At 38.9% G+C, this 72,089-nt stretch overlaps 1 pseudogene; it reads right to left on the reverse strand.

Moving 5' to 3' along the window:
* Positions 1–9,486: 9,486 nt before the first annotated feature.
* LOC122742482 lies at positions 9,487–10,052 on the reverse strand (annotated as a pseudogene).
* Between the last annotated feature and the right edge of the window lie 62,037 nt (positions 10,053–72,089).

The raw sequence follows: 72,089 nt of genomic DNA on the forward strand, positions 1-72,089 counted from the left end.
ATGTGAAAGGGTGTGTGTGTGGGGGGGGGGGAGTATGGAATAAATCTGGAATGTTTAGTTGCTGTCAAATTGTTGAAGGTATTAAATTCTAGTCAAAGGAGTTTGTGTTTTATCCCACAAGCAATAGGGTAGAGTTTATAGGAGGCTAAAAACTTTTGTGTGCTGACTGAAAATGATTGTGAAGATCCAAAGGGAGATAGCATGGTTTATGGAAAGAGGATTGGGATTCTGTGTGGGTAGGAGAGTCTGTCATGCCCATGTGGCTTTCCCTGGGTATCTGTTCTTGTGTTGTATATATGACTCAGAGGAGGTTTCATGGGCTGCCATATGCTGTGAGTTGGGCCCAGAGAATACTGGCTTATTCAGGCAGTGGCAGTTCCATAAACCCTTTACTCAGTCTCTCAGAATCATCTCTGTTAGTGGTTATGGGATCTTGAAGCCTTAGGGGAAGAAACTGGCAGGCCAATAGATTGAAAATGACCAAGGGAAATGTCAATACAGCAAGATCAAGGAGGACATGGGAAGAAATAGAGTGCTGGATTTGGAATCAGAGATGTGGGTTCAAATCCTAGTTGTATAACCATGAATAACTCACTTAAACTCTTTGCACTTCAGTTTCCTCATCTTTAAGATGGAGATGATAATACTTATTGTATCTAACTCACAGTCATGGTACTTAGATGAAATAAGGTCTATAAAACACTTTGCAAACCTTAAAACACTATATATATTATATATATATGTATATTTCAGATATTATCATTGTGGGAAACAGTAATAAGTTGATACAATAGTGGAATCTTCTCAGGGAACAGCATGCCTATATAAGGAATAGCAGGGCAATATTATCTAGTGAACTATGTCAACTCAAGGAAGAGAAAAAGTTTTTCAGAGTTAGAGATAGGAACCAGTTTGACCTGGCTCTTGATGGTGTCCTAGTAAAAGTAGGTAAAAGTTCAACCCTAGTCACTATCGCACTTATGAATATTAACTTCTCCCATGCCTAAAATCTCCACCCCATTTTTGATCATGGGTTGCACAAAGGTGTATGTGGATGGGAAGGGTAACACATCAAGGAGAATTTAGTTAGAACTCTTCTGGGAAGATTGTGAACCTGAGCCTAGAAACCTATAGTGACTCAGGGGAGGGACTTACCAAGTCCTAGCTTAGGATAAATACAGGCTGAGCACTCTTAGCGCTGTCACTCACTAATTGGTTTTACTATGGGTGCCCATTCTCATGAGAATGCAATAAAAGCTTTTGTCACACCAAAGCTGCCTCTGAAAACTTATTTTCAGAAGGTGGTCTGCACCTGTTTCTCACAACCATTATGATTACTTAAAGTTCTAAGGGAGGGCAGAGGCCCACCTATTCCTGACATCTTTCTCCACTAGGAATAGTAGTCATGATTAGAAGGCACCAACTTTACCTGGTTGCCCCAGTTCTGTAGAACCTTGCATTTTTCTGGTTCTCTTCTCTTCTTTGATTCTTCTCTTCTAGAGAAGTAACTAGGTTGGGAAAACCTAGGTGTTGATGGATAGAGAATACTTAAGATCCTTCATTAGCATAAAAATGACTGAATTTAGCACTTCATGAGTTAAAATAGGAAGCTATCAAATGGATTATGAGTTGTTCCACCTTTCTCCTTTCACCTCTGTCCCACTACTCCTCACTGCAGTGACCTTGCTGTGTCCCTGGGCCTGACTCTCCTCATTCCATCCCACCTGAATTTGTATTAGAAAGTTGATTTGAATTTGTTTTTTGTGCTGCTAGTTTTTCGTATAAAAATCTAGTTGGGGCTCTGTATCTTTGGGTTTCTTTTCTAATTTGTTGTTGTTCACTCATTTCAGTTGTGTCTGACTTTTTGTGACCCCATTTGAGATTTTCTTGGCAAGTTAGTGAAGTGGTTTGCCATTTTCCTTCTTCAGCTCATTTAACAGGTAAGGAAACTGAGGCAAACAGGGTTAAGTGACTTGGCCAGGGTCACACAGCTAATAAGGGTCTGAAACAAGATTTGAACTCGGGAAGATGAGTCTTCCTGATTCTGGGCCCAGCATTCTATCCACTGTACCACCTAGCTGTCCCTTCTTTCCTAGTGAGCATTTCCCTTTCTTGGCTTCTCTCTTGTTTAGTTTTTTTATTAGCCTAGACCCTAGAATTGGGTGATTTTGATTTTATGGAAGCTCTCTTATAGCACTGTGAGCTCTTAAGAGCTAGCATTAGGTCTCCTGTGTGAAGGTGGGAGGCTTGGATCTGTTCTGCATGTCAACTCTGACTTGTGGACCAGCTTCATGGGTAACCGAAGATAATATGTTTCTGGAGATCTCCTGTAACAAGATCTTAGAGCAGAGCTAGTAAATCCATTTGCATTAAAGCCATGATCTTAAAGCTCAGCTTTGCCGAGCTAGATGGACAAAGGAGATAGATGACAGGCTTCTAGAAGCAAGGCGACTCCAAGGGCACTTTGAGAACACAGGGCTGGTGGAGTGTGGCCACTGTTTGTTAGGATGGAACACTAGCATACAGGGCATGATATAGGGGGTAGGAGTAGAGGATAAAGTAGATCAGTTTGATCTGAAATAACATCCCATTGCCCAGGTTACACCATTGGCAGAGTTGCCCATGATAAAGTGTTATCCAGCAGCAGCTCCAACCTCTCAGTGATGGTGAGGTCTGTCAGGGAAGGGACAGGACTGCTGGTCCCACCCTGGGCTTTTATTCATATGAGTGGGATCAGAATACCTGGAAAAGAGTCTTTGGATCACATTAAACAATAGGTCCTCTCGGGCAAAGGATAGGAAGCATATTTGCTTTGGGTTGCAATGCTGCATAATGATTCTTTTCCTCACCTACCCTTTCTCCCTTCCCCCATCCCCCCATGCCCCCATCCCCCCCTCAGGAGGTCTTGTCTGGGCCTGTCCTGTGTACTTTGGGATAACATTAGGCTTACCAGGCTATCCTGGGTCACATCTAGTTTGCAAAATGATGGGAGAATCATAAGATTTGGGGTCTAGATTTGCTGGAAGAGACCTTAGTGATAACCTAGTCCATCCCACTCATTTCATATGTAGACTGGGTTATCAGAAAACCCTTGGTTTACTGGAATGGACTACCTCCCATAGGAGGCTCTGGCTCCTTGCCAGGAGTTCTACTGACTACCCTTGTTAAACACAAGTAAGGAAACTTGTCCAGAGAGGCAAATCTTTACAAATATTATCCCATTTGATTCTCACAAAAATCTTGAAGAGTAGGTGCTATTGTTATCTTCATTTTGCAGTTGAGGAAACTGAGGCAAACAGAGATGCAGTGACTTGTCTGGGGATAGTAAGTATCTAAGGCCAGATTTGAACTTAGTTCTTCCTGATTCCTGGCTCAGTGTGCTATCAATTGTGCCACCTAGCTTGCAGGCTGGAATCTGTAACCTTGCAGCCAAAACCCAACATGTATCAGTGGATGTAGCCTTGGGAGTTTTGAACAGGTCCAAGCTTTAAGATTTCACTACCTTTTCTGGCTTCTGGGAGAGAAAGGAAGATATATTAGCATTCATATTGAATGGAATGGAGGTCTGTGGCAATTCTGCTCCTTGGTGGGTAGCCTTAGGTATGGAGAGATGGTTAATTATGGTATCAGAGTTGAGCTGTCCTGTACTATGCTCTGTGTGTCTTTGTGTGTGTGTGTGTGTGTGTGTGTGTGTGTGTGTGTGTGTGTGTGTGTGTGTGTGTGTGAGAGAGAGAGAGAGAGAGAGAGAGAGAGAGAGAGAGAGAGAGAGAGAGAACGAACCGGTGGTACACAGTATACTGACATGTAATCTCTTTCAACTGCATCAGTAAAACCCTGCCTTAGCCATAATGACTGCCTCCAGTACCAAAGCTGTAGACAAAAGACAAGAAGATAAATTTTCTTTATGAATCAGTTATCCAATCTTTCTCACACACAGGTTGCATTGATTTTTGCAGAACTTTTTTTGTAAGGGATCTTTTATATCTGGCAACAATCACTGGTGGTGTTTTTCCTATTGTATAGCTGAGGAAACTATAGTGCATAAATGGTCAAGTAATTTAGCAAAAATCACTATCAGTATGGAGGAAGAGTTAAAACTAGAATTCATTCCCAGTGAACTAGGTTGCAGTTTATCCTTCACTCTAGTCATTAATTTAATATTGAGAGCTAGAGAGAGTGAGAGAGAGCTAGAGAATGAGAGAGCAAGAGAGAGTGAGAGAGCGAGAGAGCGAGAGAGAGCTAGAAAGCAGGAGAAAGCAAGAGAGAGATCAGAGTTGGGATAATTGAATCATCATTCCAAAGAGCTACAAGCCCAGTAGATACCACTGTTGCATTTGAGATGTCAGTGGAGTTCAGCTGAAACATAAGAAGGGGAAGTTTCCTCAGGTCAGCTATGGATGAAACAGAGAAAAGGAATGAGAAATTCTTTCTTTTGTAGTCCATATATTCCCAGCATTCCTATACCAGTTGTGTGGATGCTAATAATTCTTGTGCTTTTACTTCTATTATACCTTTACCCATGTGCATAAATTTCCTTGCTTGTGATGCCAGTCACTCCTAAGCATGGGACACAGGCAGGCAAGGTAGTCAGTCAGTCACCCAAGGAATGTCACATGGAGGGTCGGAATAACGATCACTTCAATATTACTTTTTATAAATGCATATGTATTGAAGGCTATTTTGTTTTCCTCTTCCCAATGTTATTCTCCTTGTGTATATTAATATTAATGAATGCTTGGTTTCCTGCCCTGCCTGAGGAGTAATGGGAAGTAACCCTAAGTAATTTTTTTTGGGTGGGGCAATGAGGGTTAAGTGACTTGCCCAGGGTCACACAGCTAGTAAGTGTCAAATGTCTGAGGTGGGATTTGAACTCAGGTCCTCCTGAATCCAGGGCCGATGCTTTATCCACTGTGCCACCTAGCTATCCCCTAAGTAATTTTAATAGCATTGTTGAGTTGGTCCTAGAGAGACTAACAGAACTGAGATGAAAGTGCATTGTTTATTAAGCTTCTAGACAAGGGGTTCTTGACACTTTTCATCAGAAAGACTGGTCACCACGAGTTCAAATCTGATTTCAGACAATTCTTAGCTGTGTCATCCTGGGCAAGTCACTTAACCCTATTTGCCTTGGTTTCCTCATCTGTAGAATAAGCTGGAGAAGGAAATAACAAACTACTCTAATATCTTTACCAAGAAAATCCCAAATGGGGTCATGAAGGGTCAGATACAACTGGAAGACTGAACAATAACACTGTGCTAGGCATGCGGATACATCTACCAGGATTGAAAAGAGGACATTCTTTGAATTGATAGCCCATGGTTGGAGATAATCTCTCTGTGCAGGGGTCAATTCTTGTCCCCACTGACCACCTCTCCTTTATAAGTTCTGTGCTTCACCACCATGATTGTCTTTGGTCTGAGAGAGATAGCCAAATGACCATGCTTTTATTAATAACCTGCTGTCTTTATTAATAAAAAGGATTAAATTACCCAGAAACTATGTCTCTCAAATTTTTCATCACTACATGTGGGATGCCAGGATTTGTTCTACCATCTATTCTGTGGTGTAGGTTGAGTTCTGGGTGAACATTTTGAGAGGACAAAAGTTGGCAGGAAGTGAATCACAAGGGAGGTTTCATATTGAAGATCTACTACCACATGTGAACTATATTTAAGGAGAATCTGTCTTTCCTTTCATGATGGGAAAACTGAAATATTCCCCTCTGCATCATGGAGATGGGGTCCATTAAAAAAGAGAGGTTTAATATCAGGCAAAGGGGCTAACAATGCACTTATTTTGGAAGCATTAAAAAACTGAAGGTGGAACAACATGGAGGAGGATGTAGAAATCTAGGAGGAATTGACACTGCCTGCTGGGAGCTGCTGAAAGATGCTAGAGGAGTGATGATGGGCAGTGACAAGTGATGTTATCTGCTGGGAGCTGCTGACAGCTATGGAGAAGTGCAATGGGAGGAAACTATTAGAGACTAGACCTGCTGGGATCCCAACATAAAGCTTGATTATAAGTGACTGATGCTCTATATGTCTCTGGGGAAGGCATATTTAATCATGTTTATCAATATTTTTCATAAAATCTCTTTGTCTCCCTTGACTTAATTTTTTTCTTTGAATTTTGGGAACTGTGTGCTTATAAGAAAAGTTGGTGATAATATCTTCTGTGGTTTCATATAGTAAAATTCTCAGATTTTCTAGGCAGTAGAAATGAGCCAGAGAGGTGATACATTCTCCAACATGTATGCAGGTGTTCTTTGTCCTGTGAGATCCTCTGTCACAAAGATTAGATAATTCTACTCTCCAATGGAACCCAGGTATTTATTTTGAAATTTACCAAATGGCATATGTTTTGGTGGGGGCTCAAAATATCTTATGGTCAGTAACTCAGCAGAGGTATAATTTTACAATTGCTTCCGGCCATGCGGATTTCTTGATAAATCTTGGATCTTGGGGATGCTATCATTATGTTTGCCTTTAGGAGATCCTTTATATTACATTGCCTTGAAAAGTAGTTTATGAAGGAAGATCAGTCTATGATCTGGGAGTAGGGCAGGAAAGGGTGGTCAGAAAGAGAGAAGAGAAGAATAGAATCTCTTGGCCAGAAATGATCAGGCTCATATGGGGTGTCTGAGACATGGGGTGTTGGATAAGGCAATGGACTTGGAATCAGAAAGATCTGAGTTCAGATCCCACCTCATAGACTTATTGGCTATGCAATTTTGTGAAAAATCACTTAGCTATTCTGTGCCTCAATTTTTACATCTATAAAATGAAGGCATTGGACTCATAGCCTCTATAGATCTCTTCTAGGTCTAAATCTATCATTTTATGATCTCCAAGTAGAGGGCTGACTATAAAGGAAGGTGGTAGTGAGAGAAGAATAAGTCCCTCTGGGGCTGTAGAAGTCAGAAAGAGGATATATATATATATATATATATATATATATATATATGGGTGTCTTGTATGTATCTGTGTGTATAGTCTGTGTGTGTGTGTGTGTGTGTGTGTGTGTGAGAGAGAGAGAGAGAGAGAGAGAGAGAGAGAGAGAACCAACCTGTAGTACACAGTATACTGACATGTAAACTCTTTCAACTGCATCAGTAAAACCTGGGTGGGGCAATGAGGGTTAAGTGACTTGCCCAGGGTCACACAGCTAGTAAGTGTCAAATGTCTGAGGTGGGATTTGAACTCAGGTCCTCCTGAATCCAGGGCCAATGCTTTATCCACTGTGCCACCTAGCTATCCCCTAAGTAATTTTAATAGCACTGTTGAGTTGGTCCTAGAGAGACTAACAGAACTGAGATGAAAGTGCATTGTTTATTAAACTTCTAGACAAGGGGTTCTTGACATTTTTCATATGTTATGGACTGCTTTGGCAATCTGGTGAAACCTATGGATTCCTTCTCAGAATAATACATTTAAATGCAAAAAATAAAATATATGGCATTACAAAAATCAATTTCACTGAAATTAATTTAAGAATATTAAAAAGTTCGTGGATAACAGGTTAAGAAATCCATTTTTAGACCCATAGGAAGTATTGACTCATTTGCCTGGGGAATCAATTAGGTATTTATTATGTGTAAGGTATTGAGACAGCTAGGTGGTTCAGTGGATAGTACTGGGCTTGGAATCAGAAAGACTGGTCTCCTTTTCCTTTGCATGTGAGAAGCATTCTACTACTTTTTAGTCCTACCTGTGTACAGATTGGCAAAATGGAAGGCCAAATACACAATTCCTTAGTTCCTTAACTTGTAGGAGCATAGAGAACTGGAGAGGAACCCTTGTAGATTCACTACATGACAGGTTGCTCTTTGGCACTGTATATAAAGTTTTCAATATGAATGCAGCTATTTTTGTGGTCTTGCATTGCCTTTGTTCAGGGGTTGGTAGACTCTTCTTCCCTTCTTTTGGGTTTACCCTCAATAAAACCATGGAGGTCTATAGGAGGGAATTTTGTACTGTATGGGGAGGAATCCTAGAATCTGTGTGAGTACAAGAGCCTATTTGCCTCAGGGATTGGGTGTGAGGTGTGAGGATGGGTGAGGCATAATTATAATTTTGGGGCTGGATCTTCCTAAATTAATGACAAGGGTCCTCAGTTATTGCTTGGATAGAATGTCCAACTTCATGCTTCTTTTCAAGCCAAGATCCTCCTTCCTTTGATTCTCCTTCCCTGCCTACACCATAATTTATTCTCCAGAATTTCAGGAGGGAGATGAAAAGGAGGAGTTGTTATGGCAACTGTCATCACTTTGTCCTCCAGCTTTGAGTTTCTGAAGCCTTTGTGATTTATATAGTCCTCTTATAAGAAGGGAGATTTAAAATATGTTCAGGTGACTTTAGTCCTGTATTTAGTGATTAAGCATCTGTATGCTTCAAAATGAGGATCTCCTTTTTTTTTTATTAAATTGTTGCCTACTAAAGTATTACTCTATTTCCTTACTAGCTTTGATACTTGCAGCAAAAATTATGGAAGAATAATAGTAGGATTTCAGAGTTGGAAAGGAGTTCAGCAGCTTTACCCCCAAACAAAAGCAGAGGCATTGCCATGAATTCAAGAAGAGGATATCTAATTTTTCTTTAGTGTCCTCCAGTGAGGGGGAACTCACTACCTCCTAAGGCAGCTCATTCTACATTTGAATAACTCTAATTCTTGTGAAGTTTTTTTCTTATTTAAATTTAAACTTGCTTTTCTGTAACTTCTGCTCACCATATGTAGTTATGTTCTCTGGGCCCAAACATCAGATCTGTGTCAGATGCTTAAAGACAGCAACAAGTCCCCCTGAGCCTTCTCTTCTCTAGGCTATGTGTCCCTAAGACTTTTAATTGAGCCTCATGTGGCATGGACTTAATGCCTGTCATCATCCTGATTTCTCTGCTCTGGATACTCCGAGGTTTTCCCAAGGAAGAGCATAGGACTATTCATTATTCTTGGCAGATACCCTTCTCTTCTGCTGTTTTAGACTGAACTAGCTTTTTTTTTTTTTTTTTTTTTGCAGGGTAATGAGGGTTATGTGACTTGCCCAAGGTCACACAGCTATTAAGTGTCAAGTGTCTGAGGCTGGATTTGAACTCAGTTCCTTCTGAATCCAGGGCTGGTGCTTTATCCACTGCGCCAACTAGCTGCCCCCAGACTAAACTAGCTTTTGAGGCTACCATATAATATTGCTGGTTCTTGAGTCCATTACAATCCGTAGATGCTTTTCAGATGAACTGCTGTCTAGCCATTCTTCCCTATTGAACTTTTTTTCCAGGAGGAAATAGCTTTATTTGAATGACTATCCATAACTTAAGATGCTTTTTGCTACTAAGAGTTTACATTACAATCATTCATTTTGATAAGACCACACAAGCATTTGCCTTGTCCCAACATTTTATATCATCTTGCTATTTCCACAGTGCGAATGCCATCTGTCCCTCCCCTTGAAACCTGTTCTGTTAGTGACATAGACAAAGAAACAAAGTATGGGTGGTCTCAGCTTTCTTTATCATTTCCCTATCAATTATGGATTAATAAATTCGATTGGTCTTCAGAGGTGATTTTTCCATTTCTTTCTTTTGAAGGTCTCAATTAGGCTAATCCGTTTGCAAACCTGCACTGCTTCAACACCTCGCTAAAGCCCTCACACAGCTTGAGGTCACCCTGGTTCTAGGCACGCTCTAAGAACTGCTTCATCTCATAGTGGCAGGGGCCAAACTGCTGCTGCTTGCTGGTACCCTGGCTGGGCTCCCTGAGGCTCCTGGTAGGTGATGTCAGGCCTTGCAGGCTCAGCATTGCTTCCACCACCGAAGCCTCCAGTAATGGCATGACCAAAGGTGTGCCCAACAGCTGAGCCCACTGCCACTCCTGCTGTGGTGGTAGCCATTTGGGCCATTAACCCTGGCTGCCTGGGTGCAGCAGAAGATGGGACAACTTCGGAGGGTGGTGCTGCTCCTGGAGGGTGAGCTGCTGGTGCTGGGGCAGCTCTCATTGGGGGTGCCCGACTGGCAGGGAGGGGCACCCGGGAGGTCTGGCTCCTGCTTCTGTGCGGCATAGTTGTCTCCTAAAGACAGAGGTCCTGGGGAGAAATGACCTATTGAACTTTTAAGGTTGATTTCTTGAACCCCCAAGTAATACTTTCTATTTATTCCTATTAAATCTCAAAATATTTAGCATACTTTTTAACCTGTTGAGATCTTTTTGGTTTCTGACTTTATTATCTGATATACTAGCTATCCCTTCTGGTTCTGTGTCACCTGCAATTTAAATAAGTTTGTGATATATATATATGTATATATGTATATGTATATGTATATGTATATGTATATGTATATGTATATGTATATGTATATATATATATATATAGTATGTGATATATATATCTTTATTCAAGTCATTCCTAAAATATTAAATGGCATAGAGTCTATCACAGATTTCTGGGGTACTTCACTTAAGCTCTCCCTTCAAGGTGACACAGAACTCTTTAACCTATCCTGTTTCTTTCTAATGAGGTATGCCCACTCAGAGTTACATTAGGTTTCAGTGATATCTATGAGGTGACATTTACCTCACTCTGTTAGGACCTCTACTTCATCTTGCTTATTGCCTAAGCTTTGGGCATTTGTGTACAGACATTTTAAACTATGGGTTATTTAATACCGACCCCTTTCTTGGATTTTGTATCCTGGGAACTTCTGAGTGTCTCAAAACCAATCTTTTCAACATTATAACTTCTCTCATGGTTTCTAGCTTGGTGAATATACTTATGAAGTTTTCTTCTATTTCTCTCACATGGTTTTAGCTTTAAACAAGTTTTTGCCAGGTCTAAGGCCAATACATTAGGCATCACAGTGAGGTGGTACAGTAGATAGAGCTTGGGCTTGTAATTAGGAAGACTCATCTTTATGAGTTCAAAACCAGCCTCAGGCACTTACTGGCTGTGTGACCCTGGGTAAGTTACTTAACCCTGTTTGACTCAGTTTCTTCATCTGTAAAATGAGCTGGAAAAGGAAATGCCAAGAAAACCCCAAATGAGGTTGTAAGGCGTCAGACACAACTGAAAAATGACTTGACAAAAACATCTGCATAGTGCATTAAGGTTTGTAAAACATATTCATAAATTATCTCTTCTTTCCCCACTACAGCCCTCTGAGGTAAGTGCTATGGTTATTATTACCCCCATTTTATAGATGAGGAAGCAAAAGCTGAGAGGGCTTAAGTGGCTACCTAGGGCTACCTTCCCTTTGTCATACTTTTATCCATCCATAGTTCATTTAAAGAACTGGTACACAAGTCTAGAGTACTACTCATTTTGCCCCTCCATATTCTGGAAAAATGTAGAAGGAATCAGGTTGGTTCAAAAAGTTGGCAGATTTGCATGATTAGGTTGGGAGAGCTACAAGGTGGTAGGATCAAGGATGCAGATAGTTCGTTGTGGGAATCACTGCTTTCTAATCAGCATATGCTGCAGTTGATTTTATTAGGAAGGAATGTAAAGGCACTGTGTCATGTGGATAAAAATAGCACAGACAGGGGTCCATCTTTTCACGAGCCCCGTGGAGATTCTATGTGAAGATTCTTAGTATTCTGTACCCAGGCTCAGGGAATTCCCAAACTAAGGTAGCTGACAGCTGAGAGGCAGCCTACCTGCTCTTCCTTCATCAAAACCAAGAAATAGATAGGATGTTCTATTACGCTGATCTATAAGTAAGAAATGGAAGTTGGACACAGTGATAGAGGGTAGCTGATTAACATTACAGAGCTGCCTGGGACCAGCAGGCAGCCTCGCCTTTCTGTTCTCACCCTCTCTCTAGGCTTCTGAAGTTGGTGTCATTGCCATACTTACATTCTATGACTCGATACCCTTTCAAAATTAAAAGACACCCTACAGAAGCCTAGTGGGAATGATAGTCTGGGCAAAGGTTGGCCAGAGACCATTAGGGTAGCTCTCTGCTGTGAGCCACTGATTGCCCATATGTGACTACAGCAGGGCTGGCTGCCAACCAATTTAATTTCCCTTTGGAAAAGTCAGGACCCAGCCCCAACCCTGGTAGTAGTTCTCTGAGTGACAGTGTTCTTTGGGAGCCCTTGATCAGAGAAGTTTTCTTAGAGAAAAATCCTGTGGCTGCAGACAAGGGGCACAAGTAGAAAACCCTCTCTAGAATTTGTGTCTCTCTATCACTGTTTGAAGTCTCCTAATAGGTCCCAGTCTGTACATTTTTGGTCCTAGAAGGTATAGTAATCACATCATTTCAGGTCTAGATCAGACTGTTTTTCAGAGCCACCCTGAAGGTAGAAATCTCCTTTTAAATGAGCAGAATCAGACTGTAATTTACTCAATAAATACCCTGCTCCTATCTGCACGGTGTGTTAAGTTTCTCCAGCTCTAATTCATAGTTCCTTACTTGTTATGTGTTGATATGGATGCAAAAATTATAGCATGAGGAAAAATTGGGAACTAAGAGGAATTTTAAAGTATATCTTCAGTAATTTATTTTGGAAACATGGACAAAAAAGTTTCTAGCACACATCTGATACTGTTATGCTACCACCCTACTTCAGGCTCTTAATTATTTTCATCTGGGCTATTATAATAGCCTTCTTACTGGTTTCCCTTCTTCTAGTCTCTGTCAAAAAAGACCTTAGTATATATCTAATAAGATTACTCCCCCGCTCAGTGATCTTCAATGGATCCCTATTGTCTATAGAAGTGGCTCTCAAACTTTTTGACATCAGGACCCCTTTATACTTTTAAAAATTAAGGCTGGAGCAGCTAGGTGGTGCAGTGGATAGAGCACCGGCCCTGAATTCAGGAGGACCTGAGTTCAAATCTGGTCTCAGACACTTAACACTTAGAAGCTGTGTGACCCTGGGCAAGTCACTTAACCCCAATTGTCTCACCAAAAAAAAAAAATTAAGGCTGCCCTCCTCCCAAAGAGCTTTTGTTTATATGAGTTACATTTAATGATATTTACCATATGAGAAATTAAAATGTCTTAGTATCATTATGAAAATAGTTTTGACTTGTAGATTCCCTGAAGATGTTTCAGGGACCCTTAGGGATCTTCAGATTGTGCTTTGAGAACTACTGGTCTTTAGGGCCTTAGGCTAGCATTTAAGGTCCTCTACAATCTGGCTCCAACTTAGCTAGATGGTGCCATGGTCAGAGTCAATTTGGAGTTGAGAAGACCTGAGCTCAAATCTCGTCTTAGATAATTCCTACCTTCAGTTTCCTCATCTGTAAGATGAGGACAGTAATAACACATACCTCATAGGGTTGTCTTGAGGACTGAATGAAATAACATAGGTAAAATACTTTACAAACTTTAACGTGCCATATACATTGAAGTTGTTACTATTATTATTACTAGTATCATCATTGCTTTTCCAATTTTGGTTGACGTTATTCATCTTCGTTTCTTTTATATTCTAGACAAATTGGTCTATTAGCTGTTCCCAATTTTCATCCCATCTTCTGTTTCTGTTCATTTATTTACTCATCATGTGTCACCCCTCATTGTGGGCATTCATACTATTCCTATTTTTCCTTATTGCAATATTTCTCTTCTTTGGAAGCCCAGCTCAGATGCCGCATCTGAAAGTCTTTCCGAAAATATTTTTTTCCTCTTCAATTGTCCTAGAACACTTATGCAGGAATCCCCTTTCTCCCTGTAACATTCTACATGTTATTATGATTATCTCTATATGTATTATACTCTCCCAATATCTTCTAGGAGTGTACAACACTATCTGCATTCACATGGGTGTGGGGCCTCTCCATTCATGCCTCCTTATCCTGTATGATCAAATGCTTTGATATGAATCTATCCATCCATTTATAATTCCTTTCTGCAAGTTCTATTCAGCACACTAGAGACACTCTCTTGGGTCTTTTAGTATTTCATGGATTCGGAGTAGCTTTATGGCATAGTGGATAGAGAGCTGGCCTTGGAGGCAGGAAGACCTGGGTTCAAATCCTACCTCTGACAAATATTGACTCTTTGATGCTGGGCAAATCATTTAACCTCTCAGTGCCCCAGGCAACTCTCTAAATTCTATAAAACTCTATAAATTACAGGATAGATCTGTACCTGAAAAGGAAGATCCTGATGAAGGAACACATATCAATGAAGTCACAGGTCTGGACCAAAAAAAAAGTCATAGATATCAGTGCAAGACTTGTGCCCTTCGTCTGTTACCCCTCTGTCTTGATATGTGACTGAATCACTTCCTTTTCTGTTGATATCTGACTTCTAAACTTCACATTTATATATTTTATGAATTTCAAAGTATAATTACTCTTATTCTCATTTTGCCCTTCCTTTCTCTCTCCTCCATGCCACCTTGTAGAGATTGAGACTGGAAATGGCAATAGTACATGCTGTACTAATAACCTCACGTAAAGTTTCCCCTAAACAAATGAGTTGTATTGGGTGAAGTGTGCCCATATCAACAGACTGATCTAAGTTTAAGGATTTAAAGTGGTAGAATTCCCATCTTTTTGTTTGTTTCAAACTTTATTTATAATTAGCTTCATTACCTGCACTCCAAAATTTCCAAAGTGGTAGAGACATTAGTTATTGAGGTCCATACATTTCAGTGCATTCTTTTTTTTTTTTTAGGCAATTGGGATTAAGTTACTTGCCCAGGGTCACACAGCTAGTAAGTGTTAAGTGTCTGAGGCCGGATTTGAACTCAGGTCCTTCTGAATCCAGGGCCGGTGCTCTATCCATTGTGCCACCTAGCTGCCCTATTTCAGTACATTCTTAAGAGCACCCCCCCCCCCCTTTTGTTTAGGTAAGAGCGTATCTATGGGGAAGGGAGAGGTAGAAGAGAGAAGAGACAGGACAGCAGAGAAAGTGTTATGCTTTGCCCAATAACGGCAATGACAATAATTAGCATTTACATGGTGCTTTAAGTTTTGAAAAACACTTAAATATTATCTCATTTTATTCTCAAAACAATCATGGGAGGTAGATGCTGTTATGGTCCTCACTTGATAGGTGAGAAAATGGAGACAGAGGTTAAATGACTTGCCTAGTCACACAGCTAGTAAGTATATGAGGTCAGATTTGAACTCAGGTCTTCTTTACTTTAAATCCAATATAACATCCTCTGTGCCTCCTAGTTACCTAAAATAATAATAATTCAAGAGGAGAAGGACGAGGTGGCACAATGGATAGAGTGCTAGGCCTGAAGTCAGAAAGACCTGAGTTCAAATTTAGCCTTAGACACTTACTAGCTGTATGACCCTGGGCAAGCGACTGAACCTCTGTTTTCTCAAGTATAAAATGCGCATAATAATAGCATTTATCTTTTAGGGCTATTGTGAAGATCAAATGAGATAATATAAAATATAAAAGTATAAGTTCCTTCCCTTTTCCCTATTCCCACTTGAGGAAAAATGTATCCTTGTTCCTTGCCTACCTGCTGATTCTTTTACCTACACTCTGTAACAGAATACCCATGGCTAGTTGAGGTCAGAGGTCATCTCTGGTGACTAGACCAATCCTCAAACTTCCGAAGTTATGGTTTGCACCTTATGTCATGATCCTGGTATTAGTAAGATAAAGGCCCAACTCCAGAGGTAGTGAGTCTGCATTTGATGACTAGTCCTATGGAAAGTGTACAATAAGTATTCTAAAGGAAATGGGGTTGAACTCTTTTGTCAATTCAAGAGAAAGACTCTGACTGTGGATATCCTGGATCTTGTTGGGCCTGATTAGTTCTACTGCTGGGAAGGACTGGGGTTGGGGGTGCTAGCGGATCATTGAAATCACAGCTACTTGGTGGGTATTTACATGGTCTGTTGTGCATTATGCTTTAGTAATTATATGCCATGTACTTATTGACTCTTTGCTGAGAGGAAGGTGTGCTTGTTTCTGGTGAGTCAACTGCATTATGTCACATTAGCACACAGTAGACCAGAAGGCAGGATCTGAGGATCAAAAGGGAGATGGGGCTACCTAGGAGGTAGAGGCTCAGAGCATATTTTTCATACACAGTACCTCAGAACTGAAGGGTTCCTCACTGGCTATCTTATTTAACCCATAGCTGAGAAAGAATATTTTCTACAGCACACCCTATAGGCAATCTTGATCAGTTATATATGTAGAGCCATGCATCCTTAAATAATGTTGTTCAGTTGTTTTGGTCATGACCACATTTGGGGGTTTCTTCTCCAGCTCATTTTACAGATGAGAAAACTGAGGCAAACAGGGTGAAGTGACTTGCCCAGGGCCACACAGCTAGTGAGGGTCTGAGGCCAGATGTTCACTCAGAAAGATGAGTCTTCTTGACTTCAGGCCTGGTTTTCTATCCACTCTGCCACCTCACTGCCTTAGATAATGGTGCTACCCAATAGAGAGAGATGGAGTGAGTAGATAGATGGTTGCATTCTATCTGATAACCAGAGAGAGTCTGGCTCAGATTTAGAACTTCTTTCCCAGCAGGGCATATGCAAACTTACCCGGGTAAGTATGAGACTCCTCAGTGAGTAATGGTGGGCATCACCTGGTGGTTCAAAATTTTTCATTATCATGAACACATTTGATCATAACAGCTATCCAGTGATGTAGGCAGGGAAGGTATTATTAACATTTCACAGATGAGGGAACAGAGGTCTGAGTTCGTGTGGCTTGTCCAGTCACACAGTCAGTGAGTTATAGATAGAATGTGTTTTTGAGTTGAAGTCTTTGGTAAGTCTGGGTGTTCTTTTCATCATACTATTCTGCCTTTTGATGGAAGGAAATGTTTACAGTAGATTGTCACAAAATCTCTATTTTTATGAATGCTGGCCATCTTTTTTATTCATATAGGTTACAAAAAAAAGATCATGGTAGAACAATCGATCATTGCAAAGAGGGGTATTTGAGCATTAATTATCCTAGCCTATAGCTTATCATTTTTGGGGAAACAGCCCAGCAAATTTCAATAGACTAGGTAATCAGCTGGCCAATCAATACTGGATGTGTAAACATGAAAACATCTTTCTTAAATAAATGGTTTCCTGGAAATCACACAACAAGATGATAAAAATTACAATCACTGAAACAATGAGAGTTATACTAAAACCACGCTAATGGCAACCACTTCATTGATCTAGCCCCCAGACTCTTCCACTGAAAAGTAATGGCCTAAATTATTTAGAATGCAATCAGATAGGTCTAGGAAAAAGTACAGATTTAATATCAGGAAAAACCTGAAAAAATTCTCTTGTATTTGTCCCAGAAAGCATTTCAAACTGAGGACTCCCCTCACTTCTATCTTGTGCCTATGTGGCCACTCTCTAAAGCCCGAAGGAAGGGAAAGTTTCTCATGAGAACCATCTGTCAAAATTATGCCAAGTCCAAACACAGAATTGTAAAAACTGAGTTCATAAATACCACTGATTCAATTCTAGTTCATGCCTGAAGTCACAGATCATTTTAAAGGAAGCCGCTCACCTACACAATTGTATCTTTGAGCAAAAACACTATGTCTGAAATGTTAGATATTTTGAATACAAGTCTTTTTCCCCCTTCCATTATATAAGACTGATATTTGAAATCTCACTATCCTGGTTAACCTGATATTTTAACTAGTTAAGAACACAATTTAGACTAATTGTAAAAAGTCTTTGAAAGCCATTTGACGAAGTGAAATGATGGCTGACAAGAGGTCTGTTCCAAGTTGCTGTGGGATTCTGTTACATCTTCTGAGTCCTGTGTAAAGCACTGAGTTATCTAGAATAGGAAGCTCTTCAATACATTTGAACCTGTGGCTGTACAGCACAAGAGTGAGAAGGAATTGCCTGCAAGGAGGACTGGAGTGGGAATGTGGGGAAGGGAAAGGAGGGGTTTTGGCCCTATCATCTCCTTCCTCCTTCCTCATTTGACCAGAGGAGGATCTACCAGCTTTGAAGGTTCTGGGGAATGTTAGACTTCCCATCTCTTTTTTTTTGGGGTGGGGAAGGGGAGGTTGTTCTTAGATCATTAGCTGGTGGCAGTATCTGAATCAATAGTTAAAGATAAACATGGACAGACATTGACCATGTTTAAAAGGAAGTTCTTGGGGGGCAGCTAGGTGGCACAGTGGATAAAGCACCGGCCCTGGATTCAGGAGGACCTGAGTTCAAATCTGACCTCAGACATTTGACACTTACTAGCTGTGTGACCCTGGGCAAGTCACTTAACCCCCATTGCCCTGAAAAACAAACAAACAAACAAACAAAAAGGAAGTTCTTGAACATGCCACAAATGAAAGAAAAAGGTTCCCAGCCAGCAGGAGCTGCAAGTTACCCCTTTGTTATACATACTCTCTATCCTTGAGATCACTTTGGGTTTTTTTTTGTTTTTTGTTTTTTTTGCAGGGCAATGGGGGTTAAGTGACTTGCCCGGGGTCACACAGCTAGTAAGTGTTAAGTGTCTGAGGCTGAATTTGAACTCAGGTACTCCTGAATCCAGGGCCAGCGCTTTAACCACTGCGCCATCTAGCTGCCCCGAGATCACTTTGTTTTAAAAAAGCAGAAAAGGCAATCCCAAAATTTTCTCAAAAGAGAAATATTGAGAAAAAGCACCCCTGCTCTCAAGGAGCTCACACTCTAATTGGGAGAGATGATACATAAAACAAAGTTCAAATGTAAGACAAAACAGAGAAGTTCAGAAATCCTAAAGGTTCAGTGTTGGGGAGAATGGTAAGACCCAGAAGGCCTTAGGATATACAAGTAATTAAGATTATATGAATGGTAACTGTAGAGCTTAGAGGAAGAGCAGATGGCAAGGTCTCAGAAGGAATGGAATTGTTGATTGATTCCCATCTCATCCAAGGCCTGTGAGAAATCAAGCAACAAGTAAGGGATGAAAAAGACAAAGGGGTATGGTGATCCCAATATTAATGGCTCTTTCTCTGGCCTAGCCATTGCAGATGGGTGACGTGAAGCCCCTGGTTGGGGAGGGAGCCGGGGGAAAGTGAGAAGGACAGTGGTCAGTCAATATATTTTTATTAAGTGCCTACTAGGTTGCAGGTACCATGCTCAAGGAGCTTACAATCTAATGAGGGAAGACAACACAAAAAAGGAAAATGAAAAGGAGTGGTTAAGCAATCTTAGTTGGGGAAGCTCTTCCTGCCTCTTAGCTGTTTTGGTTGGGTTAAAACAGGCCACTTATATATCAGTCTGAGGTAATGTTTTTGAAATAAATGTCATCTATTTTCAATTGTGAAACCTTGCTCTGTTTTGATTTTTATGACTTATTTTGAATATTGCATTTTATTTATCCCTCTCCCTGTGAGTCTTGCAATGTTGGCCTAGAGCAATATAGTTTTGACCTAGAAAGAAATAACCTGGAAGAATATTTTGGTAAATCTGTCCCTGGATGAAAATAGAGGTCTTGTGAATTCTTATCTTTTAATAGTAGCATAACTGGGCTACAATAGTAAGATTGATCAAATAAAGCACAGTCTCTGTTTTAACTTTACTTCTCAGCAGTTTACATTTGTCTATTTTCTAATAACTTTTGAAGGACATGACATTTCAAATTAAATTTAGTACTGTGATAAAAACTCTAGGGACATTCTCAGAAAAACCTCCCTGTATTCACTTCTGCTACCTATGGAATAAAAGGGGTTCCCTTCTGTGGGTTTTGACTTTGGGAACATTGCCTTTTCTTTCAATTGTCTCTCAACTATAGAGAACTATCATCATTGTCACACACTTGACCCTTAGCTATATTGCAAGGCCTACCTATTTTCTTTCTTTCTTTCTTTCTTTCTTTCTTTCTTTCTTTCTTTCTTTCTTTCTTTCTTTCTTTCTTTCTTTCTTTCTTTCTTTCTTTCTTTCTTTCTTTCTTTCTTTCTTTCTTTCTTTCTTTCTTTCTTTCTTCCTTCCTTCCTTCCTTCCTTCCTTCCTTCCTTCCTTCCTTCCTTCCTTCCTTCCTTCCTTCCTTCCTTCCTTCCTCCCTCCCTCCCTCCCTCCCTCCCTCCCCCTTCCCCTTCCCCTTCCCCTTCCCCTTCCCCTTCCCCTTCCCCTTCCCCTTCCCCTTCCCCTTCCCCTTCCCCTTCCCCTTCCCCTTCCCCTTCCCCTTCCCCTTCCCCTTCCCCTTCCCCTTCTTCTTCCCCTTCTTCTTCTTCTTCTTCTTCTTCTTCTTCTTCTTCTTCTTCTTCTTCTTCTTCTTCTTCTTCTTCTTCTTCTTCTTCTTCTTCTTCTTCTTCTTCTTCTTCTTCTTCCGCAATGAGGGTCAAGTGACTTGCTCAGAGTCACACAGCTAGTAAGTATCAAGTTTCTGAACTCAGGTCCTCCTGAATCCAGGGCCAGTGCTTTATTCACTATGCCACCTGGCTGCCCCCAAGGCCTGCTTTCTCAGTGGATAAAGAATCTCAGCACAAAACCACCAAGGAAGTGGGACTTTAAGCACCATAATTATTGAGCCTACCTGTGGAATGAAATTTGTCTTTATGCAAAAAATAAGTACAACTGTGCTATACAAAATAGGAGAAGGCAATTATAGTTACACTAATGATGGCTGTTAATACATCTTAAATTTGATTTATAGTTGTCTGCCATTTTGCAATAAAATGGAATCCAATAAAAGTTTTGAAATAAACATATCTCCTATAATTTTAATAGATTACAGAAAATTCTGAAACATTGTAGGTTGCAGAGATAAAAGCCTACAAGAGAAAATGACTAACTCTCCCATCTTAAAACTGGTTTTGGTGTTAAATACACTTTAATAGTCTAAAATTCTACTTTTTACTAGATTGATTTAAATGATTTTTATTTATGTATCACATCTTTTAATTTTTATGATTATGCCAAAATTCTCTGAAGTCCATAGGTTGACCAGTATAAAAAGCATTTACCAATTTAACCTATTTTTACTCAATATATCTTACATTCGTGAAGCATTTTTTATTTTTCAGAGTGCTTTCATGTCCATTGTCTCTGTGTATGGTATGGCAGATTCTAGCAAAAATTCTGATGATTTGTGTTTTGAACATTTTTACAGAAATGAAAACTGTCTTTATCAAAATTGATCTTAACTTGCTTATTTGTTATTTTGTACATTTGGTGTAACTTCCTTTATCAAAATTGTCCCAATTATGCTATTGTGCAAAACTGGCATTATTGCCCTTGAGCCCTCTCCATGGTAACTTGTTAAAATAAAGGGGTTGTAAAAAGGATTTAGGAGCTCTCAGAGATAAAAGCTAAAGGCAGATGAAGTGAAGTCAAAATGTTATCAGTAATATGCAAAAGAGAGAAAGGAATCAAAGAACTCAATCCTTCCTAAAAATGTTAAGAGGAGTCAGCTGACCTTTTCTGGAGCATTGTGGTCTAACATGGGCACCACATTTTAGCAAGGGCATTGATAAACTTGAGCATGTACAGAGCTGGGCAGCAAGACTGGAGAAACCATCTGAAGATTGCTTAGCACACTGAGGCTGCTCTTTCTAGAGAAGAGTTGGGGTAGACATCATAGTTATCTTTGATTATTAGATTTGTTCTGCTTGGCAGAACTAGGAGCTGTGGATGATGGTGCAAATTAGAGCTCTACAGAATTGGAATGGATGACCTTGGGAGGTAGTAGGTTCAAACAAAGAATGGATAACCTCTTCTTGGGTGTGGTATAAAGGGGATTTTTTTTTTTGAAGTGTGGGTTGGACCAAAGGTCCCTTCTAGTTCTAAAATAGTCTAATACTCTTTGGACCTCAGTTTCCTTATCTGTAAAATTAGGACTAGAATATTTCTTAGGTCTCTTTGAGATCTTATGATCTCATGATGCTGTGCCTTTAGGAGAACAGGAATGTGGCATTGCTATGGAATCTATTTGTGGTATTCTGGCAGGTGGCTATTAGTTTCAGAAATTTTGCCTGTGCTTTGCAAAGTGCACATATGCAAGATGGTACCCAAAATGAGAAGGCAGGGTGATTGATTTGTGGATCAGGTAGGTGCTTATTTCCAATCACCCTGAGGAGGGTGCCATGCTCTTCCCTACTCTGAGGTTCGCTGTAGCCAGGCTATGAAAACATAACTATGCCAGGCTACTGGACTGGTGTTGTTTTCGTTTTGTTTTGGTGAGGCAATTGGGGTTAAGTGACTTGCCTAGGGTCACCCAGCTAGTAAGTGTCAAGTGTCTGAGGCTGGATTTGAACTCAGGTCCTCCTGACTCCAGGGCTCGTGCTCTATCTACTTCGCCACCAGCTGCCCCTGGGCTGGTATTTTTAAATTGGTGTTTTGTTGTCTAGAGAACTAGAGAACCAGGCAAAGCATATATGTCAGAGTGCTGCAGGTTTCGGGAGGCTTGTTAATTTTCTAATGTGTTTGCTTATTGTTGTTATGTGTTTACTCCTATGTTGCTGTGTACTGTGTGTCCCCAAGTAGATAACAAAAAAGATTTCTTTTTAGCTGTGTTAGGGGTAATAAAAAAATCAAAGAAAGGAGAGTACAGATGCTTATGGTAGCTAGGATGATAATAATGGAAGGTAATAAGAAGACAACTTCTATTTTCTTTCAGTTTTCTCTATCAACAATTCTCTTTGGACTAGGAAAAGATTGTTTAGCAGGAGTTGAAAATGGAGATGAGTGAAGAGATAAAGTACTTTGTTGTCCTCAAGTCCCCAGCAAAGCTTTGTCTTTGGGGAACTGAAAAATTTGGTAAATGGGTTTGCTGAGTCACTGTTGGTAATGGGATCCTAAAACTAATCATTGATCTTCTAATTAAAATATTTCCCTCATTACATGATGAATTAGGGTGTTGAAATAGAGAGATTCGTGATGTGATTATTTTATTGTTACAATGAAGAACCATAAAAGATACTGTGAAGCAATCTCCTTTTATTTTTAAGACTTCCTTTTTCTGTTTTTGGAAATATTATGAGTCTTATTAGTGTTATGTGCATTTGATGATGGGTAGAAGGGTAAGGTTGCATGTTTTGCAACTGTCTGTAGGCTATATACTTTGAGGTGATGTTTTGCAAAAAATGGGGATAAATTATATTTAAGTATTTATCCTCCCTATTGGTTCATTTGTAAGAAAACTGATTAAGGTTAACAATCATATTACAATATCACTGTAAAATGTTGCTTGAATTCATCTGGCCTAGTCCTACCCACCTTCTTCAAAGAGCTTCATGGAAACAGCATGCCCAGACCAGCCATGTCTTCAATTTCCTCGAGTCTTCAGTCCAGGACTTTATCATGCAAGTGGGCCCAGTACCTTTGAATTCTCCCTACTCCCCCTACATCCTTTTCAGCTTTCTTTTATTTCTTGTCTTCTTCCATTAGAATATAAGCTCCTTGAGGGCAGATACTTTCTTTATTTCTACATGTATTTTTATCCCCAGTGTTTAGCACTTTGGCTACAATATAGTAAGGACTTAATAAAAAATGCTTTGTTGACCAACTGACTGACAGGTTGTTGTGAGGAAATCACTTTATAAACCTTAAAGTTCTATAGAAGGGTGTTTTTTTTTTTAAGTTACTGTAGTGGGGCAGCTAGATAGCACAGTGGATAGAGCACTGGCCCTGGAATCCAGAGTACTTGAGTTCAAATCTGGCCTCAGACACTTAACACTTACTAGCTGTGTGACCCTTGGCAAGTGACTTAACCCCAATTGCCTCACTTAAAAAAAAAAAGTTACTGTAGTAATCTTGTGACATGTAACAACCTACACTATGGATTTTCGAACTAGAGAGTTAAGTACAGGAAACAAATTCTGTGTTACTCAAAGCTGTGAACTTAATAAAGTTTCTAGGTTCCCTCGATCAGCTTCTGGCTTTGGCAAACCAGTCTTTTCTTGTTTCTTCCTGGAGTCTAGTTGGATTTTATATAATTTTTTTTATCAATTTAAGGAAAATCCACTTATACCAAAACTTTCAAGTGTTTTTAATAGAAATGAATGTTGAATTTTATTAAAAGCTTTTTTCTGCATCTATTGATAAAATCATATTATTTTAAAAAATTGTATTATTTTCATAATCAATTATGTTAATAGTTTTCTCTATGTTAAATCATCCATGCAATCCTGGTTGGGAATCCCCCTTGATCATAACATATAATCTTTGCAATGTATGGTTATAATCTTGTAGCTAGTATTTTATTTAGAATAATAGGCAAAGAAGGGATCTTCCCAAACTCCTTTTATGAAACAAATATAATACTGATACTTAAACCAGGAAAAGTAAAAACAGAAAAAGAAAATAATAGCTCAATTTCATTAATAAATATGGATGCAAAAAAAATTAAGTTTGAGATAGGCAATGACTATAACAGTGGCAAAGAGGCCTTGCTGTCTCCCTGGTATTGCATGGTGGGATATGGCACTAGATTTGGAGATGGAGAACCTGGGTTCATATCCCATCTCTGTCACTTGCTACTTATTTAACCTCTAGAAAATCACTTTATCCATCCGGGTCTCTGTTTCCTCATCTATAAAAGAAAGGGCCTAGACTAGCTAACCTCCAAGATCCATCCCAGCACTAAATCTTTGACCCAATGAGACTGGTCAGTCAGGAAGGATTGGTCGCTGGGGTAAAGAGGCTGAGTCTTTTCAGTGGAGATTTCTTTAAACCTGCTTCACTAGATGAGCCCTGACTTCAAGGAAGAGGAAGTTGAGGGAGCCTTGTTCCTAGAAGCTTCCCTTATAAAACCCTGGCAGGCTCTAGGGGAGGGAGACTGATCACTCCCTTCCTGGTGCTGTTGAGCCAGCCAGTGTGCAGGAAAAGAAACAAAGTCAGGAGGCCATCTTCTGCCGGGCTGCCTCAGCCTAGTGGGACTGGCTGGGATTCCTGCTAGGGGCCTTTCTGATTCTAAGGACTCATGTCTCTATGTCTCACCACTGCTAGACTGTAGGGTTTGACAGAACAATATGCTGTTTGGGGATGGATGCCCACTGAGGTTTAGCTCTGTTAGCAAGAGGGAGACAGAAAACACTGAACTCATGGGGCAGAGCTAGGAGGGGAAGGTCATCCTGGCCTATGTCTCTGAGGCCCTAAGCCTCCCAAGCTGGGCTCTCCATAGAATCTCTATCTTTGTTGTCGCAGGGTGACAATCTACAGGAAGCCTGTCTTGTTCATCCCACTTCCAAATGTCAGTGTGCAAATAAGTGGGAGCTCTTTGTGTTGATGGCCTAAAGGGACATATCACCAGGAAAAAGAAAGCAGCCCTGTTATTTACAGTGCATCAGACCACCAAAAGGATTGCTTGTGATTTTAGTGTCAATGCATCAAAGGTTTATGATTTTAATGGTGCGGAAACTTCCTCCAACAACTCAGATAGTATATTTGTGTATTTTTCTCCATTATTGAGACAGTGTGGCCAACTAGAAGGAGACTGTGGCCTAGGAGTCAGGATAACTGATTCCTCAGGTTGGTGAGCCAGTTAGAAGGAGCTGAAGGTTTGTTCAGGCTAAGGCTGGGCACATTTTTATCGCACATCTCCTAAACAGGGATTACTGAGCTTTGGTGATTGATTCTTATAGCTCCCCTGGAGGATTTCAGGTTTCAGATCTCAACCTAAATGGAATGGAAAAAAAAGGGGAATGAAGATGCTCACAGTACAAACCATGAAAGTGTGTTCTCTTCAGGACACCCATTTATAGTTTTAAGGCAATGGTACGGTTTGACTCCATTTTTAAAGCTCACTTGTTAAGGCCTAATAGACAATTCAGACAATGAGTAAAGTGGAACAATTAACCTCTAAAAGTTAAAATAGGGTAGGAAGATGAAAAGTACTTTCCACACCCAGAGACCAAGCAGTTAGAGTGAGTGGGTTGGAGGATGTCAGGAACAAATGGAAATTGAAGGAGACCAGTTAATTCACAGACCCAGAATTATAAAGTTTTTCATAACCGGCTACTTACTCCATCCATTGAAGTTGGTCCTGATGCTCATTTATTTTCTTTACTCACATGGAAATCAATTATTATTTCATGGGATTGTGGATTTAGGAGATAAAATGTAGAGTAGTGGAGAGAGAGTCATCTTCAAAGCTAGGAAGACCTGGGTTCAAATCCTGGTTCTGATGTATACTGTGCAAAGTGCAGCATGTACTTTACTATTCTAAAATGCTGAGCTTCAGAGAATGTGACATGCATTGGTGGAGGAAATTTCCTTACCTGGGAGTTCCTTATCCCATGAGCTAACACAGGAAAGGGACCTGAGAGGTCATCTAATTATTATTATTTTTTTTCAGTGGGGCAATGAGGGTTAAGTAACTTGCTCAGGGTCACACAGCTAGTTAAGTGTTAAGTGTCTGAGGCTGGATTTGAACTCAGGTCCTCCTGAATCCAGGGCTGGTGCTTTATCCACTGAGCTACCTAGCTGCTCCCAAGATCATCTAATTCTACCTCCTTATTTTTCAGACGGGGAAACTGAGGCCTAGCATTCATTGAGTGTTTACTATGTGCCAGAGACAGTGTTAAACCAAGCCTAGAGGGATTAAATGACTTGCCCAGGGTCTCATAGTCACGTCCCTTGACTCCATATCCAGTGTTCTTTCTAATGTACAACACTACCTCCTTCTCTCCCCTAAATCTAGGTTTCCCAGATTCATAGGATCATCATCTTAGGACTGGAAGGAAACCCAGAGACTACCTAGTCCAAACCCTTCATTTTTATGGATGAAGAAGTTTGTCCAAGAGAAATCACATGACTTGACCAGGGTCACATAGCTTGAGTCTTAGGTAGAATTTGAACCTAGGACTTACTGACTCCAAGTCAAGCATTCTTTCTGCTACATAATACTATGCTGTTTCATGAGGCGTGAGGAACCATTCCTAGATCTCCTGTAGTTTTAGTCCCCTCTCTTTGTTAAATCCTGTCTAACATAGTTACTGAAACCTGACTAAGTCACAAGAGCTGAGGGTGAAGTGGGCAGCCCTAACCATCTTGCTAGCTGTTAAGCTGTTCAGTCCTCTCCTTCCTCCTACACTAAATAAGGTGTTGGTGTCCTTGCTTGGATTTTCTGAATTGAAAGTAAAACTAAAGGGGCAGCTAGGCATTGGCCCTGGAGTCAGGAGTACCTGAGCTCAAATCCAGCCTCGGACACTTAACACTTACTAGCTGTGTGACCCTGGGCAAGTCACTTAACCCCAATTGCCTCACCAAAAAAAAAAAAAAAAGAAAGCAAAACTAACATTGTGACTACATAATCAGACTCTGTTTCATGACAATGTCTCCAAGTCAGAACCTGTTTGGGTCTTGACCTACTGTTAAGTTTTTAGCCTGCCTTCCTTCCTTCCTCTATCTCTTTCTTACACTTTCATTCTTTTTCTGTCTTTATTTCTCTTTGTCTTTCTGTCTTCCCTTCCCCTTGTTAATTTTGTTAGTCTTTTCAAAGAACCAGCTTTTAATTTTTCTCCCCTTTGATAGTTCTTTTACAACTTGTTATATTCTTTTCCTTCTGAGACTGGATTATTTAAGATCTTTATTTGGTTTTTTAGTTTGGGTATTTTATTTTTTGGAAGCTATTTTTTGCGTGTGTTTTCAGTTTTGTTAGCATAGAATTATGTATAGTAGGTTCCGATAATTCTTTTTATTCTTGTTTTGTTGTGATTTCACCATGTTCACTTCATATTTTGTTGACTTGATTTTCTTCTTTTTTCTTATTAGTCATATTGACTAAAGGTTTTGTTATTTTTGTCTTTTCAAAGAGACATATTTTAATTTTGCTAATCATTTGTAAGTCTTTTTGTTTCTACTGAACCCATTTCTCCTTTAATCTTCATTATGCCCTTTTGTACTTATTTGAGTTTTATTGATTTGTTGGTTTCCTAATTAAAAAAAAATTTATTTAGTTCACTACTCCTCTCTTCTTCTATGAAGTTAATATATGCTTTTAGGGATATAATTTTTCCTTTGAGGACTGCCTTAGTTGTAACCCAGAAAGCTCAGTATGTTGTTTTATCATTGTAATTTTCTTTTCTACATTATTGTTTTTATGATTTGTTCTTTGACCCACCCATGGTTAAGAATTTAATCTTTTAAAATGACTTTGTGGGGCAGCTAGGTGGCACAGTGGATAGAGCACCAGTCCTGGATTCAGGAGGACCTGAGTTCGGATCCAGGCTTAGACACTTAACACTTACTAGCTGTGTGGCCCTAGGCAAGTCACTTAACCCCAATTGCCTCACCAAAAATAAACAAACAAACAAACAAACAAATAAATAAAAATAAAATGACTTTGTGGCCACACCATTGTTTAGGCTCTATGAACTGACTATTGTTTTTATTGCAGTCTGGTCCATAAAGAATGTGTTTGCCATTTTTCCTTTTAAAATTCATTGGTAATATCTTTTGCTCTGACAAACAGTCTATTTTTTGTAGAAATTTCATGTGATGCTGAAAAATATGTATGTTCTTTAGATGTCATATTTTGAAAATGCCATGTCTTTTAGTTGTAGTTTCTCCAACAATTTGTTCAATTTCATTTTTTGATTTTGTTCATCTTTCTATTAGATTTGTTCAAAACTGAGAGAGACATCAAAGTTCCCTATTATTTGTTAATGTGTATGTCTTTTTGTAATTCAGTTAATTTTTTATTTGTGCATTTATATGATAGCACCTGGGACATAAATGTTTAATATTAATAATGATTTGTTAACTGTGAGGGAAAACAATCTTCTCAATAATTCTCAGGAACTCAGCAGTGATGTGGCAAAGGCAGTATGCAGCTAGTGGGTGCCAAGAATGGGGGCTTGCAGGCCCTGTTTTAAACCCTAGTCCCTAATGTGAATGGACCCTCCCCTTTTTCATCATTGGTCTGATTACTCAGGGGTCTATGGCAAAAACTAGATAAACCGAACCAGTATTCTGTCTCTAATCAATTCTTCCTTATATGGGCATAACTCAGGAGCAGACTTTATTCTTCCTTATATGAACACAACTCCTGAGTGGACCTTATTGAGACCAGGGCTCCTTGAACCACATGATTTTTTTTTAGCCAGAGAGGGAGGAGGGGATATGAGACCTTTGTCCTAAAAACAGGTCAGGAGAAATATGATTGACTGTTATGTCCTCATTGAGAGGAGACAATTACCCATTTTCTTACACTAACTATGGTTCCTTTCACTAAAAGTTTCCTCCAGGGCCGGTGCTTTTATCGACTGCACCACCTAGCTGCCCCTAAGGTGTATTTCTTGTAAGTATCAGATTGTGAGGCTTTGTTTTCTTATCCAATATGTCACTTTTTAATTTTATTGGATTATTTAATACATTCATATTTAAAGTTATGAAAGGTTTATATTTTACTCCATTTGTCTCTAACATTTTTTTCTGAATTAGGGTTTATTGTAGTTGTCATTTTGTTCCTCTTCCTCTAGATAAAGACAATACTTTGTTTCCAGTTATTTTAGCTTAATCTACTTTTAGGCAACTCTAATTTTACAGGGTCTCCTTACTTCAGCCTCACTTCTCCCACTGCAATTTGCCATTCTTTTTTTTTTTTTTTTTTGGTGAGGCAGTTGGGGATAAGTGACTTGCCAAGGGTCACACAGCTAGAAAGTATCAAGTGTTTGAGGCAGGATTTGAACTCAGGTCCTCCTGAATCCAAGGCCGGTGCTTTATCCACTGCGCCACCTAGCTGCCCCGCCATTCTTTTTTCAGGTTTTGGAGTTTCACTTATTAATTTCTTTAACTTGCTTCCTTTTATCTAATCTGTTTCTTTCCCTCTTTTTCTCTCATTTAATTACTCAATTAAAGTTCCCCCTTCTCCTTCAACTTCCTTTATTAGTTTTTTAATTTCCTGATCATTTTTTTTCCCCAAAAGGTTTTCTTTCCTTTATTTCCTTAATTAGTTCTATTCCCTTTCTGTCTATTCTAGACCTTTTATTCTATGATTCATGATCCTTAATTCATTATTTTCTTTTTAGTCTCTGTATTCCTAATGTTACTAAAGCCACTAAAGTACCTATTTTAAAATTCTCTTCACTAAACTGTTTTATGTTATTGCCTTGTAGATCTTCCCCCTCCCTCTTCTTCTATTTTTTGTGCTTCACTCTTAAAATGACCAATTCCTATTAGAAATAGAGAAAATAGAAGTATCGGCCCATGGTAGTTTTCTTGTGTCCCTCATGATACAGTTTAATATTATGTCCTGCTCTCCTCATGATCATTCCTTTCACCCCTCTACCTATTTTCCATGAAATCTTCTCTTTATATTTCCCTAAATTTTCTCATGTCAGCTACCCCAGGAATGATGTTTCCTTTTTTCCCCGAGGCAAAATTCTATCTATAGTGGTATGATATTCTTTCAGAGGTATTGGTGTCTTTAAGCATCAAATCCCTGCAGATTTTATCCATTGTAAGGTCTCTATCTCCTATTATGGAATATATCTCTCCCTCCATGGGAGTGTTCTTCACTGGGACCTCTTCCCACCACTGACTTGAAATTTTTCCCTCTCATTTTCTCTGTTTCAACCCTTTCCTTTGCTAACTCGCCCATTCTCCTATAGGCCTTCATCTTTCTGAGAAACTACAAGAATTATTTTTCCTTCATTGTTTATCATTGATTTTATTAGGGTACATCACAATTCTCCTTTATCTTCTTTCTCCTTCCCATTTTATGTGACCTCCCATTCTGTAGTTTTGTCTTCTTTAATAGTTTTAGAGAAAAAAATAACAACATCTCTTAATGGTCCCTCTGTTGTATTTTTCTTGTTAATCTCATAGTTATCCTTCTCTTTCTACTCCTACCCCTCCTTTTTCCAGGGTAATTTATTCTGTTACTTGTCCCTTCTCTGGTCATTGTATTCATTTACCTTTCTTGTATTTCTACCATCTAGAATGTTTGCAAAGGAAATTATTTGCTTCTGGCTTTTTTTTTTGGTAGTAATGTTTCAAATGCCTCTCTTTTATTGAATATACATCTTTTTTATTGATAATTTGACTCGGGTTTGCAAGGTATGTAACCTTGGGTTGTGTCTTGCTCTTTGGAACACTTTATTCTAGTTCTTTTCGTGGTTTTTTTTTCTGGTGGGTTTAGAATATTCTTGAGTTATTCAAATTTCCTTTATAATTGAGGGTCTTTCTCCTGCTACATGAAGAAAAATTTTTTGGTTTTTGTTGTTGTCATTGACATTGTTAAATTTAACCACTCTTTGTCTTGTAGTTTGTAGCATAGTGTTTTTTTTTTTCTTTCTTTTTTTTGGAGGTAATCTGTGGTAATTTATCGTTAACAAAATGCCTTTCTCACACCTTTGTGTGGTATGAAATGTAAGTACTATTTTTATTTTATGTGAGAAAACAGACTCAAAGGTGTTGTGACTTGGCCATTGTCAAGGAATGGTGGAGTCAGGATTAAAATCTAGGTCTTCTAATGACAACGCTGTACTCTTTACATTGTACTATATAATCTCAGTCTCCTAATATTCTAGGATAAGATACTTGTTTTCTCAGTTATTACTAATGTAATTTCTGAAAAGATGGTATTCTCTAGAATGTCTCTAAATTGCATGGCCTGTACTCTCCCAATCCTGACACATACTTCTACCTTTCTACCTTCTCTTTTTACCTTACCTCCTTCCATGATAAGTTCTTGGTGGTAGGGACTGTTTCAAACCCTTGTTCTTACATCCCTAGGATTTAGCACAGTGCCCGATACATAATAAGCATTCAATAAAGGTTCATTCATTCATTATTTCATTCATGACTCTAATCATTAAGTGCCTTGGTCAGGGATGGCTAAAGACAAAATGTAAAATTAGGTGGTATTTGTCTTTGCAACTCCCAGCCTTACCTTTCTGTACATATTTCTCTCTATCCTGGTGCTCTGCCTTTTTCAAATCTTCCTCTTGGGAGAAGAAGTGATACAGACCATTGATATCTTAATGTGATTTGACATCAATTTATTAACTTTCCCAGTGATATTTGCCTTCTAACTCCTCTAAAATTGTGGAATGAAGGCTTTGCCCCTGTTAAAACAAATTTTGAGTACTAAGCAGGAGATGAGATTGGGACTCCTTTTTTGGTTGGGAGTGTGTGTAGATGATATTTGTATAACGTAAAGGTTAAACAAGAAACAAGGGGACTAAACAAGTTAGTGGGCAAGGGTGGTAAGGGCACTATTTAGGGGACTAGGTTCAGATGAGGTGATCAGTTTGAGTACAAAGAAAATTAATTATGGCTACAGATGTTGGCAATGGAAATGGATTGTACTCTCACTCTGATGAACTGCCCAGTTGTGCCAAAGAGTTATAATGGGATGGAACTGTCAAAACAGAAAGAAATTGGAGTTTTTTTTTTTAACAGGCAACATTCCCCCTGTGGAAATTTATTTTGATTTGGGGACCCTACCTTTGGGCTGAGATTAGAAAGCCTTAGGCCCTCAGGGTCTCTTCTGTGTGGTGCTGGTGCCCCTCCCCCTCCACTTCAGCTGAACCAAAAAGCCCCGTGGGCTGTATGAGACGCCGGGTCAGACAGCTGCGGGGGGGGGGGGGGGGGGGGGGGGGGGGGGGGAAGCCCCCAGCTCCCTCTGCCCTGAGTGGATCTATCTGTAAAGAATTAATAGTTATTTGAGGTTTTTATGCCTCAGCGAGCACTGACCTGGGGCTCCGCAAACTGCACTGTGCTCCACCCACTGGTTGTAGCGGTTGCCAGGGCTCTGGCACCTTACGTCATCACCACTCTCCGACGCCTACATGGACCTGGCAAAATTTTAATGATTGGAAGCTGAGTGAGGGCAGTCATGTGACTGTCAGAGCAACCATCCCATTGGCTGGGGCTGTGTGGGAAGTTTCTAGGTTTGGGGGAGGAGAATTGGGCATTCTAGGTGGAAGCTGGAAAGCGGCAGGTATTTTGCTGTGTATTTTCAGCTGATTCCTGGGTGGTGGTATTTTTTCAGGTATTATAATTTCCCTTTCCCCATTTTATTTCCTTTCCCTTGATCCTACTGATCCTGTTTGTGGGTTGTTTTTTTTTTTTTTTTTTTTTGCGGGGCAATGGGGGTTAAGTGACTTGCCCAGGGTCACACAGCTAGTAAGTGTCAAGTGTCTGAGGCCGGATTTGAACTCAGGTACTCCTGAATCCAGGGCCGGTGCTTTATCCACTGCGCCACCTAGCAGCCCCCTGTGTTTTTTTTTTTTTTAAGTTCGTTCTTGTTAAAATAAATCTTGTTCTGTTTTGAGGGAGGCTTCTGGTCATCTTCCTTGCCCTAATATTGCGGTGAGCTGCTTAGCTAGCACTCCCCAATTAAAAATTGGTCCCCACATATCTGAGAGATCCTGGGCTTGTCCAGGCCAGGTTCTGGCATAGCCTGTGCTGAGGCATGTGATGCTTGAGCGTTCCCCCAGCCCTAGCCGCAGCCCTGGCTGGCGGATTAGCTTGGTCTGTGGGGGTGCAAAAAACCCTGAGATTTGAGTGGAGAGTAGAAAGATATATATATATATATATATATATATATATATATATATATATATATATATATATATATAGAGAGAGAGAGAGAGAGAGAGAGAGAGAGAGAGAGACAGACAGACAGACAGACAGACAGACAGACAGACAGACACACCTGGGAGTTAGACTCAGGAAGGCCAGTGGACAAGATTAAAGCCGGCTGACAAGATTAGAGGGGCAGCAGAGGACAGACTGATGGAGCAGACAGACAGACAGAACAGGAGGCAGTGGAGAGTACAGAAGTGGTCAGCACAGGGTACAGGTTGGAGAAAGCAAAGATTAAGAAAACAGAAGGACAATGGAGCACTAGGAGAACGGAAGGAGAGGTCGGTGAGAGAAACACAGGGGTTCAGCAGTGGCAGTAAGGAGAGGAAGGTTAGACACAGGGATAGAAAAAGTGAAAGGCCCTTGGAGTTAGAAGGAAGTACCTGAGTAGGGAAAATGGAACATACCCTAAGGCAAGAGGCGGGTAAGGCCCTTATTGTATTAAAAAAGTTCCAGGCCCAGCAGGTGGAAAGAGATGCCTGAACGCAGTCAGGTTGTACATTTTATTTCCCTGTATTCTTAATTTTAAATAGTATCTCATAAATAAACTCTGCTTGGATTATTTAGTTAAGAGGCTTCTTAATCCTTTGCTTATCAGTTTGGGAGCATTGTGGTGGAACTTTATAAACGGCCCATATTAAATTAATAGCAGTAAGATAACCAAACAGTCAACAGTCCCAGGTTAGTCTGCCAGCCGAATTAGTCCCCCAAAATTAAGCCAGTAAGTCAAAATATTTTAACACCCCATAGCCAACTTCATGACTCACTTTCTCTGGTAAGCCCACCTAGCAGGTGGAGAGACAACTTGGTACAATAGAAAGAGTACACAATTTGTATTTAGAGGACCCTGTTTCAAATCCTCTCTCTGCTAATTATGATGTATGACCTTGGAAAGATAATCTCCCTAGACCTCAATTTCCTTACCTGTAAAATGAAAGGATTACCTTAAATGACCTTCTAACTCTATCTCCATGACCCTTTGAGTTGAGGGTTCTCTTATCGAAATCTGTCCTTCTACGGCTTAGCTTAGCATTCAATTCCTGACTTACGTAAAAACATAATCAATGATTTAAAAAACAAACAATCTCAGAAAAGACATGAGGAGAGAATGATTTATGTTCCTGTATCTTGTTTGATTAATAGGAAGGCCTCTGAGGGCATAACATGCTTACATATAATGATCTGAGAAATACCTGAATGTGGAGCCTACCTCAAAATACCATCCCCCATGGTTCCTGAAATTTCCACTTTGGGGGACACTCTTAGAATAGGGGAAGGTCCCTAGTAATACACTGTTAAAGTATATGTGTTTGTATATTCACTGTAGGTGATAATGCCTAAACCAAAGTTAATTAGTCAGTCAACAAGCATTTATTAAGCACCTCTTATATGCCAGACACTGGGCTGAGTGCCAGGGATGCATTGATCTAATTAGGGAGACAAGATGCAAACAACTATGAATAAGATATACACAGAATAAACTGGGAATCATCTCAGAGAGAAGGCATTGATTAATTTATCAGGTAAGTGAATGAATAAATGAAAACGTATTTGTGAAGTTCTTATTATATGCCAGGCAGCACACAAAGGTCTAGAGATATATGAAAGAAAGACAATTGCTATCTTTAAAGAGCTAATAGTCTAAGAAAGGAAGCTAACACATGTCAGATAACAGTGGCCATGGAGGGGGTGTTTTGTTTTGGGAAGTTACAGAAAGATGAGTGGAGCCATAGAGAAATAGATTATCATGTTCTTTGTAGGTATGGTAAAATTTCTCTAATCCCTGTTCTCAAATCTAGGGGTAGAGAGTGTGATGGGGGCCCAGGCAGTGGCATGGCATGAAGATGCCTAGTGAGCAGCCATGGGGTGAGACTGGATCAGGTTAGTTATAGAGAACTTTCAACCATTCAGTCATATGTAAGAGGCATGATGTAGAAATGGCTGTAGAGTAAGGTTGGCTAGCTTGTCATTGCAGAGTGGAGAATTAAAAGAAAAGGGCACAAAACAAATACTATTTGATGAGGGAGAAGAGATTGTGAAAGGTGTGAGGGGCAGCTAGGTGGCACAGTGGATAAAGCACTGGCCCTGGATTCAGGAGGACCTGAGTTCAAATTCAGCCTCAGACACTTAACACTTACTAACTCTGTGACCCTGGGCAAGTCACTTAACCCTCATTGCCCCACAAAAAAAAAAAAAAAAAAAAAAAGGTGTGAGGAGCATGGATAGTCACCAGGCAAAGGAGGGCATATAAGGTTGTATTGTTAAGGTAAAGGGCTTTGGGAAACTAGGGAGCAAAATAGTGGAGAAGACAATGTTCTTGGAGCTTGAAGTCCTTGCTTTAACACTCACTGGTTATGTAGCCATGAGAATCAGTAAAATCAGAATTATATTTGTATTAAACACTTCAAAGTGAAGCTGAGAAAAATGATTTTTAAACCAATAAGCATTATATAAACATGAAACAAGATCATAGCAGGGATCAAGAGACAAATCATTTCCTCAGTTTTGTTTAATGTATGACTTGGTACCAAATCTTAGCTCCAGAGATATTCTTATAGACATCCTGGTGAGACACAGAGGGACTCTTTCCAATATAATTTCTTCACATATTTTAAAGTTTGACTGACTTACCATAGGATGTGTGAGTGTGTGTATGGGAAAGCTGAATTGATACAAATGAAATTTGGTTAAATTGAGAAATGGGCTGGCAAATGAATATATCAAAGGAACATGGAGGAATTAACTGTAACAAGATAGTGGTACCAGCATAAATGAGAAGAGAGGTTATGTCCAAAGAATCGAGTGACAATTGTAATTTAACCTCTGCAAAAGAGAGAACTTGCATCAAATTGGAAGACAGAGAGGGAGCATGGGAAGGTTAATTGAAAACTGTTATTTATAGAGCTTATATTTTTCAGGTACCTTAGTGTTTGAAAGTATAGGTTCAGATGTGCTTATCCTGGTGAGAAAAGCTTGTGAACAGATTGGAATGCTTATGGTTTGTAATTTAGAGGTGGTATGGAGGTCATCTGGTCTAACCTTCTATGCCTTTATTTTACATATGAGGAAACTGAGGCCGAGATAAATCAAGTGGTTTACCCTAAGGTACACATGGTGTACTCTGAAGAATGTTAATAGGAGTTACCAATGAAGAAATGCATTATGACCTACATAGCCAGACACCAGTCTTTTGAGGTTGCCATATCGCCATCCAGTTGAAGGAAAGGCAAGGGGAGCAGGGAATATGACAACCCACTATAGTTACAATGACAGTTCAGCACTCATTGAGTAGGTCTCCATTGTATTCCATTCTGGTTTTGCTGCCTGCATAATAAGAAAGAGCAGAGATGTTTCATGGTATGAGCACTTGCGTTTTCTTTTTTTTTTAAATTGTATTAATAAGAATGTATATATATTTTGGTAAGGCAATTGGGGTTAAATGACTTGCCCAAGGTCACACAGCTAGTTAAGTGTCAAGTGTTTGCATCCAGATTTGAACTCAGGTCCTCCTGAATCCAGGGCAGATGCTCTATCCACTCTGCCACCTAGTTGCCCATTATTAATATTTTTATAACACTTTCATTTTCAAATTTCTCCTCCTCCTCCCCCTCCTTCTTTTTCTTCGCCCAGTGAATCATCCTTTCTAGGAAAAAAAAGTGAAGTGGAAATGGAAAAAAATGCAGTTTAGCAAAACTAACCAACACATCAACCCAGTCCTTTGGCATATACAATATTCCACACCTATTGTTTGCCACTTCTTCAAAGAAGGGAGAAAGGTACATTTCCCCCACCTTTTCTCTGGGTCTGGCATAGTCGTAATGATATCATGCAGTTTCATTTCTTTGGGTTTTTTGCATTTACATTATTCTAGGCATTGTGTATGTTATTTTCTGTTTCTGATTATTTCATTTTGCAGAAGTTTATATGTCTTCCAATGCTTCTTAGAACTCTTTATGTTATTTATATTAATCATTTAATATATATGACACGATAATAAATGAACTACACTCACAAACCAGAATTGGTTTAGCCATTCCCCAATCAATGGACATCTACTCTATTTCTAGTTTTTGAGTAAATGAGTTTTCAACTAACCTCAGTTCTCTGTTTTAATGAATTGGATTGCGATCAATAGTCAGTTAGATAACCACCGATTTTAAGGTATGATTTTTGTACTTCGTAATTGGTTTGTAATCTAGCTCATAGAGGATAGTTGATTCTTATGAGAGATATTTTCTTCTCCAAAGGCACTAGATTATATGATCTCCAAGGTTCCTTCTAGCTGTCAATCTAGCATCTGAAGGCAAAAGTTTCCTGACAAGCATTTATTAAGGTAGCATTTCTACTCCTTCCCATCCTACATTTTTTCATATGTATCAGCCTTTGCCTTATATTTAAGAGGCTTGTTTTGTACTCCCTGGTTCTAAAATTTCCTGTTCTCAGTTCAGAGATGGTCAATGCTAGTTAAATAATTGTTCATCAAAATGAGAATTAGCTAAGTTACATAACAACTTTGCATTGGGAACTTAGCTTTAGCATCTTTTAACAGTGAACCATGCATACCATAGGCTGAGACAATACATACACAGAAGGGAGATGGATAGGGCTGAAGCCCATGACCAATAGGACACTACCCTCCCACACTCCACCCCCACAATATGTTGTAACACATGTGTAGGAAGACAGAATGTAAACTCTTTGCCATTAGAGGTTATTTATTTATTTGTTGTACTTCTATTCCTAGCATCCAGTACAATGCCTAGTACATAGTATGTGCTTAATAAATGCTTGTTGGTTAATTGATTGATAGGCTAATTCAATGAAGATGCACATTCTAGGGTCCCATTGGACTGGCCTTACTTGGGTACTTTGGTGTTTCTGATTTGGCTGAAAAAAAAACCACACAAGAAATTTGGGGAACTTTTGAGCTGTCAGTGGTAGGGGTGAGATAGTGAGCTATATCCTCCTGAACTCTACTTTGTAGAAGGAAAGGAATGAGAAAGCAGTACAAAATCACCCTTCTCAAATCAAGGACAGCAGCAAATGTGCAATAAAAAAGAGTCAATTGGGGGGAAAAAAAAGCAAGCATAAGTCATTGTCCTATAGTGAAAGACTACTAGCTCCTGCTACCTGTATGACCTTTCATAAGCCATTTAGCATCTTTCAACCTCAGTTTCCCTATCTGTAAAATGAGGTGATTGTATTAGATGACTTCTGAGGCTCATTTTATAAAATACTGAGTCATCATTTGTATTTCCTTGTTTCCCATGGAAGGATTGTATATTGAACTGATCTTTATGCATCTCTCTCTTTCCATTACAGTCTGTTTTGCCTTGCAAATATTTGCTTAATCTTTACATAGACATGTTTACATAGCTACCCAAAAGGTTATGATAGAACACTTTGGTTTCTTCTTCCAGGATAGTAGTTTACTGTGGAAGGTGGGGTCAGAGAAGAGAGGGGCATTTATTACCACTACTCTGCCAAATTTTGGCATGTAAATTACAATTCCACTTTTTGTAGCTCTTCTGGGCCTGGTTTCTTTTACTTGTTTTAGTCTTGGGTAAATTTTGGATCCAGAATTATTGATTCTTGTTATGCATCTTTCATAGTAACCAAGAGATATAATATTCAGGCCTGGGGTGAACTACATTGGGCAGCTGCTCCTTTCAAGAGAAGAAAAACAATGGGGTCTTCAGAAAAGTCCACCCCTTACTTTTATGGGGATATTTCTCCAATCCCACTTTTCCTCGGCAACTTCTTTCCAGATTCAATATTCAGGTGTGTCACTTAAAACTACTATTATGGCTTCAGTGGATCTTTCATGTGCATTCCTGTAAATGGTCAGTTAATATTAGGTTATTTGTAACATAGCTCTTGGATAATATAATTTCTATTTGTCCTTCTGCCTTACTCAAGGTCATGCAGTTAATATGTAACAGAGAAGGCATTGAGTCCAGTCCCTTTAACTCCTAGTCTGATTCTTTCTATTATAACCTAAGACCTCAAGCTCAAGGAAAATGAAGTTAGAGCATCTTAGGGAATGCTAGCCCATAGCCAAAGTGGGGAGGATATAAAGAAAGGGGTAGTTTTACCTCCTCCAAGAAGCTCAGGGACTAGAATTTCCCTGAGGAAGGAGTGTCAGGGTTTCTTCAAGGATTGGAATGACACCACCTACTGGAGACTTACTATAGAAGAGCTCCATCCATGAGGTGAAGGTCTTTGAGGGCAAGAACATGCATCTTTTCTTTGGCGTCAGGAAGTGATGTTTGCTAGTGGGAGGAAGAAGGAAGAGCCTGGCTCTTTTCCTGGGGACGCTGGTGGAGAAGGGAGCTAGAAATGTGCTCTCCCTTTAATAGATAGGAATCTAGACCTTTTCTTCTCTCTTTACCAAATTCTTATTCTCCTTAATAAATGCTTAAAAGTCTAACTCTTGCTAAATCTTATAATTTATTGGTGACCACTCATTAGATATTTTAGACAGTTTAGCTAGAATTTTAGCCCTTAACACACCATCAGTTGTTCCCTGTCAACACTATTACTATAGAACTTCATGGGTGAGCTGGAATAAGTTGCACATAAAATCCTGATATTACTTCTGTGTTTTTCAACAGTTCCATAGAATGAGACCGCAGCTATTGTAGGCAATTTCAGAATCTGAGATGGTTTTACCATGGAGTTGTCCCTCAGTACTAGATGACATTGGGTTATATCACTTACAGTAACAGAGAATCACAGAATTTCAGAATTAGGAGTGACTTTAGAAACCACCTAGTCCAAACCATACCTGACATTTTCCTCCAAAACACAGGTGAAAAGTTGTTGTTGTTGTTGTTGTTGTTTGTCCTTCATTCTGGAAGAGGACCAATGACATCAAGGAAGGTGATGTCTTGACTAGCAAGTGAATTGGATTTAAGTGAGGCAGAGCTGAGCAGTCCTCAGTTTTATTCTCTCTTCCAGAGTCATTGGAATCCATTGGCAAGACATAGGTCATGATGACTGGTGATGGCCCCTGTGAAAAGTAGTTATTCAATCTCTGAAGACCTATGATGAAGAAGAACTCACCATGTACTTAGGCAGTCTTTCCCACTTTCGTATTGCTCAGATTGCCAGCAAATTTTTCCTTTAATTGAGGTTAAATTTGCCTCTTTGCCATTTATATCCATTTTTTCCTGGTTCTGCACTCTGGAACACAACAGTGCACATCTAATTCCTCTTTGATAAGACAGCCAGTCAATTACTTGAAGACAGCTATCAAGTCTCCCTTGAGTCTTTTCCAGGTTAAACATTTCTAGTTCCTTCAACAAATGCTCACATGGCATGAACCCAAAGCCCTTCATCATCCAGATTGCTCTTCTTTGGATACTCTCCAGCTAATCAATGTCCTTCCTCAAATGTGGTGCCCAGACCTGATCATGTGCTTCAGAAGCCAAAAAGTCATGACCAAATAAGTGATAGGGAGGATTATAGAAGATAAAATAGATAATTTGATTATATGAAATTTTAAAAGTTTTTGAACAATCTAAAAAAAGTTCAGATTAAAAGGGAAATAATTAGCTTTTGTAGCATGTTCCTCTTATAAAGGTGTCATTTTCAAGATATATAAGGAACTGATTCAAATTTATAAGAATAAGAGCCCTTCCCTTATTGATAAATGGTCTAAGGCAGAGGTGTTAAATGCATGGCCTTTGGACCCCAATACACTTTAGGGTGGCCTGACTCAGATTAAAATATAATTGGGAAATATTTAATAAGCAACAACCACCCTAATAAAACAAAAATAATGTTACATTTGAAAACCAAGTCAACTTATAGCCTGCAGGGATGCTTATGTATTAATTAGTGGTCTCTGTTTCTCTTTGGGTTTGACATTTTTTATCTAAGGATACGAACTGGGAGTTCTCAAGAGAAGACATTTAGGTTAACATAGCTATAGGAAATAAATGCTTTAAATACCTAATAACTATACAAATGTAAATTAAAATGAATCTGAGGTTCAACTTTACACCCATATGATTAACAAAGATGATGGAAAAGGAGAATGACAAAAGGTGAAAGGTCTGTGGAAGAGGAGACACATTGACAAATTGGGGGACTTGTGAATGGGAACAATCATTCATATAATTCCAAAGCAATTTGGAATTATACACAAAAAGTTACTAAATAGTAAATTCCCTTCATTCCATCTATACCATTGCTAGGCCTATACCCAAAAGAGATCAAAGACAAAGGGAAAAGGTCTTATGTGTAAAAAAATATTTATAGCAGTTCTTTTTGAGACAGCACACAACTAGGAACTAAAGTAATGCTCATTAATTTGGGAAGGGCTGAACAAACTGTAGTATGTGAATGTGATGGAAACCTATTGTGCTATAAGAACTAGAGATGATTTTATAGAGATGTAGAAAGACTTGTATGAATTGATGCAGAGGGAAGTGAGTAGAACCAGATTAATTTATGCTATAATATTGAGAAATTTTATAAACTGATGAATTAAATGAGCAGGACTAGGAGAACAATTTATATAACAACAACATTGTAAAAACAAGCAATTTTTAAAGCTGTGAAAACTGTGGTCATTACAGTGACCATCCATGATTCCAAAGGATTGATGATGGCATTCTCTGTTCTATTCTCTGTTGGCACAGCTTTTGAGAACCAAGAGTCATCTCCATGCCTTTGAAGAATCAGGGTGGACTCTGTAAATTACTCAAGATTTTGTGCCATGGCAACCTTTGAGTCAGGATTGTAGGTAGGGGAGGAGGTGATGGTGGTGGTCAACCAAGCTGGCATGGAAGCCCCAAGAAACCAGGGTACTTGGGACTTGTGCCCAAGTTGGGTTTTGGATTTGGAACTGGGGCTGTGCTCTCTGGGAACCAAGCTAAACTCTGAGCCTAATCCTCTTCCCCTCCCCGGAGACTGAGATTTTGCACATGTAGATGGGATTATACTCCCTACTTGCTGGGAGTATCTTTGTCTATTTGTGATAATGCCTTTTGAGGTAAATATTCTCTTAGAAAAGTTTCTGTGCGACATAAGTATATAATATTTAAATCTTAATGTGGCAGGGAGGAAAATAACCAATTACTTGTAAATAATGTAAGACAAATGGACAAATCAATAATGAAATATGCCCTAGGTGAGGTTATTTTGCAAATAGTCTTGTTATGTAGGTCATAGTATTGATATTGAGCTTTGAGTTAAAGCACATCAAGTTTCCTCTCATTGAAATTTAATGAACTAAAGTACTGATAACCAATTAATATATCACCCAACTCCAATCCCTTCTCACCACAATGCAAACAGAAACCTTCCTTGTTCAGATGGCTTCATTTTCCACTTATATAAAATTACATAGTGAGCTCATCTGACATCTTGATCTTGGAAGATGGTAATGTCATGGTTTCCTCAATACAAAAGGAAAAATGACTTTCCCATGCCCTTCTTCTTCTTTTCCCCTTGATAACCCAATACCTGAAAGTTTTGTAACAACTTTGTAAAGGCTTTTTCAAATGGAGATCTACAAGGTGCATTGTGTAGTGAGCATCGTGTTGTAGAGGAAAAATCACTGAATTTGGAATTAGAAGACCAGAGTATGAACTTCATATTTAAAGGGATATTGTATAGGAGAGAGAGATGAGATTTTACTTTTCTTGGGCCAAGAGGTCAAACTAGAAGCAATGAGCAGAAGCTGCCCCCAAATCCCCAATAAAACAAAAAAAGGCTTGGTGTAAGGAGAAAAAGAAACTTCATAATAATAGACACTACCAAATGAAATGGAGTACCTTGAAAGGTAGTGGCATCTTCTTCAAACTGGAGGGTTTGTTTTTCAAGAGACTGTATGTGCCTACTGATTGAGGTTCTCAAATAGGATCTTCATTTTCAGGTACAGCTTGAACTTTATGATTTAAACAGGTACTGTTTAACTCTGAGATTTGGTGACTTTGTCTTTTCTGTGAAATGTGGATGACCTTGGTTAAAGTGTTCACTTTCTCTGAGTCTTAGTTTGCTTCTTGGTAAGGTGAGGGTGTCAGACCAGAAGATCATGAAGTACTTGTTTCACTTCTAAACACTATGATCCTGACTGCTGTTCATGTGGGACTTTGATTCTTCATTAATTTCATTGCAATATTCACTTGGGATAGCCCCTTCAGGGTGTCCTACAGATAATGTAATTGCCCACTGGCTGGATGGGGGCTGAAATGGGAAAACGGACAAGTTTAGACTCTTTTTTGGATAGATTTGACATTTTAGACCCAGAAAGATCATAGATCTAGCCTATTTCTCTCATTTCTCTATCTACAAGGCACAGATATACTGCTTTTGGAGGTGAGGATTTTTTTCCAATACACTGTTTGTATGAATTTTTTTTGTGTCAATTGACCAATAAGGATTTATTGAATGTGTCCATAGAGCAGTGGTTTTCTTGCTATATGGAGTACAAGATAAAATATTGCTAGTTGAATCTTGATGCTCCTGTCTTGCTAAACCAAAGCTTCTAGGGAGATGATTTCCATGGAGCACAATAAGAATGATGGAAGTAGAAAGGAATTGAAAGGAATGGTCCCTAAATCAAATATATGACTGAATTTGCTGATTGACAGAACAGAAAGAACTAAAGGAGTTCAAAAGACAGGTCTAACCTAAGCCTGGGGGCTTCTGTTGGCAATGGCTAGCTGTGTCTTTGTGGTTTAAATCACAAAAGATCAAGATGATTCTGAGGCTCTGTGCTAAAAGAGCTGAAAATACCTTCTCTATGAAAATAGAAAAAAATCATATAGAAGCAATTTATCAGAAGACCAGCAGGTGTTGATAGGGAGCAACAGAGGTTCTGCAAAGAGCAATCCAGCCATGGAGGGCCAATAGTTGCCTGAACAGCAGGGAGAATTGTTTGTCCAGCAACTCTGAACAAGAGTTAGAGATAGATGACATCAGCAATTTTGTAAGGGCAACAATGTGCAGTAATGCCAGAGGCAGAGATGGAGCATGAGTTGCTATGGCTATGCATTTTTCAAATATGTAGATTGTACTTAGTCACAAAGGACATTGTTTTTTTTTTTTTAAATCACAATCTTTTCCTATGTTAAGGAAGATTGATTTCACATTTTTTAGCCCAGTAATATGCTAATTTAAGTTCAATATATTTTACACATTATAATTCAGTCCAAAAATTTCAGACTCTAAATAATCAGGGTAATGAATAAAATCCAGTACAGAAATAAATTAGTGACAGCTCACCAAATAAATCCTTTATATTGTTTATAATCAATCTGTTCACAGTTCAATTACATTTGAAATATTACCAGTAGGGGCAGCTAGGTGGCACAGTGGATAGAGCCCTGGCCCTGAAGCTGGGAGGACCTGAGTTCAAATCTCACCTCAGACACTTTCTAGCTGTGTGACCCTGGGCAAGTCCTTTGACCCCTATTGCCTTAAACAGCCAGCGACATCTCCAGTCATCCTGGTGTATATCTTGCCACAGGACCCAGATGGCTCTGGAGGAAAGAGTGAGGTTGGTAACTTTACACAGCCCTCTCTCACTTAAATCCAGTTCAATGCAAGTCATGACATCACCCCAATGTCATGGTTTTCTTTGGGAATGAAGGACAAATAACAACAAATATTACCAGTTCTTGTTTCTTGTTTTCAAAGTATTCTCTAAATAACTAATAATTCCCCCTCTTCTGGTGATAAGGAAAAGGGCTCGGTTATCTTAGCTTCTCTATGTAGAGGGAAATTGTTCAGAAAGCTCATATTGTAATATATTAAAGTATAGAACACCCATGTATCCTATTATGACATCATATGTTAATCTGGAATTTTAAACATATTCTAATTGTCATGGTCTATTTTCTCAGGTTATAATTCATTAAAAGCTTCTTTTCACAAACATTCTTACAGAAGCAATTTTTTTCTCTCTCAGAGAAACTGCTTTGTAAACTTTCCCACAGGCCCAGTGGAGAGCTCAAGGTCTCTACTGCTTTTAAATGCATACAATCAATTTTTTCAAAGTTTCTTAAGGGAAATGGTTTTGGCTAAACCAGGACCCTGAAAATTCTCTGCCAACTTGGACTTAAAAACACAGAGGCTCTAATTAATGGACCATTACTTTAAATAATAGAGAACAAACAGAATGATATGCATTAAGCTCTTTAGGGTACCTTGTATAAGTATTATCTGAGAAGGCAAAGTTTTCAGCTGACAGTTATCTTGAGGTTTATCATAGTTCCTGTCTTAAACCTCACCTTCATTCAGTTTTCACTCATACAATGAGGCTGATTTGTATCTTGTGGCTGCTTGTCAATTTGGAATGACAACTTAAACATTTCAAATTATAACATTCAAGATATTTTTTGTCCAGTCATGCAGTTATATTCCATTCTTACATTTAAAAAAATACCACTTTCAGCAACTGTTATGATCAGATCAGGGAAATCTCAATTCAAAGATAAACTAATAAATAATTTTCAATGAATTAAGAATTAGTTCAACTACATAGCTATGCACCTGATGAAACCCATCAGGAGCATATTTACACTGCACAGTTCTACTCTGACCAGTGAAAATATCTGTCTTATTTTAGGGAAACATAATAGACACATAAACTTGTGTTTATCACATAGAACTCCTATATGTTGTTAAAGAATGTCAGAAAAGCGTGGACACATATTCAACTTTCTTTAATTTTACATTTAATGATACTAGTAGAATGTAGCTAATAAAAGATACACAAAGGCATAGGAAGAAAAACCCAAACCTTGGACATTATTAGTACTGAAAAAAGGTTTCTGAGAAAACATGAGTAACTATGAACCTACATAACTACTCTCTCATTTATACAAAGTGTTGAGTCATCATACTTGAATTCAGGGTACCCTCAGTGCGCTTATTAGTAGGGGAAAAGCAAGCTTATTCAACAATGGGTTATGTCTTCACAATCATATAATAAACTGAGATAGAGATGGTAAAAATCCCATTGTGTTTTGTTTATTATAAAAAAAATTGGATTCAGTAGAACAAAATGCCTCTTTAGAGGCTCTTTTACGGCAAGATTCCGTTTATCAATTAAGATTATTTGGGATTCCTTGGAAGATATAGTGATATAAATAATGTTAAATGACCATCTGTTAATAAACATCAGGTGGGACACAAAACAGGGAGATGTATGCTCAACAAAGGCATTTTTCACTGTGATGGAGTATATATCCAGAGCAGAGTCCAGGTAGAAGACAGATTCCCTGTACGTGTAAGGTATCCCAGGTGTGCCTCTTTAGGGGTGACTTTGTGTTGTGTGCATCAAGCCCCAAGACATGCACTCTCCAAAGCATTAAGGATATAAATACAAGCAAAACAGCCCCTGAACTTAAAAAAAAACCAAAACAACAAACATATTCTAATGGGTGGGGGTGGGGGAGATAACACATAGAAAGAAGCTTTAAACCAGAGTGGGACGTGAGAAATAAAGGATACCTTCATGGAAACAAGTCTGCTGGGAGGAGATGGAAAATTCCTAAGAATGAAAAGTGGAGCTGGGAATAAAGTGTACATGGCCTGGGCATCTCATGAAATGGTTATCTGGGCCATGGATGCACAAATCAGAGGAGAGGGCTGCAGAGTGGAGGCATCTCTAGGGTGATTAGGCTGCTGTGAGGGAGGTACAAAAGTCTAGAGAGTGAGCAGTGGCCCCTTTTCATTCTGAGTGGAAAAATTCAGAGTAAAAAGAGAAGATTATAATTGCTTAAGGTTGAACTCAAATACCACATATTTTAAAAAGCTTTTTCACTTTTTCCATCTATAAAGAAAATACCAATTGGATGAAGAATGTCTATTACCCAGATTTCAACATGCCTTTAGATGGCTACCCTAAAGAATATATCCAACAGTATGTATATCTGAGACAGACAATAGAAATAGATAGTTAACTGGGTCCAGAATTGGAAAGGAGAAAGAGGACAGGATGGATTGTTTTTGATAAATTGCAAAGCACTTTTTAATGACTTTGTTTCCTATAAAAGCAAAGGCTCACCTTTCAACACTATCATTTTATTGATGTATGAACAATGTAGCAACATATATAGTAGCTAGGAATGAATGAATTGCTATTCCCTCAAGAACCAAAGATGTATAACATGCAAAGGGTAACGAAGAAGTACATGGTGGGTATGACTAGACCGCACCATATAAAACAAAGAGGAATTCTTCAAATAATAGGAGTAAAGCATATCATCAAAAATTATATGTCAAAAAGATAGGCTGATCATATAGCAAGAGAAAAGATTAACAGATAAACGGCTATATTGCTACACTTGTACCTTTGATGAAGGTCTCCCTATGGTGAATTTTTTGGAGAATATGAGTAAAAATCATTTGGGTTGGGTAGTCATTATTGGGTTTTCATCTGCTTTGTTGGAAGGAAGTCATGAATCAATGAGATCATCGATCTCTTTGAAGTAAGTATTGAAGAGTGAAATGCAACAAATGGGGGGGGGGAGGGGCTTTCCCAGTGCTAATTAGACATTATATTTTCTTTTACTTCTGAGTGATCAAATTCGAACTTTTTGAGGCTGAGTGAAAATACCAGATATTTTAAAAAGCTGAAAAGTTGTCGTTTCTTCTAAAGTTGACAGAAACAGTTTTACTAGTAATCACACCCTTGCACAACAAACAACAGAAATAGATAACAAGATTCTATGGTCAAAATCTAGGTAATTTCCCCCATCTTCTTTTGAAAATCGTGTGCCAATTAGAGTTTTTCTATTTGGTCCCTAACTTTTAACTCCCTCTATTTCCTCTGTAGTTTTATAAGAGAAAAAAGCCTTGTGAATAATTTGAAGTAACCATCAAATTTCTTTTTCATCTTTCAATTTCATCTTTAATTTTAAACACACCTTTTAATGAAGGTTTCTCTCCAAAAACATAGAGTTCCTTTACTAGTGCTTACATAATCAGATCTACCCAGCATTAGACACAAGGGACAACAGGAATAGCTACTTTGAAAACCATAGCCACATTTCAAGACCTGGACTTTGGGAAGGTTCTGCTGTGTTGGGAGTAAAACTCGCCCCTGAAGGTCAGAAAGCCATGGACACATTAAAAGTATTTGAAGCAGGCAGACAGGTTACCCAGTTACCCAGTCTTGATGAACTAGATCTTAAGCACAAACATACACACACCCCTCCCTTCTCATGGCGAGACAAATACAGATAATTCAGACTAACCCTCCCACCACTCCAATGGAGGTGATTAAACAGGTTCACAAAGAAACTCCCACAGTAGTTCAGTGGAGGTAATTAGACAGATTCTCTCTTCTAGGATCCTACTCAATAATTTTGTTGGCACAAAGCAAAACAAAATAAGACTCTTTAAGGAGTCAACCCGATTCAAAACAACTGAAACATTAGCTGGGACAGTCAGAAACAGAATAAGCCAAAGAGAGAGAGAGAGAGAGAGAGAGAGAGAGAGAGAGAGAGAGAGAGAGAGAGAGAGAGAGAGAGAGAGAGAGAGAGAGAGAGAGAGAGAGAGAGAGAGAGAGAAAAGAAAGAAAAAGAAAGAAGAAAGAAAGAAAAAGAAAGAAAGAGAGAGAAAGAAAAAAGCTCGATTTACTTCTTAGATAAAAAGAAATCCAGATGTCTTGGAAGTGTATATGGAGTTTATGACAATTGTTCTCCTATTACCTTCAGTGGGTCCCCAAAGAAGTGGTTTTTAGTTCCTTCTCATACATTCCTTATTTTAGACTTCCAGCTAATTCATCATAAAACTGACTTAGTAAAAAGAACCTCTCCTTAACATTTGGCCAAAAACCAGTGAACAAGTTTTATTGTTATTATGTCATAGTTTGGAGAGGTTGATTGAAGGTGGATTACATTGAGATGAAAGACTGAGAGTCCCTTGGATTTGGATAAAATATCTCTATATAGGTAATCAAATCAAAGAATGTAGACCCCACCCAATCTGAACAGAGCAGGCTAGCTTCCACCTAGGTGTGGTCTGGTGTAGGACAATGAGTCCCAATCTGTCAGTAACAAAGGTGAAGGCTAAATTATAACATTAGTTTAAAAAGGGGGGGCATCTCCTCATGATATTGGTTATTAATAACTATTTTTCACAGTATGTAGCACTTGAGATGAAATTAAACAAGGTTAGTATAACTCACCAACAGGTAATTTTCTCTATTCTAGGAAATGCTCTTTTATCTCCTGGAAGCCAAGAATGGGGCTGTCTGTTTAGTTGATGACAGAGATATACTAATGAGTTATAGTTTTGATCCTTATAAAGGACAGTTATCTTTATTCTTAGCCACTGTTGGCCATATCTTAATTATAAAGAAACTTAGTAATGTTCTAGATACCTGGTGTGAATTATATATAATAACTCGACCTTTTGTCATACATCCATTTAGAACAATAAGTCTTGGAAGATTGGACATCCATGAGTCATGTGATTCCATTGAGAGAACTTACTAGGGTTGAACTTCCTTGATTCAAAGCTAACTTGTACCAGTAGGGGATAATTCCACTGGCTCTCTCAAGGTGATTACATTCCACTGAGGAGACATTTGCAAATATAAACATATACAGAACAAATGTAAAATAAATACAAGGTAGTTTTGAAAGGAGGATGTTAACAACTGGAAGGATCAGAAAAGATGATTCAGAAGGGGGTGCTTGAGTTAAGTTTTGAAGGAAATTAGGCATTCTAGGAGGTGGAAGTGAGAAAGGAATCCCTCAGTCCCTCAGCACCATCCTCCTCAGTCATGGGGATAGCCAGGAAGGCTCTGAAATAGGAGATGGAGAGCTGGGAACTGTGTGTGAAGAAAAGCAAGATGGTCAGTTTGTACTGTTGAGTATGGGAAGGTGAGTAAAGTATGTTAAAGCTGGAAAATATATGGGAGCTGGGTTGAGAAGGACCATGGTCAAATAGAAGAGTTTACATTTTATCCCAGAGGCAAAATAGTGAGCTATTAGATATTATTGAGTAAGGGAGGGACTTGGTCAGATCTGTGCTTAAGGAAGACAAACTTTGACAGCTATGAGGTGGACAAATTAGAGTGAGGAGAGATTTGAGGCAGGAGACTAATTGGGAAACTATTGCAAAATTTCAGGCAGGAGGTGATGAGAACCTTAACTAAATTGGTCACTAAGTAAATAGTGGGAAGAAGACACTCCATCTTGGAACTCTATGCCTTTTCTTTTTAATATCCTCTATTCCTCATATGCTAAACCATATCACCCACAGCTCCTGTTTTTCCTGGCTTCCTTCAAAACTCAGTTCATAGCTGACCTGTAAAAGGTCTTTCCTGATTGCCATCCTTCACCCTCCCCTCTCCCCTCCTTCACCCAATGACTTCCCTTTGAGATAGATACCTCTCACTAATTCTTTCTTTCTCTCTGGAATATACATAGCTGTTTGTGCATTGTCTCCTCCATTACAAGGGCAGGGACTATGTTTTAGCCCTTATTTGTATTGAGAGCACTTATCATGGTACCTTGCACATAGTAAACACTTAATAAATGTTTTTTTATTATAACAATGTACTTATACATAACATTTTATATATATAATATGATTATTTATAATAATAATAAGCAATCACTGATAATGTTCTGGAGTTCAAGAGAGAGAGACTGCTACTATATGTGTGTGTATACATATATATGTATGTATACACACATATATACATACTCCATAGGTACACATATATACACATACATACATATATATGTAGTATGTAGATACCATATGCATAGAGATTATTAAACCTATGAGAATAGATGAGGTTACCTAGTGAGAGCATACATTTAGAGAAAAACAAATAGCTCAGAACATAGCTTTGGGGATGTATCCACAGTTAGGATGTGATATGGCTAATGATCCAGTAAAGGAGACTGAAAATATGTAGTCAGGTAGAAGACCCAAGAAAGGGTAATGTCATGAAAACCCAGAGAAGAAGGACTATGCAGGAGGAGAAAGATTGGTCACCAGTATCAAGTATAACAGGCTCAGGAGTTAGAAGAGACCATTGATTTGGCAATTAAGAGATTATTGTTAACAAATGCTTTCAGCTAAATGATGAAGTCCTAAACTAGATTGCAAAGTGTTAAGAATTAGCTTTTTCTAGGAGTTTGGGTGTGAAATTGAGAAGGACAGGATGATAGTTTGAAAGGATGGTTAGAGGTTTTTTTTTTTTACAGAATGGGTTTTGTTTTTTCTTTCTTGTGATTTTTCTCTTTTGTTCTAATTTTTCTTTCACAATATGGCTAATGTGGAAATACATTTAACATGATTGTACATGTAAATTTTATATTGGATTGCTTGCTGTCTTAGGTGGGGGGAGGGAGAAAAATTTTCAACTCAAAATCTTACAAAAACAAATGTTGAAAGGCCCTATTCATAGACAGTGAAGGAACCATTTGATGGGGAGAGATTGAAGGTTAGAGTGATGGGGGGATGAAGTTGCTCTCTGTCCTTTAGAATGTGCTAAGGAGTGAGATCTAGTAAGAAGGAATGTTAACTACATAAAAACCCAACTAGTTTGGAAATAAAGGATTTAAAGATGTATGAGTCTTGTGAGAACTTCTTCCCCTTCCTTGCACTCTTCCTGGTAGGCAGAGTAGTAGGCAGAAGCTTTGTTCTCCCACTCTTAGGCTCATCTTTGGTGACTTTGTGTAAGACCTGGATGGGTATAGAATAGGTAGAATTTGGTAATCTAAAATATATATTTGGGGCAGGTAGGTGGCACAGTGGATAAAGCACTGGCCCTGGATTCAGGAGGACCTAAATTCAAATCTGGCCTCAGATACTTGATACTTACTAGCTGTGTGACCCTGGGCTAGTCACTTAACCCTCATTGCCCCACCAAAGAAAAAGAAAGAAAAAAAATTAAAAAAAAAGAATTCTATCCTCAATCAATTCTCAAGCATTTATAAAGTACTTATGTTATATCAGGCAGGTGGGGGATAAACAAAGGTCCTTATGGCTTGATGGTAAAATGTGTGAAGATTAATGTACAAAAGACTGGAAAGATAGTAGCGACTTGGGTGTCAAGAGCTTTAAATGCTAGGAAAGTATTGGACAGAGATATACCGGTCATCTACTTGCATGAACATTTATGTTGATGTCTTTAATATTACTGGTAAGAAGTTTATCCTCAGTGGATTGTTCTTTTCTGTTTAAGGATTTGCATACCTATTATCCTCTTATGGATTTTGTTGTTTAGTTGTTTCAGTCATGTCCAACTCTCTGTGACCCCCATTTGGGGTTTTCTTGGCAAAGATACGGATGCATGTGGTTTGCCATTTCCTTCTCTAGCTTGTTTTATAGATGAGGAAACTGAGGCAAACAGGATTAAGGGATGTGCCCAGGATCACACAGCTAATAAGTGTCTGAGGCTTGATTTGAACTCAGGTCCTCCTGACTTCAGGGTCAGCACTTTATCCACTGGACCACATGGCTGCTCTTATGGATAGGGTAGCAGAATTGCTTATTCACTGAGTTTCAGCCTATTGGGCATCTAGTTGTTCACTGGAAAAAGGTCAGTTGTATCTCCAAATGCTCCTGCAGAGGACTACTTTTAAATGAATGGGTAGAGAATGCCAATATAATTTTTAAAAAGAGAAGATCAATATCATTAACATTTGGTAGAGAATGCAAATTCTGCCTTTGACCCAGACTATATCCCTAATGATGACAAACCCTCATAGAATTGTGGGTCTGGGTTAGATCAATACAAATCCATTCCCAGTAGGAGGAGGAGAAGAACTCCAGGCAAATGCCTCACTAATGATGGGTCAGTAGGCTCTTCTGCAGGAATGCAGGAACTGCCTGAGTCTCAGCTGCCCTTTCAGATTTTTGCAGGGGGTGGGAGGGAGGTGTCACGATTTCTCTCTCAACCTTATTTTTTAAATGGAGGAAACTTGATGTTCTCCCCGCCTACCTCAGAAGAGGGGCTGTAAAGACTAATTAAAATTTATTTCTGTTGCTCAGCATTTTGTATTCTTGAGGAGAATGAGCTCTATTTACTTATTACCATTGCCTCTTGTTTATTTAGCAGCTATCTGGGCAGTTCCTCCTGTTTCTGATGGGAACATGTGCGGCAAACCTACATTACATAGAGGAGAGGCTAAACAGTCATGTTGTAAATCAGTTTGGGGGGCAAGGACAGAAGTATTCACTTGGTAATTTAGTTGTGATGTAACGGTGGGCATTAAACAGTCATAGGCACCTAGGTTAGTTTGTTTTTTAAAGATGTATCAGAAGAGAGGGAGTTTGCTTCAATTAGAGGAGAGGGAAATGGGGTCCTTTGTGAGATGGGTTACCCCAGGGACTGTGCCCATTCTGTGTAATTTTGATTCTTTGTCTTCTGACCTTTCAAAGCTCAAAAGGTTGTAGCCTTCTCCAAAACTCCACCTAAAATCAGGAAAGAACAAATGAAAAGAGGTAAAGATCAGAGTCCTGAATTCACTGGCTGTCTGTCAGCTGCAGGTGGGGAGGACCAGAGGTCTTTTCCTCTTTAGAGGCTTAATGTACATTCTCATTCAAAGTCAGCCGGGCAGGAAAGAGAAAACTCCCTTGCTGGTGAATACCTCTGGAATAGTTTCAGTTTCAATTCAGCTACCAATTAAAATGCTCCTCTTAACAAGAGTACTGGAACTACTGAGAATACCTGTGCATCCTCTAAATCAGGGATCAAGTCCCTTCTATTATACATCCTCATGCTTTCTGGAAGCATTTTCCCCAGACTCTTCTAAGTGGGTGGGCCTCAGGCAAAGCACATCAAGCATGTTCTGAGGATGAGGTTGTATTGGTCAGACCCTGGTTATAAAATATATTCCTTGCCCCTCAAGCTAGGCTGAGAGGTGCATCTATTAGGGGCAGGTACAGATACCAGGCAGAGTGTTGAAGTTCTGAAGTTTATTTGGTTTTCCTCTTTCTCTCACTGATAAGGACTTACGGTATCTACCAGACAAGTATTTCCTAGAAGAGACCCAGGAAACCATCTAATATAATTCCCTCATTTGTACAGAGTTCATATAACTCTTGTGGAGCAGAGCTGGGACTAGAACTCAGGTCTTCTATTCTCTTTCAGGACATCAAACTATGTTAGCTTCTTGAAGTTTTGCCCTTCTCTGAGATGCACCAGTTTCCAAAACTGTTAAATAAAGGCATTGGACTAAAAGACTTCTAAGTTTTTTTTAACTGACTTCATACTCTTTGATTTTATGATCTTTTGAGACTTGGAGAATAAATCTTGAATGGTAGATATCCTATAAACATGACTGGCAGTCAGGAAAGACTGCAGCAGGAAACTCTCTTTTGGACCAACCAGATCAGGCTGTGTAAATAGTTAGCTGCTTGGCTGACTAATATGGTCATCTCTAGTTAGGTGGCATATAGCTTGGTCTGTCCATTCCTGAGAATGGGCAGTGTTATGAAAAAAACAGTAACCAAAACAGCCACACACTTCTTCTTAGGGAGCACATGAGGGCATGGATCATATAATCCACTGACTGTGGTGACTGTAATGGGGGAGCTGAGAGTTTTGAGAAGGGAGATGGGACATGACTTCTTTCCTTGACTTTGAAGAGAAAAGGCCTACATGTCTGTTTTATCATACTTGCCTCATCACAACCACTCTGTGAAGTAAGTATTACAAATAATATTATTCGCCTTTGAAAGGTGAGGAAACTGAGGCTCAATGACATTAAATGTCTTGCTGAGGATGACATAGTTTGTTATTGTCAGATCTGGGTTTTGAACATGAGTTTGCCAAAATCTAAGTTCAGTGATCTTTCCATCATACGGAACTGGCTTTAATAGACTGCCCTTTGCTTAGCTTGTGTCTTTAACAATGATCAGAAAGCCTAGGTGTAGTTGTAAGGAGAATGTGTACCCAACCTTTTGTCTTTTTTATCCCTGTGTAGCTCTTCATATTTGCCTTCTCTGTTTCTGTGACCTCTTCCTTTCACCCCCCTCCTTAACACACATGTGGTTCAGATGAAACAGACTCTCAGTGTGGGGTGGGAGATGAACAACTCAAAAGACAAACCTGCTTTGGGAATGCTTTGCTCCTTTTTATTTTCAGAATATTCATGCCTTCTGCCCTTCCTTCAGAGTTGTTCTGTGCACTTCTGAGGAATAGTCAGGTTGTCTTTGTGTATCTAAGCAGTTGTTTGGTGGGTCAATTTTTGCCTGATGATTTATGACCTCTATATGAAAACTGATTCCTGAAAATATTACACCTTAAGAAATTCCTACTCCCCCCCATTCCTACACAGCACAGTGTTGTGGCCTTGGGAAGTAACGGTGAATATGAATGACTTCTGATTCAGTGACAAAGCCCATTCTTGAAGCTTCCTTATTTGGTGTGCCTTATTTAATATTTATAATATTTTCTCCATGTCATTGTAGCTAAATTTGCTTTCAGAGAGGATGTGTAGGGGGCATTTTAAATAACAACAACTGTATCTCTCAGCAATGCTGAGATGGCAATTTCTTGAAGAATTTTTCTCTGTGAGTCAAACATTATGATTGAATACTACATGGTCCTTCTTGGTTCAGAATTCACTAGAAATAGAATGATTTCCTGATAATTTATAACTCTTTTTCTTGACTTGATCATTTGATTTCCAATTGATTTTGAGAGCCACAGTGCACTTTGAGAATGCAAAAGGGTAATATGCAAACTCAAACCTTTTGGAAGAAGTCAGTCCACAGGTGTTTTAGAGAGATGGGATTTTGGGTCCATTGGAAAGAAAACTGGTTCTGGGATCAGTGGACCTGTGTTCAAAAACTGTCTCTTACTTTTGTGACCTAGGGCAAACCAATTAAGTTTCCTGGCCTCAGTTTCCTCATATGTTAAAAGAGGGTGGTGGATTAAATGTCTTCTGAAGTCCTTTCCATTTCTGAAGTTACGGTCCTAGTTTGGTGTTCACTTTATATTTTTTCTATCAAGGGACTATTCTAGCACCTCCTGGTAGCATCCTATATATGAGCCAAATCTGAACTTCACTCTGAGATTTCCTAGAGACATATCTGGGTGGGGTAGCATGAGCTCAAGAAAGAGTGGATTTGGGGGGCTGGCCCTAAGCCTGAATCTAAACCATCTGAATCAGAGCCTGGGATACAAGGCCAGAGGTCAAATCTCAGTGATCACAAGTCATTTCAGCAGGAACAGGTCATGACATTTTTTATGGGATTACAAGCCTGGTATAAGAGGGAATGATCTATAATTACTAAGAACCTTACAAAGTGTCTCATACTATTCTTTGGCCAAGATAGGACGATATGGGCTAGGTGACAATACAGATAGATGGATCTGGGAATTGTTAAATGATCAGAATCCAAGGAGTAGTTTGATCTGACCTTGGAAGAGCTCTCTAGTAGAATACCTAGGGATCTGTGCTTGGTCCGTTGCTGCTTAACAATTTTACCAGTGATTTTAATAAAGGCAGAGATGGAATATTTATCAACTCTATAGTTGACCCAAAGCTGGGAGGGGTAGCTAATGAATGGTTGGTAGGGCTGAATTAATAAGATGAAATTTATTAGAAATATATATATATATATATTACATATGCATTAAAAAATCAACTTCCCAAGTACAAGGTAGAGGAGAGATAGCTAGCTATTTCTGGAATATTTGAAGACTATAAGTTCAAAATTAGTCATCAATGAGATATGGCAGCCCAAAAGTCTAATGTGAATTTAGGCTACATTAAGACAGGTAAGATATCTAAGAATAGGAAAGTGATAATCCTGCTGTATTTTTGCTCTGGTTAGATCATAGCTGGAGTTATATGTTCCCTCTTAGGCCTCACATTTTGGTAAGGCCATTGAAAAGCTGGGGAGCATATACAGGAAAATGATCAGTATAGTGAAGGGTCTTACATTTTATGAAGATCAGTTGAAGGAAGTAGGGATATTTGGTCAGGGGAGAGAAGACTCAGGAGGGACATGATAGTTATCTTCAACTATCTGTAGGGCTGCAGGATTAAAACTGAATGTGAAATATGTCTCCAATCTCTTAACCAGATTTGGCCAATGTGGAATTTGCTGCACTAGGCATATTCATTATGAGGATTTTATTTTATCTTTTAATGTTCAATGTGAGGAGAGAGAGAGTGCTCTAAATAATTGTCAGAAAGAATGAATCTTTTTTTCTTAAAGAAAAGGGACTGGATTTGTTCTGCTTAGTCCCAGTGGACAGAACTAGGAATGATGGTGAGAAGTGACAAAGAAGCATAGTCAAGCTGAATGTAAGGGAGGAAAAAACTGTATAACAATTAGAGCTATCCTCACATGAGATGGGCTACATCAAACTGTAGTTGGGTTCCTCTGTCTTTACTAGGGGTATTTAAGCAAAGGCTAAAGGACTAATTCTGGGGTGTATTGAAGGTACTGTTCAAGTAGGGTTTGATTAAAATGCCTCTAAGAACTTTTCCAATTCTGGCATTTGGTGATCCTGTGCTTCTCTCACCTTCCTTACAGCTCATTTTAGGTATAAACAACATCAGCTAAGGGGTTTCTTGATTACTAAAACCTATTAATAATCTGCTATGTTTTTTGTTCTCATTAAAATCATAGCCACTTAGGACACTTTGACCCTTCTTAAATCACTTTCCCCTCATACTGAGAAATTCCAAGAAGTGGTCACTTTATAACATTTAATATCACTGAAGTGGAAAGGGAAATGAAAAAAAAATGGAAGAGGTATTAAACTGGATTTAATTTCTGAAAAAAATTGCCATAATATTAAAAATCTTGGGTAACTAATGATCAATGTTCCCAAGTTAAGCTGGTAGTTCCAGAGTGAGCTTTCAGTTTCTGACCTTTTATACATGTATTTTCTTCTTTTTTCCTCAAAATAATAATGATTACTTAGTTTATTCCACAGAAGGACAGGAGATAGGAAATGGACTTGTGATTTCATTGATATGGTTATTTCTCAGAGGAAACTCTTTACCACTATAGGAAGCTGCCTTTTCTGCAACTTGTATGGTACTTAGGGATTATATGACTTACCTACAATTACAAAGTCAATACATGTCAAAGGTGAGACTGGAATTCAGGTCTTTCTGGATCTGAGATCAGCTCTCTATCTACTATACCATGCTACTTATCACATTCAGTATAGATTGTCAAAGTATTATGTTAACTGGGGAGGAGTCTGGAAGGGTTAGGAGGCAAGCACAAGCTAGGAGGAAGAGGACCAGCCTGACATTTAAAGCAGAGCCATACCAAGACTGGACACATAAAAACCAAATAATTTTGGGGTGAAACTTTGAGTTGGGGCCAGAATAAGGGTGTTGGATTAGGAAAAGATGGAGCAGTAGAGGGACTGGAGGTCATGATATGGATGAAGAGAAGGTTTAGTGGTGAAATAGTAAGGAATGTGGAAGGACAAGAATTTCAAGTTCTAGACTGTGGGGCTAGAATGGGTAGATGATGGTGAGGTATAAGGTACAGTCAATCCTTGTGGGTGACTGAAGGAGGGTTAAAATGGAGATCATGAAAGCTGAGAAGGTTGGTGAATTGAGACGCTGACAATTGGATGAGACATTAGTGTAAACATCAAAGTCTTTAAACCATGAGGCTAGGGGATGGTGTGGAAAAGACTTTGAACCAAGGATGAAATTCACTTAGGTCTGGGGATGATAAGTTATAGGAACAAAAATCTGGACAGGATGATATAACTAGATATGGATGGAGTGAATTTCAAAGAAGGAAAGGTCACTAAATCATGGTAATGGGATGGGGCCTAGACTTGGTGAGAAAAGTAATATACTATCTCTTCTTTCTGGTCCCTATATAAGTATCCCTGGGTTGTGGAAAGTAGGGGGTGGTGAGGTGGAGTGGGAGAGGTAAGGGGAGGGCAGAAGGAGCAGCCAGTACTAGAAAGTGTGTGTGCATGGAAAGGTAGTAGGGGGAAAGGGTTTCTTGTCTGTCTGTTTCTTTTTGCCTTGGCAGTGACTTGGAATCTTAGGAATTATGGGAACAAAAATTATGACAGTCAAAGGATGGGGGTGATTTTGCGGGGTAGAGTGCAGATGGAGTACAGTTAAATATAGAGAAATAAAAAAATATTTGAGCCACTACTGAAATAGAAGTTTAGAATAAGTGTCCTGCTTTTCATTTGAACCACAGAGTAACAGTGTTGGGAACAAATATCTACAATTAACCTGCCATTAGTAAAAATTGTATGGGGAGGCCAGTGGTTAACCCCAGAGGGTATTTCTTGGTGGAGCAGGAGCAGAAGTTGGGGAATTAGGGGATTTAGAGCAAAATCAAAACATGATTCATCTATTCTTTATTCATGGCAGATAAACTGATTTACTGGGCAAACTAATTTCTATATATTCCAAAATGAAGAACCCAAAGCTAACTTTTGCCTATTAGCAACTGAGCTGGGAGCATCATAAGATCCTAGAAGTGCATTCCATCAGGGATGACTATGTATGGTAATCTTCAGCCAATACTTGAATGAAAAAGCCATAACGTCTTCTCATGTTCGATGAACCATTGTACTTATTATATCCCTTTGTATTTGTGAGTTTGTTTTCTCCTATATTTTTATTAGTGTATGAGTGTCATTCAAGACAACGTCAAGTTTGAATGAAGTATTTTTGATACTCCAAACCCAAGGATCTGAGGTTCCTCCTCAAAATATGGGGGAAGAAAATCAAATGCATATTGTAGTAAGAGAGGCAGCTAGGTGACATATTGGATAGAGTTTTGCAATTGGAGTCAGGAACACCTGAGTGGTTCAAATCCTGCTTCAGATACTTCCTAGTTGGGTGACCCTTGACAAATCACTTAACCTCTTTTAGCCTCAGTTCCCTCATCTATAAGATGGATATAATTGATAGCACCTTCCTCACAAGATTATTGTGAAGAGATAATACACTTAAAGCACTTTGCAAATTTTAAAGTGTTATATAAATGTATATTTACATATCAATTGATTCTATTATATGCAATCCATATGTTCATTTGTCTTTGTTATGAGATCCCTTTCCCTTAACACTTTTGAAATACTTGCTACATGTCACCACGGACCATAAATGCTTATTTTTTTTTCCACTAGAGGTGTGCCTTGTAGCAGCTTCATCTGAACTAGGACGACAAATGCCATCTTTGCTGAGATTTCCTAGCCTGATAAACTGGTTATGCACAACATATTATAGGCACATTGGCTCAGTAGCAAGGCCCCTGTGTATTGAAAGTCCTCTTTATAATAGGGTATATTAGGATGCTTCAAGAGCTCTTCTGTATTGCTAGGACAAGTCCCCTTCTTTTAGTGCTTAGTGGAAAAATTAGACTGGTTGGTGTTGACAGATGTGGAAAAGTAGGAGGAAAGCCTGAAAACACAGGGAAAGGAAAAAGAAAGAAAAAAATGAAGCCACATGATTGTTGTTAGCTTCAGCAGACACAAGGGATGAAACAAAAAGTGATCACATGTCACTTTTGGTAAGTCTCTGAGCAAATAACGTGGGAGTAGGCTTAGATCAAATCACATACTGTGACATTGGCTGGGAGACTATAAATGCCCTTTGTCACCCTTAATAAAACAAGAGAGATTGAGTGACTTACTAGAGACAGTGGAAGGTAGCTAACTGTCAGGCATTCTACAGTAAACGGTAATAGGGTATAGTCCCTAGACAAGTACACAATAGAAATTGTAGCCTCTAGTCCTGGGACCTCAGCTATAAGTTAAGGTGATTGTGGGAGGGAAGTCAAAGTGACAACATGCTGAAATACACTTGAGAGATGGAAACTTTGGCAAGCAAAAGGTCAGTGTTGCAAAACAATGGAATTTTTGTCAAAGTCACTTTGGAGAATGTATTATATAATTGGAATCATTCAGAGTAAGACTGTAGTCATCACTTTTTCCCAGGTTATACAGCATCTTTTGTCCTGGCTCTTAGTAGAACTGATGTCAAAGGGCCTGATTGCTGCCCTGATCATGGGATGCTAGGTGTGTATAGAAAGACCCCCTCCATAAGCCTACCTCTTCTGACTTCTTGCCTCTTGCACTGCTTCCTTGCCTTCACCTTAAAAACTTTAGGAATGAAAAAAAATAATTTTGATTTCTTTTGTCTTTGCCCTTCCAGCAAATCTGTAGGCCCCTGTTGTCACCTGCATCCTCCCCCTGACGCTGAACCTTAGCCCTTTTCCTGATAAGAAATCATCTCCTTGTGCATAATGGGATAGGTATACTCTCCTACAGGTTACCACACCACTACTGGTGAAGGACACATGCATAAATAACATATATGAGCAGGGAACACACATGTAGGAGAACACAAGTGTAAGCTTTTTCTGGCTAGAGCAACTCAGACCTTTCAAAATGCAGAGCTCCTGGAGCAGCTAGGTGGTGCAGTGGATGGAGCACCAGCCCTGGAGTTGGGAGGACCTGAGTTCAGATCTGACCTCAGACACTTAATACTAGCTGTGTAACCCTGGGCAAGTCACTTAACCCCAATTGCCTCACAAAAAAACAATAAAAAACCAAAAACAAAATGCAGAGCTCCTCATGTGCTCTGGTGAGGAAATCACAGTTTTCTGCTAGATGATATGTTTTTATTTTCTTCTGGACTTGTTTTCTGTGCTGGGCGTATAGATGGTTGGTCTTGTGGTAGCTGAGCTGCTCTGTGCTACTATTTTCTTGTTCCAGGGAATTAGCCTCTTTAGGAACATCTGCTGCCTACTACCACCTTCTTGGCATGGGGTGATTAGAAAGCCTTTTCCCTATGATTGAAGTCTTTCTAATAAATAGCTAAAGTGCATACACTACTGAGTCAGTTAAGTAGTAAAAGTTAGTAGGAGCCCATAGTTTAAGATTATGATTTCTTTTGAATACTTTTTTTCCGGTGCCAATTCTGGCTAAGTCCTTGGTCCCAGGAATGATTTGATTCTTGGTTAGAGAATTTCTTTTATTTCCTGTTAAATCTATGATTATGTGTCTGTGTCCCCCAGATCCATTTTAGGACCATAAAAACTTCACAGGAGCCAAGTGGAGATTGGGCTTTCCTCCTGTCTCATGACAGCAATTGGTAAACAAATGAAGCCAGGGGCAAGAAGAGGCTAGGTGAAGCAAACAAGACTGTCACCCCTTGTCCATTATCCATATATCTGACTTTATTATGCATATTTCAAGGTGAGTTATCTCCTACATTCTATATTCTCTCTATAGAGATTTTAGGATCATTGGGAAAGTAAATATGCCCCTTCTTTTATCCTCCTATTAAACTAATGCCCTAGTTTTCAGTAGTAGAAAAGCTTTAGCCAAAGATTTCAATACCATTTAAGATACAAATGCCCTATATTGTAAGGATGATCAATTGTGAAAGACTGTGCTACTCTGATCAAGACAAGGGTCCAAAATGATCCCAAAGTATCCTTGATGAAAACTATTGCCAACCTCTAGAGAGAGAACTAATAAGCTCTGTGTGCTGGTTGAAGCATAAATTTTAAACTCTCTTTATTTTTCTTGTTTTCATTTGTGTGTTTTCTTTTACAACATGGTTAATATGAAAGTATCTCTTTCATGACTACATATATAATGAGTATAATATTGCTTGCCTTATTAAGAGATGAGGGGGGCAGCTAGGTGGTGCAGTGGATAGACCACAGGCCCTGGAGTCAGGAGGATCTGAGTTCAAATCTGGCCTCAGACACTTGACACTTATTAGTTGTATGACCCTGAGCAAGTCACTTAACCCCAATTGCCTCACCAAAAAGAGAGAGAGAGAGAGAGAGAGAGAGAGAGAGAGAGAGAGAGAGAGAGAGAGAGAGAGAGAGAGATGAGGTAAGGAAGGCAGAGGGAGAGAATTTGGATCTCAAAATAAAAAAAAATGAATGTTAAAATTTTTTACATGTAATTGGGAAATATTTAGTGAAATACAAATATATTAAAAAGATATAATTTTGCTCCTCTTCCATCTCTAACATTTTAGTATGAAGGAGAATCCAAGATCAAGTTTAATAAGGGGAGGAAACAGGAGAACATAAAGTACTTGATGCCTGAAAGGGAAGAACTTGGTCCTTCATCCATTTCAACTCTTAATCACACATAGGTATGATCATGGATGGGAGGGGAGGAGAGGCTTGGATCAGTGAAGACAAACTTTATCTACCTCACAGTTTTGCCATCAAAGTTTAAATTTTAGCTCTAGGGACCTAAGCGTTTCATAAAGCAGTGAGGTCAATATTTGGGAAAGAGAGAAGGTAGAAAAAAGAAAATGTAAGATAATGAGGGTAAGAAGTCATAGGTCAGGGTGAAAGTGAATTTCAGGGAGAAAAATTCAATTACCTCTCCTCTTACTACATATTCATCTCTTTTAGATATCAAATAGTGATGAACATTATTCTTATGTATCCCTGAAACAGGAAGATCCTTGCTGTTTTTATCACCATTTAGATAACTTTTTTACCACTATCAGTTAAGGAGTTATTTCCAAATTCTACAGGTTTCCCCCCACAAGGTCACATCTAGGGTAATTCTTCATTCATTGAATCTACTCCAACACAACCTTCTCATTCACTTTTTCAGAGTTCACTATTTTGATGCAGTGTGAGGGAATGAGCCACATTCAAATCAGGGAAGTGACAGGAACATAGTTCATGATTTGGCTATTTTTTTTCTTTCCCTGATTCCAACTTTTAGTTTTAATCAGATTTCTTTCTTCAAGAGTTCCTAGCCACTTAGAAGGTGTGACCTTGTGTGGTTTGTCCCTTGGTCTAAGGTAAAAATTACACTCCTCCTAGAGGTCAAAACCCCATGAGTTTTCTGGATTTTGCTTATAAGATGTAGCAGTTGCTGCCAACTTGGGAGAGCTTTGAGGAAAAACTAGATAATGGTAAGCATCTTTCATCCCAGTACCAGTTTGGTTAAGTTCAAAGAGTAGCTTCACCAGAAGATTACGCTACAGGTCCACCAAATTTTTGGACACAACCACTCGTCAAAACAACCTACCAAGGTGTGGTGGGATTACAATCTGTATTGATAGAGAAAGACCCCATTCCAATGGAATTAGAGGTTTTTCAAATGATCATTTTTTGTTGGTTTCCTGTATCCTAGAGAAAGAAAACATGAAAAAAACAGAGAAGTTTTATTGTATCCCCTCCAGTCTCCTCCCTAAGGATTACTTCCCTGACATTTACCTATTTTATTATATTTGTTGTTATTATTACAGAGCCACCCTCACACAGTATGCATCATTGGTTAGAAACCAACACACTTGGTTTATTTTTTGCCTTTTATGTACCATTCCCATTTCACCACTTATTTTTTAAGTAGTTTAGTGACTTCAAAAAGTGTGGATCATCAATTTAGAGATGAAAGGGACCTCAGAGGCCATCTAGTCTGAAGCCTTCATCTTACATATGAGGAAACTGAGACCTGTGGTGACTTACTTGTTCAAGGTCATACAAGTATGTGACAGAGATGAGATCTGAATCCATTCTATGATTGAAATCTATTTCTCTTTCTCTATCATGATGTAAACTGGAAATCAGGCTTACTGAATTCTTGTGCTAGCTCTGCCACTCACTGGCTTTGTGATATAAGACAAATTACAATTTCTTTGTACATCAGTTTCTTTTGTCTATAAAATGAGGGAGTTACAATTGTCAAGCTTAGTGCTAGAAGGAATTCCGAGGTCATCTGCCCAGGCACCATGCCATGAGAAGATAGAGGGATCATTAGGTCTATCTTTAAGAAGCAGCATGGTATAGGAAGAGCTGGGGGCAGCTAGGTGGCGCAGTGGATAGAGCACTGGCCCTGGATTCAGGAGGACCTGAGTTCAAATCTGGCCTCAGACCCTTGACACTTACTAGCTGTGTGACCCTGGGCAAGTCACTTGGCCCCAATTGCCTCACCAAAAAAAAAAAAAAAAAAGGAAGAGCTGATGAAGACAGGAAGTCCAAATGTTCAGACCTCTCAAAGTTCACAGTTATTCTCTGGTCTGGAGAAGCTCTCTTCTGCCTCCCTCTCCATTCCTCCCCCCTCCCCCAAGTGATTCTTTCTCAGAGACTTGGCTAGAGCTCCTCTACCACTAGGTTGGTCAGTTAGAATGCCAAATTCTGCTTTTTGTCTTATCCGAAGGTGTGACAGATTCTCTTGAACCAACCAGAAGACATCTCTTATGTGCTATAATCTGTTTCCATTTAGTTGATACCTAACTTTATATCTCTCATTGTGATTCTGTAACTTAACTGCTTAAGTTAAGGGATTCATACCCGATAAAGGTATCAGGACATGGAACATCTTCCTAGTTACATTGATTAGGGATGAGGAAATTCTTCTCTTAACATGTATTCTCTCATTGGATCCTCAAAACAACTCTGGTACCCCCATTTTGTATATGTAGAAACTGAAGCTTAAAAAAGGTTTTAATATCACTTGTAGGTGGCCATGTACCTAGTAAATATCAGAAGTAGAATTTGAATCCAGGTCTTTTTGATCACAACTCCAACACTTGAATTCTTCACTTTGAGACTCTAGAATAGATAACGTTTTCTTTTCGGTATTTAACAACCTCTCCAATGGCAAGTGCTCTAAATAAACAGCTGCTCTTAGTCAGCAACTGTATTTTCTGTTTTTCTCTCACAGAAGCTTCAATTCCTTCCATTTTCAGAGTTGGTGGTTGGAAGAGAGCCAGTGTCTAGAGAACATGGGGAAACCTTAAAATACTCATGGTACAGGAAGGTTTGGCAGGAGTAGGAGAACTAGGCGCTAAGTCTGATTCTTGCACTCTCTGACCTTGAGCAAATCATTGTACCTTTCTTTCTGCTGGGTCACTGATGCTCTTCTCATGGGGATATCATAAAATACTGGATAGAATATAAAGTATTTTTAAAAGTTTTTGTTGTCTTTGGAAGTTTCTGGAAATAGGTTCTACACAAAATATAAAACATTATTATGATGACTTGAGGTACTTCATAGCACATATGACTGAATTTAAAAATATGCCAACATGTGGGATGTAACCTTGTAGGTGTATGTGACTATAAATGCAGAGCTTGAAATAGAACTAGGGATGCATAATGTTGCTTAGCAATATAAATGAAAATAGAGGTCTAAGGCAGAAAAGGAGATGTAATTCAGTAGAAATAAAGGCCAGTTGGAGATGTGATTTGGAATTTTACCTGTAATTATAAAAATGAACTCTTCACTCTCAAAGTTCTGGGTTCACCATTATTGGCAGTGTGAGATACAAAGGTTTGAGTGTCTGTGAATAGAGTGGGATTTTTAAGCCTTGGCTATATATGGTTTCTGAACCATGACTAAATCATAGACTCATAGAAAGTTCTAGGTGGAAAAGACCTTTGGCATCATGTTATCCTACTCCCTATTATAATTTTTTAACCTGAGTTTTAAAAAGTTTTATTGATGATTTTAGATTGTCTCTAATTCCATAGTCATATTTGAATCACCTCCCCCCGCCCAGTGGAATCCACTCATAAAAAAAACCAACAACACAAAACAGTTAATACAAAAACGTCTAGCTCAATGACTGTGTGAAAACACAGGCAACTTTTGGTACCTGTGGTCCCCTTCCTCTTTACTGAGGAAGGTGTGTTTTATCATTTGTCTTCTGGGAACATTGGTCATTGCATTTGGTCTACATTACTACCTATAAGTGTTATTTTCATTTATATGATTCTAGTCATTATGTATTATATATAGTTGTTATAATGTTAAAAGCAATGCTATACTATTTGTTGTTTTGATTCTATTTTCCTTTCTCTGCATCAGTTCAAGTATGTTTTCCATTGTTTCTCTGACTTCCTCAAATTTGTAATTTCTTACACTTTGAGTATATTAAATTTTATTCATAGACTATAATTTGTTCAGTCTAGCCAACTGATAAGTGCCTGTCTTGCAACCTCAAAAAGTGATGTTATAAATAATTTGGTATATATGGGGTATTTCTTCTTATATTTGACCTGCTTTGAAGTACTTGCTCAGGAATGAGATTGCAGGGTCTGTGTATATAAAGTTTAGTAATTTTTCTCACACAATTGTGAATTGTTTTCCGGAATGGTTGTATAACTTCAAAACTTCACTGAGAGAGCATTAGTGGACATGCCATCCCTTATGTCTTCCAACACTGACTATTCCTGCATTTTATCATCTTTGCAAATTTGATCAAACCCTTTAATTTCTCAGATGAGGAAACTGATTGAGGTAGATGAAGTTAATTCAATTCCACAAGTATTTATTAAATTCCTTTTGAAAACCAGGAACCATCTATGCATTAGAGATATAAAGACAAAAATGAAAAAGTTAAAAAAAAAACCCTAAAAGTTAGGAGAACTTGAAAAGGTCTTCTGCAGAAGGTGGCTTTTGAATTCAGTCTGAAGGAAGCCAAGAATTCTAAAAGGCAGAGTTGGAGAAGGAGAGCACTTCAAGCATGGAGAACAGCCAGTACAAAAGACTGGAAATTGGAAGTGGATCATTGTGTGTGAGGAACAAGAAGTAGTCCAGGATGGTTGGGCCATAGAGTGAAGGGAAGAGAGTAATATGAAGAATACTGGAGAAGTAGGAAGATCCTACATTGTGAAGATCTTTAAATTCTGAAATAGAGGAGTTTATGTATTTAATCCTAAAGGAATAGTGGCTAATAGGGTTTATAGAGTAGGAAGTGTGACAAGGTTAGATCTATGCTTCGGGAAAATGGATGTGGTAGCTATGTGGATGGTTGGATTGGAGTTCATTCATTCAATAATCATTTATTAAATACCTGTTATGTGACAGACACTGTGCTAAACACTAGAGTTGGGAGACCAATTAGGAGTCTACCGCAATAGTTCAAGCAAGAGGTGTTGAGGACCAGAGTTAGGGTGTTGGCCACGTGGAGCAAAGAGATGCCTGAGAGATGCTGTGGAGAAGTGACAAGATTTGACAACTGACTGGATGTGTGTGGTAAATGAGAGTGCGGAGTTGAGGATGGCATCTAGATTGCAAACCTAGCTGACTGGCAGGATAGTGATGCCCTGGATAGAAATAGGGAAGTTTGGAAGATGGGTAGGTTTAGGGGAAAAGTCTAAATTGTATTAATGAACATATTGAGTTTGAGATGCCTTTTGGCTATTCAGTTTGAAATGTAAAATAAAAAGGGAGTAACATAGGAACCAAGCTCAGGAGAGAGACTAAGCCTTCATGTAGAGATATGGACATTATTTGCATAGAGGGGATAATTAAATACATGGGAATTGATGAGATCACCAAGTCAGAAGACATGGGAAAAAAAGAGAAGAGGCCCAAGGATAGAGCCATGGAATACACCTGTGGTTCGTGTGTCTAATATAGATGAAGATTCATCAAAGGAGACCAAGAAGGTGTGGTCAGATAGCTATAAGGAGAACCAAGAAAGAGAAATATGATGAAGAGCCTGAGAGGAGTGAATACTTAAAAAAAATGAATAGTATTTAATTTTTCCCAATTACATGTAAAGACAATTTTCAACACTCATTGTTTGAAAGATTTTGGGTTTCAAATTTTTCTCCCTCCTATTCTCCCCTCCCCCTTCTCAAGAGGGCAAACAATATGATATAGGTTATACATGTGCAAGTACATAACACATTTCCACATTAGCTATGTTGGGAAAGGAGAAAGAGAAAAAAGGAAAAGACCACAAAACAACAAAAAAGTGAAAATATTATGCTTCAATTTGTTCTTTCTCTGGATGTGGATAGGATTTTCCCTCATGAGTTTCTTGGAACTGTCTTGGATCATTGTATTGCTGAGAAGAGCTAGGTCAATCATAATTGATCATTGCACAATGTTACCATTGCTCTCCTGGTTCTACTTACTTCACTTGGCATCAGTTCATATGGGGCAGCTAGTTGGCACAGTTGGGGGACCTGAGTTCAAATCTCACCTCAGACACTAGCTGTGTGACCCTGGACAAGTCACATAACCTAATTGCCTTAAAAATATCTGGGGCCATCTCCAGTCATCCTGATATATATCTTGCCACTGGACCCAGATGGTTCTGGAGGAAAGCGTGAGGTTGGTGATCTTGCATAGACCTCCCTCACTTAAATCCAATTCACTGCAAGTCATGCCATCACCCTGATGTAATGGTCCTCTTTGAGAACAAAGGACAAATAACAACAACAATCAGTTCATGTGAGTCTTTCCAGGTATTCCTGAAATCTGCAATTTCTTATCACACAACAGTATTCCATTACATTCACATACCACAGCTTGTTCAGCATTCCCCAGTTGATAGGCATCCTGAAAAGAGTGAATACTTAGGTGGTGAAGGTGGTTAACAGTTTCAAATGATGCAGAGAGGTCAAGAAGGATGAGATTGAGAAAAGGCCATTAGATTTGACCTAATAGATGTAAATTGGACACACAGATATATATAATAAAATTTTAAAAATTAACAAGTTTGCAAGAAGAATTTTGATTATATCTTTTGATCCTTTAGTTTATTTAAGAAGGGAGAAGCTAGTAAGTATGCAAGACACTATCAGGAAATGGCAGGGACCCACTTACTCTGTCTATAATCCACCTCGTAAATTAATTGCCAAATCCAGATTCTTTACTGCACCACTTAGGTTCATACAGTCATCAATTTAGAGATGGAAGGGATCTTTTGAGATTGTATCACAGAAGCAAAGTGACATGTCCGAGATCACAAGGTAATAAATGGTGGAATCAGGATTTGAACTCAGTTCCAATGACTTCAAATTCAGCATTCTTTCCACTGTACTACATTATTTGTTTTCTGTATCAATATTCTGATGCACTTCACTTGGGAGCATTTTTAGGTTTTAGAGAAATGAGTAAATTAACAATCATTTAAGCATCTATGTCATACCAGGACTGATTGGTGAAAGTTTCATATAAGAGGAAGCTCTGAGTTGAGTTTTAAAGGATTGAAGTACCATAGAATGGAAGAGATAAGGCGGCATTTGGGTTTGGGGCATGGAAAACAGTTTGGGGAAAGAATTGGAATAGGTATGATCTTGTCTTATTTATAGCTAAAACAAAGCAAAATCAAGCACCACAGGTCAAATCACATTCTTTAAGCGATAAGGAAGGGGGCAGTTAGGGAGCGCCGTGGATAGAGCACTGGCCTTGGATTCAGGAGGACCTGAGTTCAAATCTAGCCTCAGACACTTGACACTTACTTGCTGTGTGACCCTGGGCAAGTCACTTAACCCTTATTGCCCCACAAAAAAGAGAGATAATGAAATAGAGACATATAGAATAATAGACATATAGAACCACAACTTTTAGTTCTGTCCTGTAATATCAACCTTCAGAGGTTAAGTGACTTGCTCAAATGTCACACCATACAACAGAATTGGGATTAGATCTCAATCTCTGACTTTCAGGTTTAGTACTCTAAACTCCATGATTTCTCTTTTATTTGTTGTCTTTACCATTACTTAAATATCATACTTCTCATTTTGTTGTATTTTGACTCCCCAACTGGAGTGTGAGTTCCTTGAGGTTTAAGACTGTGGCTTATACTTTGTGTTTTTCATAGCACTCAGCACAGTGCTTTGTATGTTTTGGCAAGCAATGAAGTACTCTCGATTTGATTTTACTATATAAAATGAGGAAATTTTCAAGAAAGGAAGAAATGTAGATTCTCCCATGACTAATAATGTTGTGGTAAAGAAGGTGTGTTGTAAAAACATATTTGGAACTAGAGGTGATGAGAGAAAATTATAGTAATGGTTGTCTTGGAGCAAGTTGATGACCCTTTGGTATAATTTCTGTGGCAGACTTTGTGGTCAATGCCTAAGGGCTCCAAAATATGATGGATTACAGGTCTAAGAAAAAGTTCAGGGAAACAGTGCAGTAAATGTGGTTATATGGTTCTATCAGTCCAGATGGGATAGACCTATAGGTAACTGATAAAGAGGTCATGCTTACTGGTTTTGTGATGTTGAGTGACTTTCTTCTCTGGCCCTGTCTGAGAGAGTATGAACCTGACTTGTTTACAGTAGAAACAAAGGAAAACCAAACACTGTAGATCAAATAATAAACATTCTGTACAATCTGATTTTAGTTCATGAAACTGTAACTTCTGCAGGAACAAGGTTGCATTTTTCCTCATGAATATATCCAAAATATGCAAAACCATCTAATGAACAATTTTAATGGAAGATGGTGCTCCTACAGAGTCATCCTATGGGGATTGTCTTGCTAAACAAATAAATGAGTCTGGCAGTTCTCAGAGCATGTCCTTACTGGATCCTCCTAATCTAACCTTTGTTTGTTGTATTAGCTTTGTGTGAGGATGTCATGATTTCTATTTTCTTGTCCCTGAATCTTTCTAGGAAACACACCTATTTCTTTTTTTCCCCCAGACTTGAAAAAGACTTTTAAGTGACTTGCCTAGGGTCAACAGGTAGTAAGTATCTGGATCCAGATTTGAACTCAGGTCTCCCTGACTCTAGGGCTGCTGCTCTACCTTGTGACCTAGCTGCCTTCAAACATGCCTATTTCCATGGTCCTACCTCTCACCTCTTTACATTGGGAGACTTATTCTGTATTGTAGTGATTTGGCCACATGGAGCTAGTTGCTTAGAATCTAGACGTTCCTTCCCGTGACTCTCCAAGATTGAGTCACTCCTTCAGGGAACTCTTTCATTATTTATTTTGTTTTTCTTATGTTTCTATTTTAGTTTTTCTCTTCCTCCTTTTGTGTG

The sequence above is a fragment of the Dromiciops gliroides genome, chromosome 2 (genome assembly GCF_019393635.1).
Source record: "Dromiciops gliroides isolate mDroGli1 chromosome 2, mDroGli1.pri, whole genome shotgun sequence".
Classification (NCBI taxonomy): domain Eukaryota; kingdom Metazoa; phylum Chordata; class Mammalia; order Microbiotheria; family Microbiotheriidae; genus Dromiciops; species Dromiciops gliroides.